The sequence below is a fragment of the Callithrix jacchus genome, chromosome 16, assembly GCF_049354715.1.
Source record: "Callithrix jacchus isolate 240 chromosome 16, calJac240_pri, whole genome shotgun sequence".
In the NCBI taxonomy this organism is placed as follows: Eukaryota; Metazoa; Chordata; class Mammalia; order Primates; family Cebidae; genus Callithrix; species Callithrix jacchus.
In genome coordinates, this window is record NC_133517.1 from 68,099,493 (window position 1) to 68,171,581 (window position 72,089).

Sequence of the window (72,089 nt, forward strand, 5' to 3'; positions counted from 1 at the left end):
TTCTTTAGATTATGTACCTGATAAATTCTTCAACAGTTAAAAAAGTCTGAAACATGGTAGCACCCAATGTAGGCAGGGCTTGTTGATATTGATGCACGAATATGCCACTGATTGGTATGCAGCTGGTGATTTTTTGTGATCGCAATTGGCAATATATGTTAAAAACCATAAGAAAGATAAACTCTTTTCATCTAGTAATATTATTCACCAAAAGGAGACGAGGCTTCCTTAACTCCTCAGTAGTTATTTAGAATTTAAGGTGTTCATTTGTGACTTCAAGTCTATTTTTCAAAGACATTGGCAAGAAGAAAAAAATGACAGAATCTGTTGTGTCTTTATCTTTTTTTTAAAATGATCATTTATCTTGGCCACAATTCCTTGTGGAGCTTTCATCTAATTCAACTGTATTTCTCATAATATCACAAGCCAATGGCTAAATGAGTTGCCTTTATTGCACTGGAATCCAGCTTTAGCATGTTTCCAATATGTGGTGAAAATATCCATTCACATAAACAGAAACTCCATAATAGCTACATGTGGAAGTTCTGAGGTAATGTCTCCTTTCTCAAAAAAGCTTCAGTTTAGAATTTTCCAGAGTGACCCATGAAGCAGTTGGTTTTATGCCTGAGATTCTCCATTCCCATTGGGTCAGATAAACTGAGTGAGAGCAGGCAGAGGCGATGGTGAGTGGCTGCCATGTTCCAATCAGTGCAAGATTTCTCTTTTCTGGTTCACAAAAGAGTTCCTAATTACACATGGAAAAGAAAATAGATGTGCCCTAGGATAAGTGGGTGAGAAAGAAAGAAAAAAAGCAGAATAGTGATTTTTGAGTGACTACAATGTGCCAGATCTATACACACCATTTTTAATATCACATTGCAATTTGAAAAAGCCATGTGACTTCTCAGATACCATTATCCAAGCTGAAAAATGTAAGAAAAACAAGAGCTTTGTGATGATTAATTTTACATGTCAGCTTGACTGGGTTTAAGGGCTACTCACATTTACCAAACAATGCTGGTCAAGCTTTAGCTCTGTGGATGCCCATGAAGGTATTTGCAGAAGAGATTGACATCTGCATCAGTGGAAGAAGTAAGAGCGATCTGCCCTCACCCATGTGGGTAGACATCGTCCAATTCACTGAGGGCCTGGATAGGACTAAAAGGCAGACAAAGATAAAGTCACTCTTCTTTCTGGAGCTGAGACTTTTAGTTTTCCGACCTTGGACATCAGGACTCTAGGTTTTTGGGCCTTCAGATGTGGAAACTTACACCTGCAGCACCCCCATGTTCTTGGGCCTTTGGTCTTGAACTGTGACTTACACCATTGGCACTGCTGGTTCTCAGGTCTTTAGATTCGGACTTAGTTATGCCATCAGCTTCTCTGGTTCTCCAGCTTGCCGGAGCACGTATGGCAGAACTTCTCAGCATGTGGTCCAATTCTCATATGTGATCCAATTCCCACAGTAACCCCTCCGCCTCCTGTTGGCTCTGTTTCTCTGGAGGAACTGGATTAATACAAACTTGGAATAAAAAACAAGATCACTCAGCAAGCCCATGACAGAGCCCATCTTCCTGCTGAGAAGGCAGTTTATAATAGTGACATGCTGTGCAAGTCCCAGGAAAATGCTTTTTGGCATCAAACCAAATATAGAATAGGGTGAATAGATAGCAAATGAGATGTTTTATTGAAGATCAAGCTAGTTCATGTGAATAATTTCATCCTATTGTTTTTATGTTGCTCCTATTTAGATATCATTAATCCATTCAGCTGAAACTCTTGATTTCTGAATGTCTTAATCTCAAACTGCCTGGATTATTTTTTTGTCACTTGAAGCTTCTTTTGCTTAATTATACATCAGGCAGGTTGGAAGTGTTAGAGAAATGAAATTGAGAGCCTCCCAACCAATGACTGATGGGAGTTGATGGGTAAATACTCCAGCTCCATCCTCCAGAGTGAGAGGACTCTGAGGTGGGAGTTCTATTCTGACAGAGTTCTATACAGACTATCAGGCATTAGGTTTTATGTTAACACAATCATAATAAGCACACTCTTTAAAAGCTGCCTTCCTTCTTTAAATATGTTCCTACTTTCCTACAAGTGTTTGCTGGTATCGTCTCTCAAACAAAATACTTCCCCTCAAATCTTTGTCACAGGGCCAGCTTCTGGGAGAACACAATCAAAGACAATTCCACTTGGTGGGAGGTGTTACTCAGGTACAGAACATGCTTGGAGCCTGTGAGCTCATTATGACTGCCTATCACCTTCATAAATTATGACTCCCAATTTATAAATCTGTATATTGAGAACCAAAAGATGTTTTTTATAATACCACATCTTAAGATAGACAAGAGTTTGGTGAATGACTGACCATGGGCCCAATCTGGCTTCCTACTGTTTTATGTTCTGCATACTGCAGGCTAAGAATCATTCTTACATTTTAAAATGGCTATAATTATGCTAAGATAAATAAATTATTGCATAAGTTATTTAAGTCATTTAAATTGTTACATGAGTTATTATATAAGTATCCTAAATGTTTGGTCCATAAAGCCTAAAGAAAGTTTTACTATCTGGTTTTTACAGAAAGTTTGCCAAACCCTGAACTAGTCAATTGCCCTTGGATGTCCCAGCAGTCTCTTAAATTCCACATTTATATTAACCGTGCCAATCATGATGTCTGACCCACCAAAAGCCATGAGACCAGAGAGGGGACTTATCCAATGGGTGCCAACTTATACAATATAAGCAACCCATGCTGTATCTGTCCTGAAAACATGGCCAAGCCCAACCAGTTGTTTTCTGTTTGGAATTTTAAATAGGCAACATGGAGGAAATAAGACAGCAGGAGCCAGCCACTAGAGTTTAAAAAAAGAAAGTATAGAAAAAAGTCATGAAATAGAATCAAGTTTGGGGATATATGGGGTGGAAAGACAGAGTAAGTGTGCGAAATCGGAATTATGAGAGAGCAAGACAAGCAAATGTTCTGAGGAATCCAAAACCTTGACACTAAGGGCAAGTAGCTCTGAGACGGGGAATAGACATATACAGATTGCAATCCAGATATTCTGACTCAAACAACTCTTATGCATACTATAAATCCCGTGAGGACAGTCATGTCTTAGTTCTCATTGTAATCCTGGAACTAGATATTATTCAAATGAATCATAAAAATTGATTAACATTTATTAATTGAATCAGGGCTCTTGCTTTTCATCTCATGCTCCAAAATGGAATATCTTTTAATTGACTTTTGTTGTCATTTAATTTGTATGTTGTTAGTCCCTCTTAATGAGTCTGCACCTTGACTTTCCAATTGAATTAGAAGACCCACAGGCTAGAAACAGTGATGAGAACAGCTTCATACCATTCTTTTCACACATTCTAGTGTAGTCACGAAATACTCTGGATGAATAGTTGCTGAGTGACTCATAAATATATTAAATTTTTTTTTCTTTCACTCTGCAAGAAGGCATGCAAAGTATATTTATATCAGAACAATCTCTTCAGTGGAGTGGAGGAGGATCTTTCACTTTTACATCTATAATTCTCTACCTCCATAAGTTCCGCCCAAAGACCTTATCCATCTACAGTGTTTGGCGAGTTTGTTCATCATTTTCCTTCTCCCTGGTGAATTATTTTCATGTTTCAAGTTTCATAAATTTTCTCTGGGACACATTTTTTTGGACAATGTTACTCACTTTGATTCCCAGCAGGATCATCTTTAAAATATTCTATCATCTTATGAAATAATAGATCATGGATCAGCCAGGGGTAAAATGTTTTGTTTTTGGGAATCAGACATGCAACAATAATTTTTAATATAACAGGCACTTGTATTGCTTGAGATATACCACCTAAAAGTGATTTATCTTTAGACAACACCATTATCAAATGTTTTAGTGTTATGATCCCACAATATTCTAGGAGCAAAAACGGTGTCGTAGAATATTTATGAAATGCTGTCAGGAAGCAGAGCTAATCCACAAGAAAACTCACACATATTTTTATAATACTTGGGCCATCACCTGGAGGTATGTGAACTTTTCTATTAGTCTTTCTAGTTTCCGCAGTTTCTGTAGGACTTGGCTTTGCATGTACCAGGGAATGTCACGGCTCCCTGTGCTCAAGCTGGTTGTCTCCAGCTTATTTAGTCAGATGGCTCTGGGGCATATCCAATAAGAAGCCAACCGCAACAATGAGCAGTTGCTGTTTATAAAATCCACACATTGTTATATAATCCAGATGACCGCACAAGTGGGAAATGCTGCTAATATTCAGCTTTACCCACAATCTTAACACTTGCAGATAGCAAATGTGTGGCTAGGGTGTCTAGTTTTGCATTAGGCAAAGTCCGGGTAGAAGTAGAAACTTTATGAGCTAGGTCCATTATGCTGAAATTTTATTGTGCTAGTTACATACTGAGGCAACAGGGAGCAGAGAATTGGACCAATGTGAAGAGCAAAGTCAGTTTTTCACAGAGCCCTTGGTTGGCTCTGCCATCCTTCAGTGTTCAGTATTTAGCTGTGTGCTTATTATGGCTTAGTTTCCATTTCTAAATGTGACGCTGGATACATCATTGAATCATTCACAGAGGTAACTTTTACCTCTCAAGAAACATATCGCCATAGCTAAAAAGGCCATTTAAATATGCAGGGAAAATAACCAAAATAAAATGCATTAAAAACTAAAATAACCATACACCTTTTGCTTTTGTTAATTTACAAAGTTTCATCCTACCAATACCTCTTTGTATTTATCTGTAGTCTATGCAATTTTATCAGATGGAAATAAAACTAATAGTGAGGGTTTTCTTCCCCACATAACAAGAAGGTACTAGTTCAGTAGAACTAGTTTAGTGACTCAATTATGTCAAGGTTCAACTATGATTTACTTGGGTTTTCTCTAATGGGCTCAGGCTGTTCCTATAGCTCTAGCCATCATTGCTATATTTGGGTTCAGAGAGTGGAAAAGGAGAACGATGATTCTAAATATCTGAAGATGTCTTCAGATATTTTCTAGACTAAAACTTAAACACGCTAACATAGTGGCAAGGAAATTAGAGCATTTGGTGATAATGATTGGCTTGGACAATAGTTAATTATCTAAAAGTGGGCATATTCATATTCAGAACAAAATCCATGTTCCGTTGGCAAGGAAGAAAGGTGTTCTGGACCCTAGGTAGGTGTGTGGCAATGTCTGCAAAAACATTCTTTGGGGACACTCAAGTCTCTTCTTCTCTAATCCCACTGCTTTCCCCATTTTGGCTTTTTCTTTTTGCTCATTTATCTGACCCATCAAAATAATTTCTTAGTGAATTTAAAAATAATACCCAAGCCAAGAAGTTAATACAGAACTAATTATTGTAAAAATTATACAAATTTGAGGGTGAAAGAAGAATGCAACAAAACCCAAATGTCTTTAAAAGCAGGAGCTTTGGAGTCAGGTGGAATCATTTTTGAGTCCTGCCTCAATCATTCTTTCCTACTACAAGTGTGATTTAAATTTAGCTTCCTGAAAAATGCAGTTTTACTGCAAAATGTAAACGAATAAAAATGCAAATGAAAGCAATAATAAAAATGCTCAAATCAGAAAGCAGTTTTGAGGATTAAACCCTTGTCAAATGCTTGTCAAAGTGTCTAATCCATGGTAAAGCATAAATGTTAGTTATAGTGAAACAGTCATTGGTTAAAGCTTGAAGACTATTTTGATGTCACTGTTTTATATAAATTTTAAAAAATGTGTAAGATTAGACATGTTGATTTGGGACTCTTAAATGTTTAGGATTGTTATGGTTTAAATAAATGTATTACTATATTGATTTAACACACATGCTGGGCATGATAGATGCAGACTTTGAGTTAGGTGTTGGTGACTCAAAGATGAAGTGGTTGATGAGTTTAATAGCTTGGAAAAATTACATGTAAATAAATAAATGCATACATATACACATAAGTTGGCACATTCGGATGTTCATCATGTTGGGGTTGTTCAATGGGAAGTGAGACAGGAAGTTCGGTTTTGTTTAAAATCTGATTTCATACTTAGATTTGTTGCATGGATGAATGTCAGAGAAACAGTTGGAATATGTACCTGGTACAGAGTAACCAGTTGAAAAATACTGCCTCCCATTATCTTTTTTCTGCCTTATTTTTCTGGTTGCAAATGTTTAATCTCCATGTAATTAATATTGGTGTCATAAAATAATATAATATTGGACTGAGAAGATAATAACCTATGTCAGAGCCATTTATATAAGGAACTAATAAAAGTATTTTATTATCAAATAAAGATAAATAACAAATAACTATAATAAGTAATATAATAAAAATAATTGGTATTTATGAAGGGAATGGGCCAGTACTGTGAAAAATTCTTTACATGCTGATTTCATTGAATACTGACATCAATCACATAAGATGAGTTCTATAAACCTTCCATTTTAGAAGTGAGAAAACCAGTATGTAGAAGACATATATAAGTTTTCCTGGAGACCATCATTCTCAGCAAACTGACACAAGAACAGAAAACGAAATACCACATGTTGTTACTCATAGGTGGGTGTTGAACAATGAGAACACATGGACACAGGGAGGGGAGCATCACACACTGGGGTCTGTTGGGGGGAATAGGGGAGGGACAGCAGGGGGTGGGGATTTGGGGAGAGACAGCATGGGGAGAAATGCCAGATATAGGTGAAGGGGAGGAAGGCAGCAAATCACACTGCCATATGTGTACCTATGCAACTATCTTGCATGTTCTTCACAGGTACCCCCAAACCTAAAATGCAATTAAAAAAAAGAAGACATATATAATTTTTCCAAGGTTATGAATATAGGAAATATTGTAACTTGTAGCAAATCCAGGTTTAAGCCCACTCTAGCCTCTAAGCTCTTATCTTCAATGATGTTATGCTTCTTCTTGTCATTGTTTACTAATTACTTCACATTCGTAACGTTTGTTCAATAAGTCGATTCACAAGATGAAACCTAAGTGGAGAGTTTCTAATGGAAGATGCTCCTTCCTGCTCACTATTTTCCTAAAGCTTTGGGACCGTCACGTGTTGCCTTTGTTTTACAAGACTCAAGAGATCAGACACAAGTGAGCATTTCTCTAATGAGATCATCTAGTTTCAAAGGCAGACTTTGTTCTCCTGCTTATATTTTAGCTTCCCATTTTAATTCCACAATATAAGGTGCTCTTATTATTTGAAAATATGAAAAAATTATATTTAAAGCCAGAGAAATATGTCCTGCACATTGTTCAACACTTTTTGGGACTTACCGATCTCTCAGTGCTTTTGTGTTCACATTCCTTAAAATATCCAGTAATTGTGCTGTTCATTCATTCATCTGAAGGGAAAGGAGAGAACTAATTAGGATGGCAACATAACTGATCTTCCGGTTTTCATCAACTATGCTTCCCTAAAGTGTAGCCAATTTCCATTAACTGGAGGAAAAATTAAGAAATTTTTTTTTTGAGAAATTTGTGATGCTGCTAGGCAATCCATACTTTTGGTGCTTACAATCTACAAAATTAAGAGGTTATAAAGTTAAATATGGTTCTACCAAGCTCACCAGGAAGACAGCCCCCTACTCTAAAAATCCATTAGGTTTTACCATGAGCACCTAAAATTTAACATATCCAAAATAAAACCCATCACCTTCCACCTCTTCCTCCATCCCCCAAACAAATGGTCTGTTTCTCTGGAAAATTCTTCTCCTTTATTGACATTTCTATCCATCCCATTTCCCAAGTCAGATATCTGAAAGTTGACTCTGGCTCTATTTTACATCACCTTCTGCATCCAACCAAGTCTGAAAAAAAATATAAAAGTAACGATTCTCAAATATCTGTTCTGGTCATCTATCTGGCACTACCTTCAGACCACCAACTTTGTCAACTTCCCTTGAATTATTGCAATGACCTATTGTCTTCAGTGACAAGTGTCACTCCTCAAGTTATTCTCCAAGCTCCAGCAAATAATCTTTGTTTAAACAAGGCTGATACCATTGTTTTTCTTCTTATCAATCTGGGATTTCCTTTGACTTTAAGAAGAATTCAATTTTTTTTTAGATGATTCCACTCTGGAGAGGAGTTAGTCTCTGCTCACCTGTTCAACTTACCTCCTCCATCTGCTTCTTCCCTGAGGCATGGTTCAGTGAGGATGAATGCTGCATGGTTCTTCAAGAAAGTTCTGGTCTCTATCACTTCCAGTAGTCTGTAATGATATTCTTGCAGCCTAGAAACTTTTGCTGTCCTTTGTATCCATTTTGAGTGGGTAATTATTCAGGTTGCAGCTTAGAAATTACTTATCTGGGAAGCCTTCCTTGATTTTTAGGACTAGATTGTAGCCTTTCTCTGGGCTTGCCCTTTCCACACTGCATACTCTCCCTAGTCTACTACCTCTTTGAAGGACTGTTTGTTAGTCAGGTTATATCCTTATGGTCAAGCATACAATAGCTGTTCAGCAAACACTTACTGAAGAAATGGCATGCTGATTTCTTCAGCATGGAAGAAGGAAACTGGTCATTTGTGGAATTACTTTTAGTATAATGTATACCTTTGACTCAATTATCTTGATAATTTGAGATAAAGCCTGTGAATGTGTGTGTGTGTGTATGTGTCCATATAGATGTTTAACCTGAGTTATTAGGGTTATTACTATCAATATTTCCTTTTCTAACCTGGGTAAACTAGTCTCATTCAGAAGACTGAGGGAAGTTTTCAGATTTGAGGCATTCAGCTCACCTGTATTCATTTTCTGTTGCTATGTAATAAATTACCACAAAATTTGTGGCTTTAAATAATACCCATTAACTATCTCACAGTTCTGAAGGTCAGATATCCAGTTCAACATGGCTGGGTTCTCTGCCCAGAGTATCACAAAGCTGAAATTAAGATTCATCTAGACTGAATTCTCTTCTCCAAGATCTAGGAAAAACAAGTCCTCTTTTAAGCTCATTCTTGTTGGCAGAATTCAGTTCCTATGGTTGTAGGACTTACGTCCCTGTCTCCTTGCTGGCTGTCAGCTCTCAGTTTCTGGTGGCCTCTTGCATTCCTTACTGTCGCCCCTTCCATCTTCAAGCAAGCTATGGTGTACTGAACCATTCACATGTTTTCAATGTCTAACTTACATTTCTTCTGCTGGAGAAGACTTTCTGCTTGCAAAGGGCTCAAGTGTTTATGTCAGGCCCATATATACTGTTTATCTTACAGTCAATTGAGGTGGGACCTTAATGACATCCATGAAATCTCTTCAGAGTTGTATCAGATACCTATATTGGTGTTTGATCGGATAAGTGGGAAGTATGTGTATGCCAGGGGCCAAGAATTTTGGGGGGGTGTCATTGTAAAATTCTACCTACCATACCACCAAATTATACAAAAAATGAATATAAATGAAAACCAAATAGAATATCAACAAAATTTGGTGATAAGAATTGAGTTTGAGTGGCAGGAGACATACTCTAATTTTTGAAGGGAAATCTAGCTTCTTGATAATGTCACACTTGATATTATGTGCTGTGAAACTTGTCCTTTACAAACATTAATAGATGTAAATTCGGGGCTGCCTTTTAGCTTCTGTTCCAGGTTACATGACTTTCCTGCTCATAGCCTCTGTTTGGCCTTAGGCACATGTTTTACTGAGTTCCTGATCTTTCTCCATTTTCATGTCTATGATCATTGTCATCATCACTTTTTATCACACCATTTACTGAACACTTACTCTTTACCAACCTGCTAGGTATCTTATTTCATTTAATTTCTTCGGTAACTCTCATCTAGTTCTGAGTGTGCCCATTTCATTAATTCACTCAAGACTAGTCAGCAGATAAGTAGTCGAGGCTCTGGTTGTCTCATTCTAAAGTCCCTTTGTTTCTTCTCAATTTTATTCTGTTGTCTTTTGAAGATGTGATAAACCAGATCCATTCAGGAGCATGCACTGAAAAGATGAGGATTAGAACTCGGCGCTTTACACTTCCAGGCTTATCCTTCCACCTCTTCAGCTGTTAAGTCAGGAACTGAAAAGACACCCTGCCTGCCTTCTAAGAAATTGGCTCCTGTGAGCAAATGACACAGGCTTCATTTATTTCCTCTGACATTATGAATTAATTGCGAACTAAGTGACCAAATCATCATAATACAATTGCCTCTAAATACTAAATTGTAAACTTGCGTGAATCAGGATCATGTGTCCTGTAACATTTCTTTCTTTCTTTTTTAATTGAGCTTCACTCTGACATTCTCAGTAAAATGTAACAATGGGTTGCTCTGTTTCAAGAGTTAGTCAGACCCAGCTGTTATGAAAATAATATGTTTGAGAAAATTGACTTGACATTTGATGGCCTTACGATACTTCTGACAGGATATAATCAACTCATTAGGGAGAAACAGAAGCCTTCCTTGTATAGCCACGTTATTTCTGGGCATGACCGAATTCCCTCAAAGTGGAGTGGGTGAGTTTTCAGGACAAGCTGAGACCTCATCGCCTGGAGCCCTGCAGCCAAAGTGACTGAATTTACTTTCTCTTCTTCTGTCCACTGCCCTTGATCTGATGAAAAGAAAACATTACTTTCCTAAGCCAACAATTTCTTTTTTCTTCTTCTCCTCTCCTGAAGTCTAAATTTATTACAAGTGCTTGGGTTTTAAAAGATTCTCTCAGTCTTTCTTCCATTCAGGAACAGCTGGGACAACTCTCTTGGGAAAGTGATTAGAAGCAGGAAGTGGCAATTGGGATTCCTGATTTCAGTTCCCAGGCTTCTCCTGAGCTCTCTGTGGGACTCTGAAGGGCTCATCTCAACCTCTTTGCTAAATTCCTTGCTATAAAATTTCAGCCTCCAATTCCCTGCTGCTTTGCTTGTGTTCTTTCTCAAACAGGTAATATGAAGAGGGAAGAGAACCAAATTTAGAGTCTAGCTCTCAGCAATCTAGGGTCTACAAAGTGACCAAGGGTCTACAAAGTGACCAAGCATATTCAGGCCAGATTTTCACGTTCGTAGAATGAGACCAATAATGGCCACCTTGAAAAGCTACTATAAATATCAAATGAGAGCAAATTTAGAAAATACTTTACATAGTTCTTGGCAGGTTGCTTAAATTCTATACTAGATTTATTTGCCTGGAAGTTTCTGCAGTTTCTTTAAGTCATTCTGTTCAATATGTCAGTAAATATGTGCCTGACCTTATGTTTTTAAAAAATGCTTCATAATAATATAATCATATTAAATGAATTATAACAATTATAATTATCTATTATATATATAATTATAATGTGTGTATATATATATAATATAAAACGTTTCAGCTTATAGAGCTTATTCTTAAGGCTATCCTTACTTAATGTTCTGATTTACTGTATCATAACCTCCACCAGAAAAGGATCTGTGTCTCTCTTTCATGTCTGTGTCACGAGTATCTAAAAGGAACCCAGGGTGAGAGGGAATGGTTTCCACATGAAACTGTCTCATCTTGGATCACTAGGCATTAGTTACATTCTCATAAGGAGTGTGCAACCTAGATCCCTCGCATGTACAGTTCATGATACGGTTCATGCTCCTATAAAAATCTAATGCTACCGCTGATTGGACAGGGAAGTGGGTCTCAGGCTGTAATGCTCACTTGCCTGAGCTTACTTCCTGCCGTGTAGCCTGGTTCCTAGCAGGCCACGGACCAGTACTGGTCCATGGCCTGGAGATTTAAGATCCCTGCCCTAGAGATTTACTAAATGAGTATGTTATGTAATTAGTGAAATGTCCTTCTAAATATGTTCTATCCTATATGTTTGGCTTTCCCTTGTGTACTTTATATGAGGGGTTGGCAAGCTAAGGCCTGTGGGCTAAACACTACCTGTTGTCTATTTCTGTAAATTTAAATTCCGCCATGCCTGTTTGCTATGTAGTGCTTATATTTGCTTTTGCACTACTGAAAAAGCAGTTTAATAGTTGTACAAGAGACTACATATATTGTGAGATTCAAAATGCTTACTGTCTAGTTCTCTGTCTTTTACTAGAGGAAGAATGATATTTCCAAAGTAAAAATCCAATTATTTCACTATCCTTGCTTAAAGTCCTCAATGACTCTATCATTCCTGTAAAGAAGTCTAATATTTTTCTGTTACATGATCTGAACCCTGCCAATCTCTGCAGACGCATCCCTTGCTACATTTTTTCTTAAATCATATAATTTTTCAGCCTGTCAAAGATGCCAGACCTTTGTATAAGCTATTGCCTGTGCTGGGAATATTGCTCCTTCCAGTGTTTTCCCTTGTTAACCTCTACTCATCCTTCTTGAATTTGCTTAAACGCCATTTCTGTGGTAATGCTTTCTCTGAAGGTACCAGTGAGAATGCTTTCTCTGAAGTTAGTAGTTTCTTGTTCATGGTCCAACTGCATCTTGTATTTTTCTTGTTCCAGCACTAATTAGCACTTTGCTAATGATAAAACCCAGGTACAGGGGGATTATTCAATTTGACCATAATCACAGTAGTAAGCAGAGAGTTCGGGATTTGAATTGAGATCTGTCTAAATCTAATGGCCACTTTCTTTCTACTACATTTTGCATCTGATTAACATATAAGATAATATTCATAGTACATGGAGTCAGTACAGGATGATGTATAAGTCTAATGAAGCATGACGTTGGGATTTTTCTAATCAGTGAACAATCCCAGCCACAGAAATAGTAATAATGGTAGCTGCAACAGGCCTATAACCATCAGTTTTGTTGGCAAGTGCAAGATTTATAGATGTCCCTCTTGTTACAAGTTATCTGCTGTTTCATAACAAATTACCCCAATGCACAGAGGCTTAAAGAAACAAGCCTATATCATCTTACAGTTCTATGGATCAGAAATCTGGGTGTGGCTTAGTTGGGCACTTCTGGCTCAGCACCTCTCAAGAGGTTGCGGTCAAGTTGTCACCCAAAGCTGTGGTCTCATCTGAAGGCCTGACTAGATAGACATCTGCTTCTAAGTTTACTCACATGATTGTTGGAAGCCCTCAGTCCCTTCCCTTGTGGTTCTCTCTGCACAGCTACCTCACATCATGACAGCTGGCTTTCTCCAGGGAAAAGTGATCTGAGAGGGTGAGATACAACTCCCAACCTGGAGTCTTTCATAACTTAATCTCAAAAGTGACATCACATCATTTTAAACATATTCTATTCATTAGAAGTGAGTCAACAGATCAGGCCCACACTCACAGAAAAGGAATTAGACGAAGACATGAATACCAGGAAGTGGGGATCATTGGCGGCCATCTTGGAGTTGGCTCAGTGTTCTGCTCTTACTCTGCATTCCACCTGTGAAGTTTTAGACCACAGAGATTCCTTCCAGTTGGATTTAAATTATAGGGTTGTTCATGCTTTTTTACAGGAACATATGGGGTATTTGCATATTGACCTTTGGGGCTGAATAATTCTTTGCTACTATAGGCTAATTTGTGCTTTATAGGATATTTAGAAGCATCCCTGGCCTCTACCCACTAGATCCCAGTTGCACCTCTTCTATTCAGTGTAATAATAAAAAACGTCTCCAGACATTACCACATTCTTAGATTCATCAGAAGTCACCCTTGGGGGCTGAGGTTTAGTTAGTGAGGAATGTCGACAGCCTCAACAAAGTTAGGTTTCTGCAGAGAGTATGAACAGATGTAGGGCAGGTAACTGGCAGTGTTTTTAAAAAGAAATCTAAATCCTAACTTACGTAGTTTCAGGTAACTGGATAATAGGATTAAAATCTGAAAAACACTTTGTAAGGTTATAAGGACCCAGGTACGGAGGTATTAAAAAGACAACTTGAATATGTATTCTATGCTCAAATCTCTCAACAATAGAAATTCTGACTTAGAATGACCAAGTTTATCAATGCTTAAAACTCAATTCCCTCTACTTTTATCTATTAAACATTGTTTTTCTCCAAGAAATTTGACATCTGGTTCTCTTATTCCAGAAAGTAGCCTGGTGTCTCAGTACATATCTTATGAATCAATAAATGGCTTTTATTAATCCCTTTGGCTTTTACCATTTGTATGTAAACAGATGATACTGGAGCATAAATATACAGCCCAGAGAGCTTTCTTGTGCTCCAGATCTATTCATCTTTCATTTATCTATAACATCTGTATATGCAGGGACCTTTCAAATTGATTAATTTTAAAATAAACTTATCATCTCTTTCTTTTCATATTCTTGAATTTCATATCTCAGTGATTACCAAGATAGAAACATGAAAATCATCTTTGATTCATCCTTTTCTCTTATCCCACCTCTCATAATGTCCTACCATTCAACTACATAAATGTTCATTAAATATGAACATTTATTCATTCCACAATCATTCAATGAACATCTGGTGTGTATTAGGGACTGTGGCACTTCTCTCTACCACTACTGACACTGTTTTCATTCACAATCTCATTACATTTTATCCAGAATAATGATAATATTCTGTAAGTCACTGAGGCTATTTAATGTGTTCAGACTATATACGTAAGGATTACTTGACAAGAAAAGCAATCATACTAGATAAATCTATTTTTTCCTTTATTACAAGTTGATATCTTTGATTTATAATTAGAACCATATTTAATTTTAGTCCATTCATACAGAATAAGTGGTGGGAAAAAATATCACACAATGAATTAGAGAGAAAGTTAAGATAAAGCCAGTTGCTTTATGGTGACTGAAATGAAATGCTTACTCAAACAGAGTATGTATTCTACTCACCAAAACAACCAGATGGTTTGTTATAGATTTCTAGCTATCCAATCCTGAAACATCCATTATTTTAATTGCAGCAGATCAATACTGTGGTCATTCTTTCCTTTGAGCAATGAAAGAAACACTCATCTCTGTTCTCCCTAGGCTTCTGTTGCTTTCTAAAAACAAGGCAGTGCTCAGGGACCGTATGTTAAAAGCAATAACAGTGCCTGGAAATAGCCCTCTGCTGTGAAGTAGGAGTATATTCTCATAGTAGATTGCCTCACTATGAGTCACAAGACCAATTGCTATCTTTTGGTGGTGGGTTGGTGATTATGAACAAGTCACTGAAGCCCTCTAAGCCTCAGTTCTGCCATCTGTAAAGTGGAGATAATTTCCTGACTTCTTTATGGTGTTTTTCTGAACATTATATAAAATTTTGTTTGTGAAACCATTTGAGGGTTATAAACACTACATAAGAAGCTGATATGTCTTTTTCAGAGTGTCATTATTAGTTGTGTAAATTTAGGTCTCTTGCTACTTAGCCTCTCAAATGTTATTTTCCCTCTCTGCTTAATGGGAATAATAGCTCCACAATCTGCAATGTAGATTAATGTGAGACTTATGACTTAATAAATGTTAGTCCCTCAACATTCTTGATGCCTTTTATAAGAAGTATTTTTATGAATAAGACTGATCAAAATATCAATTACAAGTTTTTAGCACTATTTCAATTTTATTATCATATATAATGTATACCCAAAGTTGAGCAAAGCTAGCATTATTAGAAAAAATTGTAGTTCAACTTGCTTTAGACACAAGCAGATAACTTTCCATGGGAGCAGTCCCTCCTGTGGGAACCTCTCAAGTAAACTTACGGCACAAAAAGGTAATACAAAACATGTTTTTTTCTTATGGGCTAATGGCTCTCAGTAAGAGACAGATGAGCTCAAGGATCTGAAGCATATATGACCTACCAGTTAACTCAAAATTGATCTCGATTCAATGCATTGAAGTCACAATTTTATCACATTTTTTTTTAGAAATTGACAAGATGGCTCAAAAATGTGAATAAAACTCAGAGGCCTTAAAATAGCCGGGAAAACTTTGGAGAAGAATAAAGCTAGATGACTTACGTCATCTGATTTCCAGATTCATTATAAAGCTACAGTAATTCTGGGACTTTGGTTGGTGATACAAGTCTAGACCCATGCATAAATAGCCAATAAGCTTAACATAAATATTCCAATGCAATTTGATAGGAAAGAGGAAACACTTTACAATAGTGTTGAAACAATTGAATATTCATATGGAGCAAAATAAATCTTTAATTCTATCTTATAGCCTACGAAAATGAGTTAGAGCTGGATAATAGATCCAAATGTGTAAGTAAAATCTATAAAATGTTTTTAAAGAAAAAAATAATGAAGTATCGTTATATAATAGAGTAGGTTAAGATTTATTAGACAGGGCACAAAGACATTAACCATTAAAAATTGATAAATTAAACTTTAAGAAAAAACTTCTGTTTACCAAAAGACACTAGTAGAAATATGAAAAGGTAGGGCATGATTGGGAGAATATATTCACAAAAGATATCTGGCAAAGAAATTATATTCAGAATAAATAGCTCCTATAAATTAATAATAAAAGATAGACTTATAGTACTGCTCAAGATGAAATATCAAGAATCAGATTTACCCTCCTGAGAAAAGTGAAAAAAAAATACATAAGAATAAGATATTCAAAACATCAATTAATAAAGGGAAATGATTCTTAAAAGGGACAGATATAAGATGAGATCTATAATTACTTCCTATTTTTTCCTTGAGAAAGTTTACATGCTGAAGTACATGGAGGAAAAGGCGAGACAGAGCCTGGCAAACTTCTTGAGTTGAAGAGATGTATCTGTGTTGAGAGATAAAGGTTGCTAGAGTTTGAAGGATGTTGAACTGTAAAGGAAAGAGCTGCATAAAGATAGACCTCTGGAAACCTACAGAGATTCCTTCTTGAGTAATCAGCTGATTACTGATGAGCTCATATGTGTGAATCCTGGGAAAAAAGGATAAGAGATGAATGTGTTGCACTCACGCTGGGCTAGACTTGGTGCTTGTCCAGTCAGACTAGAAAATCTAATGATTCACAAAGTACTGGATAAAATATGCAGAATGGTTTTGCCTTAGTATTGGGAAATAACTAGTTTTAGATTTAGAACTGCTTTGGTCTCACCTAATAAAGCTTAACAGCAAGACTCCAAGGGATAAAACTGTTTCCAAGTAACTTACCTGCATTCCAGAGCAATGCAAAAGTATAATTATTGGAAACAAATATATCTAACATCCAACGAAGTAAAACTCACAATGTCTGTCATCATATAATAATAATAAAAATACCAGGAATGCAAAACAGACAAAAATATCATCTATAATATGGAGAAACACCAACCAATTGAAGCCAGACCAGAAATAACACAGATGTTACATTTGTCAGGCAAGAACATTAAAACAGTTATTATAACATAATTCTAGATCTTCAGAACATTCAGTTGAAATATGAAAAAAATCTAAAAGACCCAAATCAAATTTCTTAACATTAAAAACTGTGTGTGGTATAGAATATATACTGAATGGAATTAACACAATATAGTCATTGAAGAATAAAATATCAGTAAACTTTAAGGCAAAGAATGAAAACTACTTGGTATAGAACATAAATAAAAGATAAAATTTTTAATAAAAAATCGTTGCAGAATGACTTTGAGCAATGTAATCTACAAACAAGTGGAGCTGCCAAAGGAGAGGAGAAAGGGGTTGACAGAAAAATAGTTGAAAAAATAATTGCTAAAAATATTCCTAATTTGATGAAAAGTATAGACCTAGAGATCCAGGAATCTCAATGATACCCAAGTATAAGAAACGTAAGCAAAACTATAATATAAAATATAAGAATTAAATTGTTTAAAACTGGAAGTAAAGAAAAACATCTTAAAAGCAACTAGAAGGAAGACCTATTACATATAGAACAAAGATATGGAAAGCATCGGATTTTTCAAAACCAATGCAAATGAGTAGACAATGTAGCAACATCTTTAAAGTGCTGAAAGATAATCAGGAAACCAATAATCTGTCAAGTTAGAATACTAAGGCCAGTGAAAATCTTCCCAAAATGAAGGCAAAATAAACATTCATTTAAACATGCAGCAGCTAAAAGAATTTATCATCTACAAGACTGAACTACAAGGAATATTCAAGAAAGTCCTTCAGGTAGAAGAAAAATGATACTTAATAGCAATATCAATCTACACAAAGAAATGAAGAGCGCTGGGAATCTTAACTCCATGGGTGAATACATAGCATTTTTTTCTGATTATTTAAGTCTCTTTGTAAAGGAGTTGACTGTTTAAACAAAAATAATAAAGACACAGTGTAGGATATATAACATTTAAAGTTAAAATGTGACAAAAATAGCACAAAAATAGAGAAGAGAAAATAGTATTATACTATTGTCAATCTTTTATACTATAGATGAAGTTGCATATCACTAGAATTAGGTTGTGATAAAGACGGATACTTTCAACCTCAAAGCATCCACACGCAGAAAAGAGGCCCTGCTAATGCAAAAACAAAGATGATGCATCTAAACCTAAACATCTTAGAATTCACATACATCTAGTAGTCTCAATGCTGCAGTTGAAAATGAAAGATTGTTAAATCGGATAGATGAGCAAAACCTGACTATAGTCCCCTTAAAGGAGAAAAAGTTAGTTTAAAAATGAAGACAAAAATATATTAAAAGTAAAGTGGTAGACAAAGATATACTCTGCTAACATCAATCAGAAGAATGCTGAGGTGGCTGTCTTAACATTAGATATACAAAACAACATTTTGCAAAACAGAACATGACCAGAAATAAGACGATTATTTCATAATAATAAGTAAGTTCTTCAAGATAATATGATAGTTTTAAACATTTTATGCACCTAATAATGATAGATAAGTAACCCAGTTAAAATGAACAAAAGACTTGAGTGGACAAAAATAGATATCAATACTTATAAAGGAGTTCAACATTATTAATTTGTAGGAAAATGCAAAATAAAAACATGATGAAATGCCACTACATATGCATTAAAATGCCTAGAATTAAAATGACGAATTTCATTCCTAGATATTTATGTAAGAGAGAAGAAGACAGATGTCCACAAAAATATTTGTACAAGAATTTTCATAGCAGATATATTCATAATAGCTACACACTAGAAATAAACTATTTGTCAGTCAAGAGGTAAATGAATAAATAAACTCTGCTATAGCCATATAGTGGAATACTTCTCAACAATAAAAAGGAATAATTTACTGGTGTATTAAACAGCATGAATGAATCTCAGAAGCAGAGTGAACAAAGTTACAAAAATGTACAAACTGTATAATTTCATTTATATTAAGTTCAGTGAAAAAATTGTTCTGTAATGATAAAATGAGAACATTGGTTGTCTATATTAAAATTGGGTACTTACTAGAAATAAATATGTGGAAACTTTCAGGAGTGATGAAAATGTTAAATTAATTCTCTTGCTTTGGTTGGTAGTTACATGAGTGTATGTATTTATCAAAACCCATCCAATCATACACTTTAGATTTATAAACTTTATATAAAATATACCCCACTTAAAAATAATACTATGTATATTAAATTATTGCACAGGGTTGTATAACTGATCACCATCAGGCTTGTCATTGCAGAAAACTGTGACAAAAAATAATTAAAATTATTATTTTTTGAATCATTATAGGTGAGGTCCTATGTTAGACAATTTGAATAGATTATCTATGTTAATTCTCAAAATAACCATGATGGGATGCCTGTGTGTGGAATGCCACAGATCCTTACCCCCATGAAATAACTATTTAACTGCCCCAAATAATTTTTTTTTTAAAGAAATCCAGCCATTTAAAGTATGTGGATATTTTCTTAAGGGCATACAGCAAATGGAAAAACATCTATTCAAAAAAAGTAGCTGCTTTTGGCAAGAGCAGTGAAACTGACATTTCATTCATGACACGCTAATATACCGTCCCCCAGTTCAGTGTATCTGGAGCTCTCCTCTAGAAATTTGCACTCAGTCTCTCTCTCCACCTAGTTACCAGTCTAAGGCTATGGTTTCACGTCAAGAGTGACTGGCACTGCTAGCTCTAATGCCTGTAGCTTCATGTTGCATAAGCTCTATTCTGGGTAAGCATGATCCAGAGGCTGAGTTTACCTTTCCTTAATCAGCTTCTACTCATGAGATAAAATATCTGATCCAGGTATAGCAGTCTGAAAATACTGGACCCTGAAGGTCACTTCCCTAGTTTATGTATAAGGGAAGAAGTTCCACTATGGGAGAGGCAAATTGAGAATACCAGGGGTTACTGTCCCTGCCCAGAGCCTTGCTCATAAAGTAGGGATGTCATTATAAGTAAAGTGAGTCATTGTTCCTACCCTCAGCTCTGGTACAGTAGTAAATAATACAAGGTTTTGATCCAGATGAACAGGCAGGTCTTAAGGACAGAATCTCCAGAGATCTCCCTAACTGAACTGACTTCACCTGTAAAAGAGTCTGGGGAAGTGTATGCCTTAAGGCACAGTGGAGATCCTGACATGATCAATCAAGAGAAGGTTGGTACTTTCATGATCCTCAAAGTGCAAATAAAAATGTTACCAGCTAGAATTTTAACAGACAGAACCAGAAAAAGATACAGTTAAGAAGAATCCTATTAGAGTTAAACCATCCCCCAAAACTGGCAGCCTCATGCCTTACGATGGATAGAACTCATGCGTGATTTATGCCCCAGGACATTGCCATAAACAACAATGCAATTAAGTAACAATTAGTAAAGTCTAACATTTGAGTGTGAAGCTAATACATACAGATCAGCCAGGTGATCAAGGAGACTGCTTATACCCTAGGCTGCACCCTTTTAGAAGTGACATCAGAGCTGTACACTGTGGGAGAAGACATTACTAAACTAGTGCCTTCAAGTCACTAAAATGTAAACAAGCCAATAACAAAAATCAAGCTCTGGTTATGGAGTCAGTTTCCATACACATTATAGCATATTATCTAAAATATATCTATTTTTCAGCAAAAAAATATGACACATTCAGAGAAAGAGGAATGTATGATATATGCACAGGATAAAAATAAAAGAAATGAACAAAAGAAACTGCCTGTGAAGGGGCCCAGATATCAGACTGTTAACAGACAAAGTTCAGCAAACTGACACAAGAACAGAAAACCAAACATGGCATGCTCTCACTCATAAGTGGGTGTTGAAAAATGAGAACACATGGACACAGGGAAGGGAACATCACACACCACACACTGGGGCCTGGGGTTTGATGGGCTAGGGGAAGAATAGCAGGGGGTAGGGGGATGGGGAGAAACTATTTGTAAATCATATTTCTGCTAAAGGACTTGTATCCAGAATATGCAAAGAACTAATATTCAATAATAAAAAGATAGATAACCTAATTTTTAAAAATGAGCACAGGACCTGTATAGACATTTCTCAAAGAAAGGTATATAAATGGACAATAAGCACATGAAAAAATGCTTAATTAATCATTAGGTAAATTCAAATGAAAATCTAAATAAGATACCACTTCATTTTTACCAGATAGTCACAATCAGAAGGATAGATGATAAAAAAATTGTTAAGAATGTAGAGAAATTGGAACAATGATATATTGCTGGTGGAATAGATTGCTGCTTTGAAAAGAGTTTGGCAGCTCCTCAAAAAATTAGCCACAGAATTAGAATATGACCTTGCAATTCTACTTCTAGATATATAACCCAAGTGAAATGAAAACATGTCCACACAAAATCCCTTAGAAGCATTTTTCATCATAGTTAAAAAGCAGAAGCAACTCAAATATTCATCATCTGATAAACGGGTAAATATAATGTGATATATTTATGCAATGGAATATTATTTAGCAATGAAAAAGAATAAAATTGTTATACTAAAACACTGCCAAATCTTGAAAATCTTATGCTAAGTGAAGGAAGCTAGTCACAAAAGATCACATATTATATGTTTCCATTTGTATAAAATAGCAAAAATAAAAAAGTCTATAAAGATAGTAAATAAGTTGTTTCATAGGGTTGGGAGTAGAAGTAAGGGGAATGACTACTAATGGAGTTTTTATCAGTGTGATTAAATATTTTAAAGTTAGTTTGTAGTGATGGTGGCACAGTTCTGTGGATATATGAAAAATAATTTAGTTTTACACTTTAAATAAGATAAATGTATGATATATAAATTATGTCTCAACAAATCTTAAATTACAACCCTAAAAAATTATTATCCATGTTATTTTATAGATGAGGAAAGTAAGTCCACATAAAACACAGTTGATCAAGCTAGGATTCCAACTAGACCCTAGCTGATTACAAAGCCCATGTTTTGCCACCATGTTACCCATCTGTTGAAGTGGGTCATACACCAATCCCATTGTTCACATTTAATGGAAACAAGGAAGAACAGTAGAATCCAGAATAGCAAGTGCTGCCCAGGAATGCAACCATAGTATGTGTCCTTGAATATGGTGAATCTTTAGCACTTTGATAGTAAGCAATGGAATGGAAAAAAGAAACTCAGAATGGAAATAACAATCCCTTAGTCAAATATGGGGGTTTACAGTCTTCTTCATAAGGGGCTGTAAGGGTGATAAGCCTGCATGATATGGTTGGACTCTGTGTCCCTACCCAAATCTCATGTCAAATTATAATTCCCATGTGTCCAGGGAGGGACTGAGTGGGAGGTGACTGGATAATGGGGCTGAACTTTGCACTTGCTGTTTTCATGATAGTGAGTGAGTTCTTATGAGATCTGATGGTTTTAAAGTATGACACTTCCTTCTTGTTCTCTCTCTTCTGCCACCTTATGAAGGTGCCTGCTTGTCCTTCACCTTCTGCCATGATTGTAAGTTTCATGAGATTTCCCCAGCCATTTGGAGCTGTGAGTCAATTAACACCTCTTTTCTTTATAAATTACCCAATCTCAGGTAGTTCTTTATAGAAAAAACAAAAACAAAAAAACAAATACACTGCATTACATCCCGAATTGAGAGATAAAGAACTGGAAGCTTGAAAAGTTTAACCAGTTTGTCTAGTCACAAAGTTAGCAAGTGGATGGGCATCACAAATCAAAGACTATGTTTTAGTGTTGTTTTGTTTTGGCTTCCCCATTTTCTCTTTTTCTCTCTAATAAATGTTGTGGACAAGCACACTCCTTTATTGTGGCAAGATTTACTCATACTGCATGAATCATTAACTACTTAAATGAAAAGAAATCATTGTTGGCAATTTTGCATTAGCTAGGCTGTTTATTGGAATGACACATTAACTAGTTTTATTTCTTGATAGATCGTTGGCCTTCAAATCTTACAAGTGACCATCTAAATATGTGAATAGGTTTAAGCTCTGTAAGAACAAAAGGAAGCCTTGGAAAGGAAGGAAACAGACCTGGGTTAATCTCTGTCATTAACTGTGTGACCTTCGGAAAGAAATCATTCCATTTCTCTAAGCTTTTGATTGCTTCATCTTGTGACATGGATCTACTAGTCTTCCTTTGGGAAGGTCACAAGGTTATTGTGAATATTGAAATCTCAGGCATGGAAGGATGTAATTGATTCATTCAGCACCATGACTCTGCTCTGACTCAGGAAACCTGGGAGGTGATGATGATCATCCTCTCTCTCATCCCCTGCTGTGCTTTGTTTCTAGTCTGGGCTCCCTCCTCCAACTCCCACCCGTGGTCACCACCTGGCAAGTGCTTTCAATCTTATTCCCAGTTGCCACATTAGCATACAAATATCAAACTAACAGTGTCAGAAGAAAATGGATTCATGCTATGACATTAGCAACTGACAATCTAAGTTTCACAGTGTTTTTGCATTTAAATAGCTTTGTAATCTGGAGTCTCATTCATTCATGGGCTTCAGGAAGCTCATGAAACATCTGAAATTGCATGAAAAATTGTTTGTATATGTGCCTACGTGCCTTTTCTGGGTAGAATCCCTAGAGTTTCTATCAGATTTTACAAAGACCCAGTGACTCTGAGGAGTCAAAAATATATTCTAGGAGAGTAGTTTCATGACCATGTGGTAGCCACCTAAGTTAGAATCACCAGTCACATCTAGGTCTCTTCCCTCCCTCATCATCAGTGCTCCATGTATCTATCTTCTGATATCTTCTAAACTCTAATTTCCTTCTAAGCTCATCCTCGTTTAGACTTTCATTATCTATTGCCAAGGGTATAAAATGTTTGAAATGGTCTTTCTGACTCTATTCTTGCTACATCTGAGCCTTCAGTAGAATCAGTGATCTTTTTTTTTTTTTTTTTTTTTAATTTTTTATTGGATTTTAGGTTTTGGGGTACATGAGCAGAGCATGCAAGACAGTTGCGTAGGTACACACATGGCAGTGTGCTTTGCTTTTCTTCTCCCCTTCACTCACATTTGGCATTTCTCCCCAGGCTATCCCTCCCCACCTCCCCCTCCCACTGGCCCTCCCCTTTTCCCCCCAATAGACCCCAGTGTTTAGTACTCCCCTTTCTGTGTCCATGTGTTCTCATTTTTCATCACCCACCTATGAGTGAGAATATGCAGTGTTTCATTTTCTGTTCTTGAATCAGTGATCTTTTAAAAGCAAATGTCGAACGTGTTATTACTCTGCTTAAATTGGCTCCCTAGAATCTTCACCACAAAACTCAACCTCATTGTTTCTTTATCTCATGGACTTCAAGACCCCTAAACTGCCTAGTCCTACCCCAACCTTTTAGCCATGTCCCTTTTCTTCCTCTTCTATGGACTCTATGACTGTTTAGGCGATCTCACACTGTTATAATTTGATTCTTCTGTGTCTTTTATCTGGCATATTCTTTTACCTTGTCCATCTAACAAACTCCTTCTTAGCTTTTAAGGTTCAACTCTAATATAACCTGTACTGCAAAGGCTTCTTCCTGTCCCCATAACTTAGCCCTACAACAGTGAGTCACTCCTTCCTTTAAGCTCCAAATTTCACTTCTTATGTAATTATTTCTATCAAATTGCATTTCCTTAATTCATAGATATATCCTTTTCCTACTGTACTCTGACCTTCATGTTATCAGTGGTGACCAAGATAAGTAAGACCCAGTCATTTCTAAATAAATGTTTGTTGAATATATAAATAGGTTATTTAATAATTAATGTTGAATAAGTGGGCATGGCTGCAGTCAATAGAGTGGGACCTGGGATCAGTCTGAAGTTTTTAAACAAGTTTGAGAAATCATACCTCACATTGCCGACTGCTTTCATCCATGAAATAGGAGTAGAAGGTCAATAATGATGTACTGGAAATATTTGGATCAAGAGATAGATACAGGATAACATATTGCAAAGAATACTGAATTAGGAATTAAGAACCCTAGATTATAATAACAGCCCTGTTATTAACTTTGTATATGTCACTGACCAAATTTGCTATCATCTAAGGGTCTCAGTGTTCTTAGCAAGATGATGTTAAACCAGACGATTGCTTAGATCACTTCCAGTACTAGTATTTTATGAGTCTAAAGAAGCAAACCATAACCTTACATTCTGGGCTGGTTTCCTGACCTGGTTTGGCAAAGACAAATGGAGATATGAAAACTACTGCATCTCAATGAGAAATGCATCTTTTTATACTTGGGCCTTCAGGCAGGAGGTAGTGGGTAAGTAACATTTTGTAACATTTATCTGGGACTCTGTATAGATACCTCAATTGTGTGAAACTCTGGCATTAGTGTGCAGTTTCCCAGAAAAGCTTTTATGAGACTCTCCTGAGTCAAAGATCTTATGAAAGATCATCCAGAATTATGACTCAAATCTGGTAAGTTAATAGGAGGGTCAAGAAGCCAAAAGGCCATGGTTGGGAATCAAGATCTTAGGTCTGGACCAAGCCACAAAGCTGGCCCCCATCCTTAAGAGCATATAGCAGTAAATTGTGTCCTTTTCTCAAAGAGAATGGGCAGAGTGGATCTTTTATCTATGTGTGCTGGAATATTTCTCTCATGACAAACAAAAGCATTCTGGTATAAAGAAGGGGATACCAGACCATTTCAACTAGCTGTGTGAGTCCCCTTGACAAAGTTGTAATGTCTCTAGCCCTCCATTTCTGCATCTGTGCAACGGTAACAGCTTTCTCTTTTACTTCTTTGAGTTGTTGATAGGAACAGGTAAATCTTTGAATGTGAAAGCACTTTGCAGTTTGTGAGGTGAAAGAACTATTGGGGCAGTGGGCCATGATGAGAAAATCAAAGAAAATCCTATCTTCTTCTCAACTCTTGCTTCATTATATTCCTAAACCTGATGGGCTTCTCTCTTGGAGGTGACCAATTTGGAACTTAAACTTGAGTTTCTTGATCTTTGAAGGAGGCACAGAATACAGAAACCCAGAATATTCAAATATGGTACTACAGCCTAAAGTTACAGTGACTACCAAAAATCAACACTCAGTAGAAAGGAAGATAGCAAATGTCCATTAACAAATACATTTTACTTTCTGCCAGACATTGATTCCAGAAGAATGTAAAAATAAATATTGACTTTTGGTTTGAGTTGTGTATTTCAACCCTTATCAAATCACAGAGAGTGGAAGCCTGGGATGGACCCCTTTATTTCATTTGGCTTCCCTCACCAAATCCACACCTGGTGTGACCACATTTGACCACCTATATTTGGAAGGTCTCCCCTAACAGAGCACCACAGTCTGAATGGTGTAGGCAACAGAACTTTATTGTCTCATAGTTTTGGAGACTAGCAGTCTCTGATGGGTGTCGGCAGGGCCATGCTCCCTCTTAAGGTGCTTGGAAAGGATCTCCGGGAGGCCTCTCTCTGGGCTTCTGGTGGTTCCCTTGCTTGCGGCAGGAAACTCCTGTCTTCACATCGTGTTCTATTTGCTGGGAGTGCATCTGTGTCCAAACTTCTCTTTCTTATAAGGACAAAGTCATATTGGATTAGTGGCCCACCTTATTCCATCTCAACTAATTGTATCTACGATGACCCTATTATCAAATAAAATTATATTCTGAGATACTAGGGCTTAGAACTTAACACATACATGTTTGGAGTACCATAATTTAACCCAAAATACTGTCCTTTTCTATCAAAGAGAAACCTCTTCTATCATCATCACCTTCTACTGGCATGGATGTGCGGTCCATTGTACTCATTTGATGTTTCTCCTAGTTCCCCTTGCCCTCCCTGACCTTAGACTTAGAGAGCTTGTTTGGAGTCTCTAGCAAGGGAGCACAGCTATCATATACCCTTGACCAAGGTACAGTCCTCCTCTATTGGAACATGTTGTCCTCTTTGACTGAGCTTGCAGCTTCTGGAAGGACACATATGGAGCAGTGAAGGAGAAAGCAGACACCCCTCTAGCCAGCCAGATCAGTCAAATCCACGCTGGCAATCAATGGGGTGACAGATGTCAGAGCTAGATCACTCTCGGATCCTAGGGTTAGAGTGTTAATTCACTGGAGCTTATAGTAAATAGGAGAAGGAAATGGTTAACAAGTCCTGCAAAGGAAGAGATGAAAACAATGAAGTATTATTTGAGGTGGACAAGAGGACATATTACGGACAGTATTGATGTTCTATCAGAAAATTTCTAGTAAATTAATATAATGCACATGTCTCCATTCTTTCTCTGTCTTAATTGACATGGCTCCCTTTTATAATTTTAGTTTGGACATGAGAGAAAGGTGGAGAACATTTCTCGCCACATTCCCACTACTTTATATTACCTGCCTATATAAGATAAATGAGGAAGGGAATCACCACTGTGTATTCGCTGCAGCCTAGTTCAGTGGTTTTCAGTTGAGGTTGATTTTATTCCCTGAAGGACATTTGGGTAAATATGCCTAGAGCAAATTTTGCTGTCACAAATGAGGGAGGAATGCATCTAGTGGGATAGGAAAGGAATGCTGCTAAATATAATGTACAGCACAACAAAGGATCATCTAGCCCAAAAGGGTAATAGTGGCAAAGCCAAGAAATCCTGGCCTCAGTGTGTGATTGCACCCTTCACAATGGCTATGAACAAACATTTCAAATGCTTTTCTACTTAGCTGGGATCTTTTAGCTATTGAATCCTTTTCGTTTTTGCCTTTATATCTTTTGTAGAGACCCTTAAGAAATAACCTTTAGGACTCAGAGCCCATGAGCACATGTTCTATTGCCTTCACAAATAAAAGATGGATGAAAGATTAGTCAATCTCAAGCTTCCTTTCAGTTCTTGAAGTCAGTTAATTTCTAATTTTAGAAATAGTATCACTTGCAATAATTATTTAAAAATTTGGCAGGCCGGGCGCGGTGGCTCAAGCCTGTAATCCCAGCACTTTGGGAGGCCGAGGCGGGTGGATCACAAGGTTGACAGATCGAGACCATCCTGGTCAACATGGTGAAACCCCGTCTCTACTAAAAATTACAAAAAATTAGCTGGGCACAGTGGCACGTGCCTGTAATCCCAGCTACTCAGGAGGCTGAGGCAGGAGAATTGCCTGAACCCAGGGGGCGGAGGTTGCGGTGAGCCAAGATTGCGCCATTGCACTCCAGCCTGGGTAACAAGAGCGAAATTCCATCTCAAAAAAAAAAAAAAAAAAATTGGCAATATCACCCTTATCTTTCCAAATGAGATTTGAAATAGTTTAAATGGCTGATAATCTTTAGGAAGTAATATCGTCAAAGGTTTTTTTGACTTTGCAAATATGTCACTTAGTAGGTTACCTATTGCTTATTGACATAAAGATAGGTTCAGACAATAAAGACATGATTAGTATATAAAATCAGTTCCACTAGCAATCTCCCAGAAATAAGACTAGTTTAGGAGAGGAACTGTTTTTTCTTGTTGTATAGGAACTCTCTATTTGACTGAGGATGGTAACCGCTGAGTTCCTTTTATGTGTCAGATACTTCACATGCATTACTTCATTTAGTTACCACCCCAGTCTATATGGACAGTACTATTATAATTACTAGGAAACTGGGGTCAGAGAAAGTAAACAACTTACCTCTTCTGGTCACACAGCTATTAAGTGGTAAAGTCATGATGTTAGTCTAGGTTTGTCTGACTTTAGTGTTTCGAATTCTGGGTGAGAATTCAGTTAATGAATTTAGTGTTTATTAATGAATGGTTTAAGAGAGAAAAGCTTCAGAAGTGATTTTAAAATGTACAGTTGGCCCTCTGTATCCATGGGTTTTGCATCCTTGGATTCAGTCAACCAATGCTCAAAAATATTATTAAAAACAATATAAATAACAATACAACAATAAAAATTATAAAGTATACAACTATTTACTAGCATTTACATTGTATTAGGTATTATAAGTAATCTAGGGATGATTTAAAATATGCAGGAGAATATGTGCAGGTTATATGCAAATACTATGCCATTTTATATTAGGAACTTGAGCATCTGCAGAATTTGTTATCCACAAGGGGTCCTGGAGTACCTCATGGACACTGAAGAATGGCGGAATAGCAATAAATAAATGCTTAAACAGATTATAATGCATCCATAGTATGTACTACTATTAGCTATCAAAACTTATGTTTTAGATCATTAAATTAAGAATATAAATACAAGGATTTATAATGCCAGGCATATGAAAATGTTCATAATGCATTGATAAGTGAAAAAAGCAGAATGGAGATAAAATATATAGTATGATCTCAATTTTTAAAAATAATTACATGTGTTATACATATGTTGTATATGTGAAAAATGCTAGTATAGCATATATACCAAAATATTAAGAGAAATTATGTCTGAATGGTAATATTCTGGGTAATTTTTATTGATGCTTTTCTGTAGTTCCCATCCTTACATGTATTTTTGTAACTGGATAAAATGTTTTTCATGTGTCTATGTCTATGTTCATGACTAAATGCACATCTATATCCATGTCCATATCTCTCAGTCTTATGTGGTTTATCAACTCTATGACTATGGAGGTAAACATTTTTCTTGTCTACCTGGAATCATTTTCCTTTTCTCCCTTTTTAATGGTTTTTGAATCCATCTGTCTCTTTTCTTAAGTTTCGCCTTTTAAAAAATATTTTGTATTAATTTCGATAGCGTTTGAAGTACAAGTGGGTTTGGTTACATGGATGAACTGTATAGTGAAGTCTGAGATTTTAATGCACCTGTTACCCGAGTAGTGAGTGCACAACATCTTGTACTCAATATGTAGTGTTTTGTGCCTCATGCCCCTCCCATCCTCCCTCTTCTGAGTCTCCATAGTTCATTATATCACTCTGTATGTCTTCATGTACTCATAAGGAGCTTAGTTCCACTTATAAGTGAGAATATACACTGTTTGGTTTTCCATTCCTGAGTTTCTTCATTTGGAATAATGACCTCCAGCTCCATCCAAGTTGCTGCAAAAGACATTATTTCATCCTTTCTTTCTCTATGGCTGAGTAATATGCCAAATTTGGTGTGTTCCTTATGTAAATGAAGAGGCTGAAGTTACATAGTTATTTACTTGGTGTACACCTTATACAAATGAAGAGGACATGTCCTGTCATAGAGGAAATAGAGTTACAAAGTTATTTACTTAGTCATAGAAAGTTGGGGTTTTTCTGTTTGATTTCGTTCTAGGAAGTCCTTAGGTTCCCTGCCCCAGACCCTGTTCCCCTGCCTCAGTTCCACAGCTTTGCAACTGTGAATTGCGATGCAATAAACATACATGTACAGATGTGTTTTTGATATAATGACTTCTTCCCCTTCATGTAGATACCCAGTAGTGGGATTGCGAGATCAAATGGTAGATCTACTTTTAGTTTTTTAAAAACTTTCCATACTGTTGTACTAAAGGTAGAGTGGGGTTGTACCAATTTACATTCCTACCAGCAGTGTATAAGCATTCCCTTTTTGCCAAACCAGGCCAACATGAATTGCTTTTTGACTTTTTATTATTGATCCATATAGCTCTTAATTAAGAGATCCATGTATTTCTTAATTAGCCCATTTATCATTGTGGAAGTTAAACCCATCCAAGCTCCATGGGGAAGTTCTAATGGTCAAAGCCAATCAGGGTAATCCCTTCACTTTTGTGTAGTGATTGGTTCAGGTAGTGTAGACCAAAGGCAGCTATCTCTTGGAATTATCATGCACAGGATTTGGGTCCCAACTGGGTATACATGATTCAATTTAAGCCAGAGGAAAGGTGAGGGTTTATCAAGGGCACTGAGGTAAGAATCTTGCTTATTATTCTCAGACAAGTAAGAAAAGAGAAGACATGGTGTTTGAATATGAACACCTGGAATTGCTATAGGCAAATTCTTCATGGAGTTTATCTGCCTTTGGATGAAACTAAACCCACAGGAAAGGTGAGAGTGGAGTCATAGACACACACACATGCACACACATGCATGCCTTTGGTGATACTGTTAAATCTCTCAATCAAACCAACCCTGAATCGGTTGCAAGTGTGGAGAAATGAGAAATCTTTCACATTGTTGGTGGCAATGTAAATTGATGGAGCCATTACAAAAAACAATATAAAGATTCCTTTAAAAGCTAAAAATTAAATTACCATACAATTGAACAATCCTACTTATGGGTTTATATCCAAAGGAAATGAAATCAGTATGTCAAAGAGAAGTCTGCACCCTCATATATTTTGTAGCATTATTCACAATAGCCAAGATATAAAAATAGCCTATGTATCCATTGATCATCTATGAATGGGTAAAGAAAATGTGATGTGTGTGAGTGTGTGTTTGTGTATTTGTGTACAATGAAATATTATTCTGCCATAAAAAGAAGGAAACTTTTCATTTGTGACAACATGGATGGAACTGGAGGAAATTATGCTAACTGAAATAAGATATATGCAGAAAGACATACACTGTATGATCTCATTTATAGATATGGAATCTAACAAAGTGAAATTCATAGAAGCAGAGAGTGGAAGGGTGGTGATCAGGAGTGAGAATGAGGACAATGGTGCTGCCCAACGTTGCAAACTTTCAATTAAGCTCTGAGCATTTAATGTACATCACGGTGACTATAGTTAATGATACTGTATTATTTACTTGAAATTTGATAAGAGGGCATTTTAAGTTTCTTCATCAACACACATATGAAATGGTGACTATGAATGATGATAGGTGTGTTGATGAATTGCATTGCGGTAATCAGAACATGATGTACACATGTATCAATCATCGCATTGCATACCTTAAATACACAAAATTTTTATTTGTCAATTAAATATTAAAAATAAAAAAGAATCAAAGTATTAAAAAGTAGCCCTAAATCATGTCTTATTTCTGGACTTTTAATTATATGAAGCAAATAAAATTTCCTGTATGTTTTAAGTCAGTTTGAGTTGTTTTTTCTTTTTCATCTTTTAAAACAAAAAGAGTTGTGACAAACATAACAGAAAAGTTAGAAGCCCAGCACACAGGCCAACAAATGTCTCAATTCAATGGTTTTATAAAATGAGCTACCCCTACAATAATGTTAATTTCATCATTTCCAGAATATCACATTGAAATATTCTAAATTCGTAAGCTGGATATTCATTAAGATGAAATAATAATCATGGATCTGACACAAATTCAACTCTTAATTGTTTTATTTTCTTTGCCTTTTCTATAATTTGAAATATTTGGGAAACAAGCCAAGTTGAATAAAGACAGGAGAGGTAATAATTCTTAGGCACCTGTGAGTGCATAAAAGTCTCTTTAATCCCATCTCCTTTTATTGCCATGACAATCCTCTATAGTGGTGATTAAAACTTCTGTTTTGCAGGTACGAAAACTGTGGCTCAAATAAATTATGTAGTTTTCACAAAATTCAAGATTGGACTTGTGTTTCTCTTTGCACCATAGCCATGATCCTTCCTGGTATAACACATTTTTTTTTTATTAAGAGAGGAAAATATGAACTGTCAATAGTCTCCAAGAAAATAATTACAGGGATACCTTGGAGATTTTTGAGGGTTCAGTTCCAAACTACTGCAATAAAGTGAATATTGTAATACAGTGAGTCACACACATTTTTTGATTTCCCAGTGCACACAAAAATTATATTTAAACTATACGTTTAAATAAGTGTGCAATAACATCATGTCTAAAAATAATGTAGACACCTTTATTTTAAATATTTGATTCCTAAAAATGCTAACAATCATCTGAGCCTTCGGCAAATCATAGTCTTTTTGCTGGTGGAGGGTTTTTGCCTCACTGTTGATAGCTGATGACTGATCAGAATGGTTCTTGCTGAAGGTTGAAGTGGCTGTGGCAACTTTTTAATATATCACAACAATGATGTCTGCTGCATTGAATTACTCTTCTTTTCTCAAAAGACTTTCCTGTAGCATGTGATGCTTTTCGATAACATTTTACCCACAGTAAAACTTCTCTCAAAATTGGTCAATCCTGTCAAATCCTGATGCTGCTTTATCAACTAAATTGAGGTAATATTCTTGATTCTGTTGTCATTTTAACATGCTCACAGCATTTTCACCAAGAGTAGATTCCCTCTCAATAAACCACTTTCTTTGCTTATTCATAAGAAGCAACTCTTCATTCATTAAATTTTTATCATGACATCGCAGCAACTCAGTCACATCTTCAGGCTCCAGTTCTATTCTAGTTATCTTACTGTTTTCATCACATCTGCAGTGACTTTCTCCACTGAATTCTTGGTCCCCTTAAATTCATCCATGAGGGTTGGAATCTACTTTTTCAAAAGTCCTATTAATGTTGATATTTTGACCTTTTCCCATGAATCGTCAATGTACTTGATGGTATCTGGAATGCTGAATCTCTTCCAGAAGATTTTCAATTTACTTTGCCTGGATCCATGAGAGGAATCACTGGCAGCTATAGCCTTTTGAAGTGAATTTCTTCAATAATAAGACATGAAAGTCAAAATTATTCCTTGATCCATGGGCTGCAGAATGGATATTGTGTTAGTAGAATGAAAACAACATTAATCTCATTACACAGCTCCATCAGTGCTCTTGGATGACCAGATGCATTGTGATTACAAAGTAATATTTTGGAAAGAATCTCTTAAAATTAACATTAGGTCTGAACAGTGGGCTTAAAATATCCAGTAAACCGTGCTGTAAACGGATGTGGAATTATCCAGGCTGCATTGGTCCATTTATACAGTTCAGGTAGAGTAAATTAGCATAATTCTTAAAAGCTCTAGGATTTTCAGAATGATAAATGAGCATTGGCTTCAACCTAAAGTCACCAGTTGTATTATTTGCTAATGGGAGAGTCTGGCTGTCCTTTGAAATTTTGAAGCCAGGCACTATTTTTTCTCTCTACCTGTGAACATTCTAGATGGCATCTTTTAGTGGATGGCAGTTTTGACTACACTATAAATCTGTTAATGTAGCCACTTCTGTCGATTAGCTTAGGTGGATCTTTTGGATTCACTTGTTACACCTTCTTCATTAGCCCTTGTGGCTTCAGTTTGCATTTTTATGATATGGAGACAGCTTCTTTCCTTAAACCTCATCGGCCAACGTCTGCCAGCTTCAAACTTTCCTCCTGCAGCTTCCTCACATTTCTCATCCTTTGTAGAATTGAAGAGAGTTTGGACCTTGTTCTGGATTAGGCTTTGGCTTAAGGGTATGTTGTGGCTGGTTTGATCTTCCATCCAGACCACTAAAACTTTCTTCATATTAGCAATAGGCTGTTTTGCTTTTCATCAATCGTGTGTTCACTGGAGTAGCACTTTTGATTTTCTTCGAAAACTTTTTCAATGCATTCTCAATTTGACTGGTTGGCACAAAAGCCCTGGCTTAGGACTTACCTCAGCTTTCCTCACTAAACTTAATAATTTCTAGTTTTTTTATTTACAGTGAAAGAAGCATGACTCTTCCTTTTACTTGAACACTTAGAATTCATTGTGGGATTATTAATTGGTCTAATTTCAATATTGTTGTGTCTCAGGGAATAGGGAGGCCCCAGGAGAGGGAGAGATATGTGGAGCAGTCAGAACACAAACAGCATTTATCATTAAGTTCACTGTCTTATATGGAAGTGATTTGTGGTGCTCCAAACAATTGTGAGAGTAACGTCAAAGATAACTGATCATAGATCACCATATGATAGGGTTTGGATCTGTGTTCCTCCTAAATCTCATGTCGAATTGTAATCTCCAGTTTGGAGATGGGGGCCGGAGTGAGGAGATTCAATCATTGGGCAGTTTCTCACAGTTTAACACCATAACCTTGGGGGTGTCACAGCAACAGAAAGTGAGGGAGTGATTGAGAGATCTGGTTGTTTAAAAGTGTGTGGCACCCCTGCTTCCTCCTGCTCTGGCCATGTAAGACATGCCTGCTTCCCTTTTGTCTTCTGCCATGATTCTAAGTTTCCTGAGCTCTCCCCAGAAGGCCAGCAGATGCCAGAATCATGCTTTCTGTAAAGCCTGCAAACTTGTGAGCCAATTATGCCTTTTTTTAAAAAAATTACTCAGTCTTAGGTCTTTCTTTATAGCAATGTGAGAATGAACTAATACACCATAACAGATTTAATAATGATAATAATACAAGTTTGAAGTATTGTGAAAATTACCACAATGTGACACAGAGATGCAATGCGAACACATGCTGTTGGAAAATGGCACCTATAGACTTACTTGGCACAGGGTTCCCACAATCTTTCAATTTGTAAAACGTGGTGTCTGTGAAGCACAATAAAGAAAAGCATGATAAAACAGGGTATGCCCATATATTCTTCAAGTGTTGGTTTGTTATCCAAAAATTGCCTAGAAGAAGGATACTGGGAATAGCTAGTAGATTTTCCTGCATAACTAGCCTAAAATTATTTTTAATCATTGTAACATTTGCTCCTGTTTAAGTGTTGCTTTTAGTATAGTTAAAAGTAGTTTAGTCTTTTACATAGAATATAGTTAAAATTAATTCATTATATATTCATTCATATATTACAATTCCAGCTCTGATACTTATTAGTTGGTTATTTGTCAAATTGGAAAAAGTAAAAATAATCATAATAACCTTATTGTGAAAGCTTTTTTAAAAAAGATCTTTTGAAAATACTGAACACAGAGCTCAACATGTGGAAAGTACTCAATGAATATTTTAAATAACTATAAAAATAGTGGAGAATAAAAAATATAATGAGGTTTCATTGTGTGAAAAATGTTAAGCCTCAACTGCATCGTACGTATTAATCGTACTACTTTAGTTGGTCATGATCATTATTGCATGAGGTAATTTGAGATTCTGCAGGATACAAGTTTCCATGGAAACTTCCAATGTCCCAGTAACTTCTTAATGTTGCAACTAAAAATATGAAACCAGTTGGAATGGATGGAAAGTTTCACTGAAATCACATATCTTTTTTTTAAATTTATGAATTTCTTTACCTTAAACAAAGTGCCAACTTATGCCTAGAATGCTACGTCTGCTACTCTTTAGCTATTCCAAGCATGCGATTCTTTAGACGCTTTCTGTGTCACCTCAATTTAAAATTTCTTTCTTTGATCTATTATTTATTTTTTCTAAAATGTCCATTTCCTCATACCTGCCATGGATGACTATGTAACTGTTTATGCATTTCTCCAGTCGCGTCGTTATTAAGGGATATGTATTGATTGCTTCATTGTGCATGGTTCTCTGAGGGAGAAAGGCTAAACTATGAATGATACGCACTTGCCTGGGTATTGGTTTTGTCCACTCAGTTTGGGACATCGGTAGCCATTTGGTAACCACAACAGATGTTAGCCTAAAGAAGAAGCCAAAACAGAGAGGAAGGCCGAGCCAAGAGCATCAGGGAGAAATGTAAGGAAAGTTGTTGTGTTCAGCCAGCTCTGAAATCTACCTTACCTCCCAATGTCTATTACCAGGAGCTTTACAAACCATTTTTGTATTATTATTATTATTATTTTATTTTTTAATTATACTTTAAGTTCTGGGGTACATGTGCAGATTGTGCAAGATTGTCACATAAGAATACACATGCCATGGTGGTTTGCTGTATCCTTCCTCCTGTCATCTAGATTAGGTATTTCTCCTAATGCCATCCCTGTCTCTCCTATCACCCCACTCCCTGCTACCACTCCCCTAGCCCCCCTACCCCCTAACAGGCCCCTGTGTGTGATGTTCCCCTCCCTGTGTCCATGTATTCTCATTGTTCAGCACCCACTTATGAGTGAGAACATGCAGTATTTTGTTTTCTGGTCTTGCGTCAGTTTGCTGAGAATGATGGTTTCCAGCTTTATCCATGTCCCTACAAAGGACATGAACTCATCCTTTTTTATGGCTGCATAGTATTCCACAGTATATATGTGCCACAATTTTCTTTATCCAGTCTATCATTTGGTTATTTGGGTTATTTGTAGCCTGAGGAATTTTAATTCATATACCTACTTTTATCTTTCATGTGAGAGTCTAAGTTCCTGAAGAATAAGGAATAGTTTATGGGTTTACAGGGGTATACAATGGTTTTATTGATTAGCACAGTCTTGAACTTGGGATGGATATCCAGAATTTGAACCCAGATATTTCTGATTTCATACTGCGGGAATTCTCTTGGCATTAAAAATTTAAAATAATGAATCTTGGTGTTTTTAGGGTCATGTATCTTTCAACAACTGATAAAGGTATTGACTCTGTGTGTGTGTGTCTATATATATACTTTTACATAGAGCAAACCAAATATTTATGTGAAATTTCAGGATTTTGTAATTCTCTCTGAGTCTATTCATTCACTCAAAGCTCTCTGCTAAGAATTCCTTTCTAAGTGATGACTTCTGTCTAGAAATTTACATTGGCCCATTCTCCATGATCCTCTTTAAAGTCCACATAATATAAAATATGACTTCGTCTTATTTCAAACTGGTGTAAAAATGAGAGTTGGTTGTCAACATTATTTATACACATTCTCTACTATTAATTTGAGAAACAAGCTACTATTTTACTGCCCATTACTTAATAAAATGATTTCTTTAATAAAGGAGGGAATTCCTCAAAATTTAAAATGACCACAATTTAAAACATATTTTATTTTTCATAAAACATGACATTAACAATAATAATAATGACACCAATGAATGTTTGCATAGTGAGTTTCAGTTTTCAAAGGTTTTTATCTCATTTATTCAATTCTCAGCATCCTTGTGAGGTAGAAAGAGTGAACATTTTAAAATTTATGACCATTTAGCATCCATTAATTTGAGGGCCTTAACTAGCCCCTGTTTTGTACATTCTAAGTGGAACTATAAATCAATATCCACTGCCCTTCTAATAGAGAACTAGGTCTCTGAAGTTTGGTATGTTCTCCTTCTTCAGACCCTTTCTTTCACTGCTTCAAAGAAGCCCAGGGGTTTTTGATCTGTGCTTAGTCAATCACACTCTTTCTCCCAGAACTTTGCATGTGGAATCAACTGACTCACATCAGAGAAAGATGGAGTCCTTTATTTCAGGAACGGCACTCTGATGAGATGATAGAATGGTTCTTGCTCCCTGGATCCTATTTTGATGTTTGACTCTGGTGTTTGCTTTGTTTCTAAGTATGGGCACACTAGCCTATCAAATTATTTTGTGAGATCTTTGTCAGCATTCCAATAAATTTCTTTTCTTTTCTTTCTTTCTTTCTTTCTTTCTTTCTTTCTTTCTTTCTTTCTTTCTTTCTTTCTTCTTTCTTTCTTTCTTTCTTTCTTTCTTTCTTTCTTTCTTTCTTTCTTTCTTTTCTTTCTTTCTTCTTTTTTTTTTTTAAGTTAACTAGATTCAGACTGGGCTACTGCCAGGAAAGAGAGCTAATGAAGGAGATCATCATCTCCATAATAAGTTTGAGAATGTGAGGTTGCAATTAAACAATAAAAAAGTCAGACATCCCGGGTGTGGTGGCTCATGCCTATAATCCCAGCATTTTGGGAGACCGAGGCAAGTGTATCACTTTAGGTCAGAGTTCGAGACCAGCTTGGCCAATGTGACAAAGCCTCATCTCTACTAAAAATACAAAATATTAGCCAGGCATGGTGGCACAGTGTAATTCTGTCTACTCAGTTGGCTGAGGCATGAGTATTGCCTGAACCTGGGAGGTGGAGGGTGCAGTGAGCTAAGTTCGCCACCAAAAAACTCCAGCCTGGGTGAGAGAGTAAGGCCCTGCCTCAAAAAAAAAAAAAAAATTAAGGCTCTGAGTGTTCTGCTGTTTTTATTACTCTTTTAGGTAATTAAAAAAAAATCACCTGAGTTGTCTTGGCTGTGAAAGCAAGGGTTGAATGGAATTCAACTTTGAACCCTGTATAGCTTAATATTAATTTCAGCTGAATTAACAGAAAACCCCAAAGTAACCGCTTTTAAAAAGATCCTTCCCCTGCTCCACCCCTTTATTATGTAAACTGAATCTGGAGACACAGCAGTTGTGAAAAGTTGTCAGGCAGGGCCAAGGCTTTTCCTAGCTAACCTCTCAAATATTCCTCGGATATGATTTTTGTCCTCATGTTTCAAGACAGTCTACAAATACATTATATGTGTTTCCTGACCTCAGGATTGAGGAGGAAATTGAGGAAGATCACTTCCATATTCCTTCAAAAAGACTTACTGGCAATACCACTCAGCATCTGTGTTTCTTTTTTATTGGCAAGAACCAGTAATATCACATTCCTAGCTGCAAGGGAGTCTTACAAATGTAATCATTTTAGCCAGGTAAATACACATATATACACTGATGCCCAGATAAGTGTATAGATTGACAGATTTCCTTAAAGGGAATCCATCTGTGTAAGCAACACAAAGATCATGAAAAAGAACAGTATCAGCACCAAAAAATGAGAATTGTTTTCATAAAGAAAAGAAGAGAATAAATACTTGCCAGCTACTGGGAGCCTCTGCAATAAACCCTAAAATCAACTGCCCCACTCAATTTGCTGATACTTAATTTAAGCATCTGCTTCTTCTTCTAATTGAAACATCATTCAGTCAATATTTTCGTCATTACATCTCCAATGGCAAGTTCAGTGAGTGGTGCAGAAAAGATGCTTACTAAACACATATTGAATAGTTGAACAAATGAATCTCTCCAAATTTCCAAGAGCTGAAATATTAAATTAATCACTTTGTATCTGAATTTACAAAAGGCATTTTAGAAAATAGTAGAATATGTACAGAAAACAAAGATCAAAAGTTATTTCAAATTTCAGTTCATATATTTTGTAATGGATATTGCTGGTTAGTTTTTAGGATTCAGGCACTGAGCAATTTATATACATTATCTCATTTAATTTGCAAAGCAAAGTAGTTTGATCCATATTGAAAACTAAGGCTTAGAGGATTAAGTAGTTTATTCAAAGTTATTCGATTATTATCATTTTCCTAAAGTTTATCTTTCTATGCCACTTCTCCGCATACAATTCTTATGTCTCTTTTCTTTACCTACTGCCTATAAGAAGTCTTTCTCATGATGATACCAAGTCTAGGCCCATTTTGTTTCTCTCTGAACCCCTGATATTTGTTATATTCTGGGTCTTTTTGTACATACTTTGTTTTCCATCTTACATCTCCATCCATTTATGCGTAGTAATTTCCATTTGCTAATTTCTACTTGACCTTCAGGTCTTGGCTTAGATGTCACTTTCTCTAGGAATCCTGACCTGCCCTCCTGTGTCAGTTTCATCTTTTTTATAATCACATCTTGTGTCACATCTCATGAAAGCACTCCTCAGCTATATTATGATGCCAGCTTTCTTGTTCAATACACCCTGGGTGACAAGCTTGAGAGGAGGGTCCTAGCTCATCCACTGCTTGATCCTTAAGCTTATAGTAGCCACTTGGAATACATGTTGGATGACTGAATGAATGAGGTATAGTGCTATAATTCAAAATAACATCTGGGCAATTCCAAAGCTTGTTTTCCCAATGTACTGAAATATAGTGTCACTTTAGAGCTCTTGTCAGCAAGAGACAGACTTATCATAACACATAAAATCCAAGATGGGCTCTTTCTTCTCCAGAAGAGCATTCACACACCGATTTTCCCACAGAATATGACTATCCCCTAAGTTATGAAACAGTTTCTTTCACTCTGTATCTCCCAGCTTGACACAAAGGACCACAAAAAGTTCCTTTTTGTAACGTTTATCATGATGCCTCTTTTTATTACCTTCTAATTGCAAGCAGTGGCTCTTTTTTGAGCTACCAGAACTCAAACAGGCATTGGTGGTGCCCATCATCCCTAATAGTGTGTGTCACAGCAGAGCACTGATTGCTTCCTCACTCCAAATATTGGAGATCTGGACACTGACAAATGTCCTATGGGAGAATGTTCAGTGCTGGCTCCTGGAAACAGATCACTTGTCCACCAAAGTGTTTTTCATCTTTTGTTCTCTAGATTCTGTGAACTGCGTAGGCTGGGCTTTGATTTGATGTTTAGGGTAGTGAACTCAATAAATAAAGGCTATTTCCCACTCTGATTGTTTCTTCCAGTGCAGGCCTGGCCAGACAGGGCAGAGGCTATTTATTGTGGATGCAAAGCTGTGACTATGGCTGCCTGAACAGTGTGATATACGTTCTCTATCTCTGCTTTTACAGGGCAGCTGTTTCTTGAAGCATCAAGCTCAGGTATCAGCAGTGTGAATTATGAGTCCTAATCAACTTGGTCATGCTTTGTAGCCTGGGAAAAGCCAGAATGTTTCCCTTTTATGATCTGAGAGTGTACTTTTTGCAGCCTGTGGAGCAATTAGTCAATCTTTGAAATGGATACACTGTAAATGCAGCATGTCCTTGGAGAGCCACTGGGACAGCTTACTATGGGAGGGGAGGCCATAAGGTGATCCCCACAACAAATGCCCTAGCTTTGGCTAAAAGATCTGCAAGACATTGCAAAACATGACTTTAAGAGAAAGAAAAGGAAACTTCCAGACAATCATAAGCGTCAACAGATTCATAGATGCCCCTCCGCACATGAAATCACTAACTCATGAGAGAGGTTTCATAACATGAAGACTAAAGGTTAAAAAGGATCATGCCATTTACTTTATAACTTTAAAGTTATTTATGTAATTTTATACATAGTTGAAACTTTCACTTATTTCTCTAATTGTCACATATATTTGTCAGGCTTAACATTATGTTTGTCAAGAAAATGATGATCTCCTGAAAGAGTGGAGGGAGACTGGGAATTAAATATCCCTCAGGTTTAGATAAGAACTGTAGCCAAGGGAAGTGGGAGCTTTTGTCCTTGGCATGACTATTTCTCCCTTGTACATATATTTTAAAACGTGTTGAGGTGGCATTCACTTAACATAAAATTAACCATTTTAAAGTGAACATTCAGTGACAGTGAGTACATTCATAATGTTGTACAAACACCATATCTATCGATCTCCAAAATATTTTTGTTACTTCAAAACAAAATCCCAAAATGGTTAAGCAGTTCCTCCCTTTTTCCCTTTCCCTAACTACCAGCAATCACCAATCTGCTTTCTTTTTGTATGAATTTACCTATTCTAGATATTTTATATAAATGAAATAATACTGTGTGACTGTGTCCAGCTTCTTTCCCGTATAAGATACATATATACAGGAAAGAAGCTGGACACAGTAACACAGTATTATTTTGTATCTTTTACATATATATAAAATATATATATATATAAAATATATATATATGCAAAAGAAATATATATTTTATATATGTATATATAATATACATATATAAAATATATATGTAAAAGAAACCAGAATTAGGTAACATCATATTAGGTGAAAAGATAACTTGGTTCTAGAACTGTTGTTCTAGGAACCCCAATTGGCACTTATTTGAGATGAGTACTGAAAATATGGAAACAAACATTATAAATATACTACAAAGCTATAGTCATCAAAACAGCATGGCATTGGCATTAAAAACAGACACATAGACCAATAGAGAGCCCAGAAGTAAATTCACATATTTTTGGTCAATTGAATTTTAACACAGGCACCAAAAACACACAATGGGGAAAGAAAAATTTCCTCAATAAATTGCAGTGGGAAAATTGGATATCTGCAGAAGAATGAGATTTTATCTTTATCTCAACATCATATACAAAAATCAACTTAAAATGAATTAAATACTTAAATGTAAGACCTAAAATTGGAAAACTACTAGAAAGGGTTGGGGAGGGGCAGAAAGGGAGAATCTCTATGACGTTGGTCTCAGCAATAATTTCTTATGACCCCAAAAGCATAGGCAGCCAAAGCTCTTCTACTTAATTTATTTTTTTCGCAGCAACTTGCATTACTCTGGGTTAAGTATGTGTGGAAGGACTTGCCAATAGTCTTGCATATGTCAATTAATGGTTGTTTCTCCATTCAGTACTCAGAGTTTCTTCTGCCTGTTTTTATCTTTGCCAAATAGCATAAGAGTACAATTTAAAATTTTAGAGCTGACTACACTCTTCTGAGCAGCCTCATACATAATAAATCTACTTAGTAATAGAGAGAAAACCCAGTGCTTAATAAACCACTTTGTAGAACAATCATTTAATTTAGATGATTAGTTATTTGCTAAATTACTCAAGCAACAACCTGCGTCTTAGTGGAAAAAAATCAAAAAAACATTTATAAATGAAGTGTTACTGCTCTCAATAAGTAGAACCATTATCTATCCATTTTCTAAATCCAAACTTAAATATCCCCAAGTCTTCCCCTTCCTTCTGTTCCAACATCCAATCAACTGCCAATTCTCCTGTTCAAGTCCTTGAAGATTCTTTATTACTCTAATATGTCTCTAATACACTGTCATTCTTCTTATTTCAATGCTCTGTTTTCTTTCAGGGACACAAAACAGCCCCCTAGTTTGTCCGCTAACTTTATTCTTGATCCCCTCTGATCTACTTTTCCCCAGTCTTTTGGGGAACTCTCTACACACACACACACACACACACACACACACACACGCACACACACCACACTCGTACACTACCCTATTAAAAAACTTTAAAATTTTGCTGCCTTTGAAATAAATCTGAACTTACATAAACTGACTAGCATACAATTCAAGCAGTATCCCTCTCCACTTCCAATCATTCATGTTTTCCCTGCTATGCTCCATCTATTCAGAACTTCTTTAAGGTCCTTACAGCACCCTGCCCTTTTCTCCTTCTTAGGCCTTTGCTTTTATTGATTTCTTTGGCTGAAATGCTCTCTTCCCTCATCCTTTTTCACCTAGATTCTCCTTCGTGTATTTCAGGACTTAGCTTAGATACTACTTCATCTAGGAAGTCTTCCTTCAGCTCTACAGGGCTTGCAATCTGAACCTTTCCTCCATTCACAAAGCACCCTGGAATCAGACTTTTAATTGCCAGTTTAGGTACTTTTCTCTTCCCTAAAGTGTGCAGTGCTGGAAGACAGGGATTATGGCTCATTTGTTATTGATTCCCCAGTGCTTAATGCAAGTTAAGGCCTGGCAGTGATATTTATTGATGGATCATGGGATATTGGGAAAGTTTAACTGGTCTCAGGAGGCCAGAGACCAAAGGTTTACTGAATAAGGCCACATCATTTTATATGCTTCTTGATTGGTTAGATGAAATAATGCCAATCTAGGTTTAAAAGACTAAATGTCAGAATGCTTTTGCTCAGCTGTTCTGGAAGAAGCAGAGACCAGGCAGTAATAGTTTTAGTCATTGTCTCCATTGAGACTAGTAAGACTATCGCCTCCCTGAAATATGGCCCTGCACACACATGTAATTATCTTTCTTTCTTGTGAAATCTTGTAAGACTTAAGAGTTACTCATATTCTGGACTGGCTTCCTGACCTCAGTTTACGAAATGAAAGCAGAGAACTGAATACAATAGCCCTAAAAAGAAACTTTCCCAATGAAATGAATCTTGTGCCCTGATGGGCTGGTAGTTAAATAAGTCTGTGTGTCTGTGTGGTCACTGAATCAACCACTGGTCATTGAGTTTGGGTTTGGAAGACCATCTTATGGGACTAAGATTGATTGGTCTTACTGGCAATCTCAGCAGCCTCAAACATTTGTTACATTTGTTTCATAATCTTTGTTTAATAACTTTTGGAGAATTGTTCACTCCTACATTTGTGCTAACATAGCACTTTATGCAAACAACTACTATGGTGTTACCACCATGTATGAAGTTATTTATGAGTAGATTTGTCTCTCTTTGAGGATGGAGATTGCTTCTCAAATTCCTCTTTATACCGCTTGTGTGTGGCACAGAACCCCACACATTATAAGTATTTGCAGTAACTTTAATAGAATCGAACAGGCAGTTATCTTATGACAGGGAAATTGTGTCTGATTCTTCTCCTCTCTCTAGTACTAGCATAGTTTCATGAAAGGCTCTCAACTGTTGTTGATATTGTAAGGGGTTTTGTCCTGTGAGGTTTATTGCCGAGTTTAGAATGAGGATACTGAGGCCTGCATGAGAACAATTAGACGCCAATTTATTCAGCTCCCGGGAGAGGTTCTGTGGTCTGGGGAAAGAGGCCACAGAAGTCACGCCTGACTTCCCTCAGGCATGGGGATTTATAGGGAGTGAAGGCGTTTGATTGGCTGTGGAGAAACAGGACGTGGACAAGGCAAGCTGCTATTGGTAGGTAGGCAGGACTTCCAGTGAGTGGGCTAGATGCCAAGTGCAGAGCTTAGTGTTGAGTACAGAGGGGATTTCCAAGGTGAGCTAGGTGCCAGGTGCAGAGCGTAGTGCTGAGTGCAGAGGGGATTAACAAGGCAGAGCTAGATGATGGGTGTATTCTGGTGATGTAATTTTCAGGCAGGGAGAGGGATGGGCGTGTCCGAGCTCCCCGCGAGGCAACCGGCCTTACAGATATTATTATAGAAAATGAAAAATTCCCTTGCTCCATAAGCATAACAGTGTTACTGATCACACACTATCCCCCAAGCTATAGAAGTTTAATAATGCTTCTGTATCAGAGATGATCCTGAGAACAGGCATGATTCTATTTGTTAATGTTCTGTATTCTCAAAACCTCATTAGGGAATACGTATTATGAGTAACTCAATTAAAAACACAAAATTTACTGTGTGATTATATGTGTCTCATATATCAAATTCTTGTTGAGGCTGATAAACATTGTTTGAAATTAAATCAAGGACCATCTACCCTAGTCAATGCAATGACCAGAATTCAATGTGCCTGGTCCACTTGACTGCAGCCAGGCCTGGAATCTATGGGTGTTGGCTTCCTTAGCAGAGAACATTTCTTCGTCTCAATTGTGCCTCATGGTAGAGGAAAGGCCATTGTTTTGGGTCATAGTGGTCCCATTTTTTCTTGGAAAAGATAAAGTTGCCTCTCATCTCAGGGATCCAGACTTAGGGAACACAGAGTTCTGTTCTCCCCATGGGAATCAAAGAATGTCAATCAGAGAACGTTACATTCAGTCAGTTCAGAGGAAGGAGAATATCTTCCCACATTCTTCACTCTGACTCTGTTTCCCAGAGGAGGCAGTCAGTTATTTTAGTGAGTCATAAAGAATCCCTGGAGGTATCATACCCTTCTGAATTTGTGCTTCCCTCTACCAGCTGTTTCTTTTTCTTTTTTTTTTTGGCTAAAGAAAATTAAGGTGGTAGGCAGAGAAGTGGTAATGATGATTTTAAAACAGGAGAGAGTTCAGGAACAAAAGTGTCAGTTGCAAAAGACTATGTCATGTAATCAGCACCACACAAACATGTGGCCTTGGCAAGCCATCTAACTGCTATGAGCCTTAGTTTCTTCATCAATAAATTAAAAAAAATAAGGCCTGCCTGTTTTTTCCTCTAAAGGCTCAGAATGAGAAATAGGAATGTTGTTTATTATAATGTGCATTTATTATTTTTGTGTATATTCATACTTATTTTAAATAATAAAGTCTTATAAGATAGCTCACAAAAATTAGTTCAATTATGCTGAGGTGTGCTGATCTGAATGGGACCATTAGATCCCCCTAGATAGGGAGAACCTTCTAGAACTAGTTAGTTCAGCTGAGCTTGTTGATCCTGATTGTGATGGGTAGTTTTACCAAACAGGTGCCTGAGGAGGAGTTAGTGTTGCTTTCTTTACCATTTTTTTGACTCCAAATAGGCAACTACAAAAAGCGTACATGCCATTTTAATAGGTTTCATTGTGTTGCTTGTTGACAATTTTACATTAGTGAGAGAATTATAATCTTTGGCAGAGAGGGGCTCTATTTATATATAGCTCTGTGTCTTAATTGCTTCACCCGTCAGATTGGACCAGTAATACATGTCCTCCTTATCTTAAAGTGGAGTTGTAAGGTCACAAAGTAAAAATGTTTTGAAAAGTGGAAAGCAGTACCATGGGAATTGTTTCTATTTTACCTTGTCTTTTAGCTTAGTACAGTGCTAGGCAACTGTTAGGCATACAGTAAGAAATTGTTCAATGACTTAAATGATCCAAAGGTAACCTCTCCATTGGATCAGAACATCCACTGTTGACTCTCCACAGATGAGTAAGGCTGATTGGCTCATTTACTTCAAGGTTTAAAGAAAGAGCTGCATAATTGCATACTTCATTCCCATAAAGGAGATGTATCTCCTAATTAAACCAATTATAGTCTTTCTTCTGGACTATGAGGCCATTAGACAACACGTTAGTCACAATAGATACACAGCAGTGTTTTTCAGTCTTGGTGCTATTGACATTTTGAACCAGATAAGCGGGGCTATCCTGTGCATTGTAGGATGTTCAGCAGCATCCCTGATCTCTACCTACTAGATGCCTGTAGAAACTCAGTACCCTCATCCACTCCCCCACAATTGTAGAAACCCAAAATATCTAAATCTCTCCTGGGGAAGGGAGCAAACTTTTCCTTGCTTGAGGAGCACTGGGAATATAGGTTGAGTTAGTAGAGTAGTATACAAATCAACCATTAAATATTTGTTGGTTGACTCAATCACTCCTGTAACAACTACTTATGGATTACCTGCCAGTTGCCTGGTTCACTTGAACACAGCCAGGCCACACCAAAGTCCGACTTTTTCTTTTCCTAAAGGCTCAGAATAAGAAGGGGAAATGCTATTTACTAAAATGTACATTATTTTACCAAGGTCTGTATTAGGCACAGTCTAGTGAATTTAAAAACATGAATAGCTATGTGTGGTATGAGGTAGTACAATATACACTGCTGTGATAGAATTAAAGTCATTGCTATGAGAATACAAGTTAACTCTTGTTTTAAAGTGTGCGTGGTTTTGGAAGGATTCTCTGAGGAACGTAAGTAGGATCCCTTAAGTAATCATTTGTATAAATTTTCCCAGCTGTGTACATTTCCTGTACAATCAATTACTTGTTTTTGTTATATGTTTTTAAGAGCTAAGTGTTTATTAAGTTAGTTCTCCTTGAAGATGAGAATGAGTTTTATGTTTAAAATGTGGCAGGCAGGCTGATGGAAGGTATCGTGTTGGTGCACTACACACTATAGCTATGAATAACACAGATACAGACACTGCCTCCAGATGTAGAGATTGCCTCCGGAATCTCTAAAGCATAGTTCTAGTCTCTTGTCCTTCATTATTTCAGGTACCACTTTAGGTATGTAATTCTCTCTTGTAGACTCAGTTTCTCTAGGTATAAAATTAGGAGGCAGAATGAGATGATCCCAAAGTGTTAGCATCTGACCTCTTATTAATTAAATATTTCTTTTATCTCCCACAGTCCTAAATTTCTAAGTTCTCAAGAGAAGTCCATTGCTATTTGGTTTGTAGGAATAAAATAGATTGAAACCTCATTCTGATACAGGTCCAGGTTCCTGGGGATTGACACCACTTTCTTGGGGAAGATATCTTTGCCTGATTGGATATATTCATTTGAAAGTAAGATAACTTAGAGGAAATGAGAAATAAAGAATGTCAGGTTCTAAAAATTTTTATTATGTAAGTGTCGAGGCTCATCTCAGGGAGTATTATATCAGTCTTTTGAGATTCTTTTCCTGTATAGGCGGCATAACTAAAAGTTCTTTATCCCACAGCTATGAACAAGGACATCACTCTCATAGGAGATTTCTAGCTATTCTATTTTTCTACGCAGCACAAAACTTGATTATTTCTTTCTCTGGAGACAACTTAATGACAACTAATAGTAATGTAAGTAATCCATAATGGTGATTAAACCATAGTTATAATTTGTTACCTAAATACTGTATAAATTCTCAAACTATTGCACATGTATTTGTTCCTCCCAAAACTATGATGTAGGTTAGGATCATTATTTTCATTTTGTAGACAGTAAGCTGGGATTTAGAGGAGATAATAAACACATTTGAATTTTCACAGAAAGTAAGTTGCAGAGGCATGATTTTACTGATGTTTTCACACCATCAGGAAATCAGGAAATATTCAACAATGAATAAAATGAGTAAAAACTAAAGGTAAGTCACAGAGAAAGGGTAGATAATTGCAATACATACACTAACAAAAGATTTATATCTAAAATATGTAAAGAACTGCTACAAGTCAGTAAGTAAAAGACAGACAACTCAACAGCAAAACGTGGGCAAAAAGCCTGAATAGAAACTTCATTAAGAGTGTGTTTAAATCATTAATAAACTTATGAAAAGTTGTTCAACTCCATTAGTCAACAGGGAAGTGAAAGTTAAAATCACAAAACAATATCACTATGCATTAACCAGAATGGTTCAAATAAAAAAAGCCAACATATCTAAAGTTAGTGACCATGCTGAGCAATAGAAACTCTCACACACTGCTTGTGGGAGCATACGTTGTTGCAACCACTTTGGGAAACTGTTTGAAAGTGTTGACTAAAGTTGGACATTTTCATATCCTATGACCCTTATTCAGTCCTAGTTACCCAGATGAAAACTTGTGGACATATATTAACAAAAGAAAATCATCTTTGAGAATATTTAAAGCAACACTTCATATTTATAATGACCTCAAAGTAGAATAACCTAAATATTTATCCACAGAAGGACAGATAGACACATTGTGATATGTTTATATAATAAAATATTATACGGCAATGAGAATGAAATGTGGAACTGTAGTCAGCAACATTAATTTATCTTATAAACATTGAGTTAGTGAAAGAAGCCCTAAACAAATGAATTCCTACAGCATAGAAATAGTTTAAAGTAATCTTGGTGTTAGAAATTAGAATAATAGTTACTTTTTGGGTGCAGAGATCAAAAGAGGGTACAAGGGATTCTAGGATGCTGATAATGTTCAATTTTATGGTATGGCTGCTGTTTATACAGGTTTGTTCAAGTTTGTGAAAATCCATAAAACTGCACATATGTGATTTGTATACTTTTCTGTATGTAGGTTGTTCCTCAATACAATTTTACTAAGTGTAACAAAGAACTGGAGTCATTAGGACACAATGAAAATCTCTATGCCAAGAAGAGACTTCATGAGAAATTACCAACAAGTTTTGGGGTGGCTTAAGAAAGTATAGCTAAGGAAATGAAGATGAATGAAAAAGAGATATATCAGTACATGAATAGACCTGCTCAGAGGAAAAATAAAACAGAACTGATGTGGGTTCAGTAAATTGCTGAGGGTCCAATAGTTTGCAAGTGGTTCAGCTGGAATTCCCATCAAAATCTTTTTATTTCCCAGCTCCTACTCCTTCAACTATATCATTCCAGCAGGAAATATTTTACTTCAACCTTGAAATAGTGAAGAATAGAAAAAGCAGAAGGAGGTAACAGAGTAGATGTCATCGAAAAATGATTTTAACTATTGGGTTAAAGTCAGCCTTTCACCATAAGCTTTGTGAGGTCTGTATTTATCTTGCTAGCCTCTCTTGACCCAAGAATAATTCTTTACTGGAAAGAAGGCATAAATGAGTTAATGAATGATTGAAAATAGAGGAAAACCAAAACAGACTTGGGAAGATTACCACACTTTATCAAACTAACAAATTCTTTTGTTTTCCTTGTTTTTTTCATATTCTAAGTTAATAATGAATAGAAAATTATATATGTAATTACACACACACACACACACAATTTTTATATACACAAGTATATATACACACCCACCCTATACATATACACTTACTTGGCCTACAAGTTCAGGGATCCCAATATCCCTAATTACAGCTCACATTGCAGGCTACACAGAAGCACTGCTGATTTCAGACCTGGCAGGACTCCTGTTTAAACATACTTCCCAGAAATCTTGGGCAGTTTGCCACGGTAAGGAAACAATTTACGTCAGATTTTGAGCGGGGGAATCCGTCAGGGGTAGGGAGGAAGGCGGGGGTGGGTTGTTAAGGGTGGTAAGATTGAGGGTTTTCACAGACCCTACAGCTGATCATTATTTCCCTGATCCACTGGAAGGACAGAGTGGTTATTATTCCTCTTTGGCTTACCCTTGCCTCACAGGCTCTGCTCTGAAAGTAATGGCAGCCTGAAGATTCCTTTGGGGATACCAAATGAGTCTGACTATGATGCTGTAGAATTTTCCCCTTTTTCTTTCTGGCTGTCTTGATGATTTGCCATAATAAAGATATTTCTTTTTATTAATTTTCTTTAGTTCAAGACTGGGATTGAAATGACCTCAGAAATGATTTAGTCAGAGCTGTTCCTATTGGAGGAATTATCTGTATAGCAACAACAAAAAATCATTCCCTATTCAGTAAATATTTATTAAATGGGCAGATGTTGTTAGTATTCTGACTAATGTTCAACTTCCTTTCCTTTTGTCGGGCTAGCAGCTTTCTCATGTGATTTCTGTTTTGTTCTGAGAGGGAGCATTATGTGCACATCCAAGTAATACATTTTTACTGGTGTCAGTTAATCTTGACAATCCTATTCTCGCTCTCTCAGCATTCTTGGAAGCTCTAGTGTATCTTGGTTCTGGCCAAAGAGGCCTAGGAAAAGGAAGTTTTCCTGCAGAATTATTAAAAAGGTTTTGCTTTTCTGATAAAGAAGGACAACATACTTCGTCCTTTCTCATTCTTGTCTGGAATGTGATAGCTGCCAACGTGTGACCATGAAAATGATGTCAAGGAAGTTATAGACACTATTGATGCATTCATTGATCCAACACAACTAATCACTTAACTCTGGTCATCTTTTTATACTAAGAAAATAGAAGAAGTCACCGTGGTCATGTATTTTTTTGTTTGTTTCTTATAAAACAAGTATATATTCAATATATACTATATTCCAGGTACTCTGTTAAGAAAAGGAAGGAGTAGACAGAGGGAACTACTGTCCAGATTACACTTCAAGAAGGACTTGCTACTGACTATAGGGGACAGGAATCAGCAGACAGCCTCCAGGAATCAGCAGACAGCCTCCAGCCATCAGCTCCTTCAGGATCTACCTCAGTTTCAAGGAACCACCCTGACCTGAGGTCTCATTCTTCCTTGGGCAGCATATATCTTATAACAAAGTGAGGTAAGGGCATAAAGATACAGTCAGTTGGGGTCACTGAGAGATACTCTGACAGGTAATACTAACTCTAGAACTCCTCACTGAGCTGACTGAGGCTTGGTTGGGTGAAAATTGCATTAGTGCTCTTGAAATCCAATAGCAAGGAAGAAAGCTCCTGAACAGAGCTTCAAGCATTGGCCCTGGTCATCCATTTTGTGTGAAAAGATGATTGGCCAAGGTTAGAATATATATGGACACATGGACAGGCATAAATGGCCTGGCAGGCTGGTCAGTGATGTGGAAAGAAAGGTATTGGAAGACCAGAGGCAGGAGTTTGGGCTACAGGAGTATGAATGTGCATTTGGAAGTAGGCACAATGTACCATTATATCACAGGTGAACAGCCACCTGAGAGTGCCTACTATCAAAAAGGCACTAAGCAGCCAAGGAGACAAAATGATCAATTAGTTGTTATCAAACAGCTTCTATTATCAGCCACCCCAGTGTTGGTGTGATAGACACATAAGTGATGTGGCCAGGTGGCAGAGATGGAGATGACACACAAATCCTACATCATGGACACCCACTGACCAAGGCTGACTAGTTGCTGAAATGGCATGACGCTGGATTTTGGGTGTTCCAGCAACAGAAATAAAACAATGAACTCATGACATAGCACCAGTCCTGAAGAAGATGAGTAGACCACATCAGGCCCACTCTATTCTAGATAAATCAGCGTTTTGTTCTCACAGGGAACAGACACAGTATTTTGGATTAGTATTTGCCTTTATTACCTTTGGAATTTAAGCAATCACCACTGTTTGAGATCTACTAGCGTGATCTACTAGTGTGGGATTTCCAACATTGTATCAACCCAGCAGACCCACTTTATAAAGAAGAAGGGTTAGAGTACTTGTTGTGTTGTGTAACAGTGCACTCTCCTAGGTGACACCTCTCAGTCTCATGGCACAATTTGTGGCACCATTTTACAACTGTTGATTTATAAATATATACTAGGCATTCCTGATGCAGGTATCTGGTCTTCCTAGGCCTCTAGAGCAGGATTTTGGACAAGGAGATAGATAGTCACCCCTGTTTTAATGCCCTGCTCCTGCCAGAGGACAATTCTATACTATTCTGTGCAATAGTGCCTATCAAATTAGCATTAACAGCTTAGGAATGATTAGAATAATAATAGTAATCACTAAAATTTAGGAAACATTTGGGGTTTTAAAGTTAGGACTCAGAAAATTTATTAGGTTTTTTTACAAGTGTGCACATGTAACTTATGTAAGATCTTGTTTTATGGCTGATATAATTTATCAGCCATAAAACAAGATCTTACATAAGTTACATGTGCACACTTATTTTCCCATAAACGTACTTGTAATAATGGACAATAATAAAAAACTATTCCCAGGGATTTTGGAGACATAAGTTAAATTATATGCAATGACTTTGACTTTTCTTCATGCCTCATGTCTTGTTTTAAAATTTTACATAAATTTTACCTTTTATTTTATAATATATCCATTTACATCTTGTTATAAAACAATCAATTTATCTCTAAATATTAATAAAAATAAATGTTCAAAGAAGATGTGCCATATTCCCCCTTTGTCCTCATTATTTTCCTTCACACCATCACATCCCCCTGGTGAATGCTTGGACTCCTAGAAACTACTCAGAAATGGAACAAAGACAGCAGTAGCAAGAATACAGAGGACTGATCCCTGGAGAATACCTGTTCAAACAGAGGAAATAGAAAGAGAAGCCATAAAGTTGGCTGAGAATGCATAGTTAGAAGGGTAAGAAGAGATTACAGTCAGAGAAACTGAGAGTGGACAGAGTTTAAACTGCAGTGTCAGATAAAGTAGGAGTCAAACAACTTGTGAGCTTTGAAAGAAGCAGAAATAGAAGCCATAATAACGTGGGTTAAAGGATACGTAAGGTTGACTAAGATTAAAAGCTCCACAGTGGTAAGAAGACGAGGGTCAATGACAAAGGAGGGGCAACAAATAGATGAGAGTGAGAAAGGAGTAATTAAAAGACCAAAAGAGAAAAGATGATTCGGGGGTTACAAAAGAGAGGGAGAGAGAAATAGATAGAGATGGAGGACAAGGAGAAAGAGAGAGAGAAAAAGGGAGAGAGATAGAGAAGGAGAGAGAGAGAAAAAGAGAGAGAGAGAAATACTTCTAAAGAAAACTTAGGCAATGCCATTCAGGACATAGGCATGGGCAAGGACTTCAAGACTAAAACACCAAAATCAATGGCAACAAAAGCCAAAATTGACAAATGGGATCTAATTAAACTAAAGAGCTTCTGCACAACAAAAGAAACTATCATTAGAGTGAACCAGCAACCAACAGAATGGGAAAAATTTTTGAAATCTACCCATCTCACAAAGGGCTAATGTCCAGAATCTACAAAGAACATAAACAAATTTACAAGAAAAAAACAACCCCATCAAAAAGTGGGCAAAGGATATGAACAGTCACTTCTCAGAAGAAGACATTTATGCAGCCAACAAATATATGAAAAAAGCTCATCATCTCTGGCCATTCGAGAAATGCAAATAGAAACTACATTGAGATACCATCTCACAACAGTTAGAGTGGTGGTCATTAAAAAGTCAGGAGACAACAGATACTAGAGAGGATGTGGAGAAATAGGAATGCTTTTACACTGCAGTGGAAGTATAAACTAGCTCAACCATTGTGGAAGACAGTGTGGCGATTCCTGAAGGATCTAGAAATAGAAATACCATTTGACCCAGCCATCTCATTACTGGGTATATACCCAAATGATTATAAATCATTCTATGATAAAGACACATGCACGCATACGTTTATTGTGGCACTGCTCACAATAGCAAGACTTGGAACCAACCCAAATGCCCACCAATGATAGACTGGATGAAGAATATGTGGCACATATACACCATGGAATACTATGCAGTCATAAAAAAGGATGAGCTCATGTTCTTTGCAGGGAAATGGATGAATCTGGAAACCATCATTCTCAGCAAACTGACACGAGAACAGAAAACCAAACACTGCATGTTCTCATTAATAAGTGGGTGTTGAACAATGAGAACACATGGACACAGGGAGGGAAACTTCACAGACTGGGGCCTGTCATGGGGTAGGGGGCTAAGGGAAGGATAGCAGGGAGTGGGGGGATACATTAGGAGAAATACATAATGTAGATGACTGGGTGATAGATGCAGAAACCAGCATGGCACATGTATACCTATGTAACAAACCTGTATGTTCTGAACATGTCCCCCAGAACTTAAAGTATAATAACAAAAAAATGTATATTTTTAAGGAGAAAATTGAAGATTTAGAAAAACACTGTCAGCATATAAAGAAGCTTCAAAATCCATAATATAGAGAGTCCTAACACATAAATAAGGGAAAGACGTTGGTGTGCTCTTTTAATTTTTTAAAAAATAGTAGGTACAATTTTTAAAATAATGGTTTAACAGATGCTGGAGAGGATGTGGAGAAAAAGGAACACTTTTACACTGTTGGTGGGAGTGTAAATTAGTTCAACCATTGTGGAAGACAGTGTGGTGATTCCTCAAGGCCTTAGAAATAGAAATTCCATTTGACCCAGCAATCCCATTACTGGGTATATATCCAAAGGACTATAAATCGTTCTACTATAAGAACACATGTACACGAATGTTCATTGCAGCACTGTTTACAATAGCAAAGACCTGGAATCAACCCAAATGCCCATTGATGGTAGACTGGATTGGAAAAATGTGGCACATATACACCATGGAATATTATGCAGCAATCAGAAATGATGAGTTTGTGTCGTTTGTAGGGACATGGATGAATCTGGAGAACATCATTCTCAGCAAACTGACACAAGAACAGAAAATGAAACACCGCATATTTTCACTCATAGGTGGGTGATGAAAAATAAGAACACATGGACACAGGGAGGGGAGTACTAAACACTGGGGTCTATTGGGGGGAAAAGGGGAGGGCCAGTGGGAGGGGGAGGTGGGGAGGGATAGCCTGGGGAGAAATGCCAAATGTGGGTGAAGGGGAGAAAGGAAGCAAAACACATTGCCATGTGTGTACCTACGCAACTGTCTTGCATGTTCTGCTCATGTACCCCAAAACCTAAAATGCAATAAAAAAATTAAAAATGAAATAAAATAAAATAATGGTTTAATAAAAGACATAGAAGAGATGAAGAACTCTGAGTGTTCTGTTCAGGACAGCAGGACTACACATGGATGGGTTGCCATGACCCAGGTCTGGGCCTTCAGATATTAACATTCCAGTCTATCAAGAATTGATTACACATGAGAGAAACACAAACCAAAACCACAATGAGATACTATCTCATTCCAGTCAGAATAGCTGTTATTAAAAAGAAGAAAAACCAAATAATAGATACTGGTGAGTTTGCTGAGAAAAGGGAACACTTACACATTGTTGGTGGAAGGTAAATTAGTTCAGCCACAGTGGGAAGCAGTTGGGCTATTTCTCAGAGAACTGAAAATAGAACTACTATTTGACCCAGCAATCTCATTACTGGGTATATACCCAAGGGAAAATAAATTGTTCTACAAAAAAGACACATTCTTATGTCCATCGCAGCATCATTCACAATAGCAAAGACACAGTCTCAACCTTGGTGCCCATCAGTGATAGATTGGATAATGAAAATGTAGTAAATATACACCCTGGAATAATATGCAGCTGTGAAAAGGAATGAAATCATGTCCTTTGCAGCAAAATGGATGCAGCTGGTGGCCATTATCCTAAGCAGATTAATACAGGAACAGAAAACCAAATACCACGTGTTCTCACTTATAAGTGGAAGCCAAACACTGTGTATATATTGACATAAAGATGGGAACAAGAGACACTGGGGACTACTAGAGTGAAGAGAAGAGAGGTGCGGGAAGGGCTGAAAAATAACCTACTATGTACTATGCTCACTACCTGGGTAAAGGGATCATTTGTACCCCAAACCTCAGTGTCATACAATATAACCATGTAACAAACCTGAGCATGTTCCCCCAGAATCTAAAATAAAAATTGGAATTAAAAAAGAGGTGAATACAGTGACTAAGCAATATCATCAGATATTGATTATTAAGCCAGATTTCATTTTATAAATGAAAGATAGAGAATATAAATATAATAGAAATGAAATTGTTCTGTGTGTTGTCACCTTTTTCCCCCTTGGGGGAAATTTCCAAAGACAGTAAAATCTGTATTGGTATCTTGCTTAACAAGCAAAGGGAGTAGAGACAAAATATCTTTTAAGTGCAATTTTGGGGAACCTGTCTAGAAGAATGGAAAGGGTTCAGGGTTTGGGGATTAGAAAGATTAAGTTTGATTCTCAAACAGCAATAATTAAATTATTCATTTTCTTTGGACCTTAGTGTTTCATTCCGTTACAAAAGGTGAATGATTTCTGCTTTAAGGGTTGTAATGGGGGATTGAATGGGATTTCCTGGCATCTTCAGTTCATCAAAAGCCTCAGATTGGCCAATGAGAGCTGCTGTTTTTTCCTGTGCTACGTTAATGACCCAGACCCAATCTCTATTTCCATATATACCACATGGATCTATTAATATATCTTCCCTCAGACTACCCAGTTTAAACTCAAAAGATGAAACCATAACTGTTCTGTGTTGCATTTTAGATGTGAGGATGTACACAGCAACTCGGATGGAGTTTGGATGATTTCCAAGTTTCCCCAGGAAACATTTACATGTCATGATTTGGGAAGAACTACTTCTGTAAAGGTCTGTTTATTATTCATAGATCGATTTTAGTCTCTGCCAAGTGCCTTTCCTCACCTTGTTCCAAATTTTGAGGGACTCATAATTTATTCAACAAATTCTTATAGAATGTCTATGATGTGCCAAGTACTATGTGAAGTGCTGGGAATACACATGTTCATAAGATCTGGTTTCTGGAGATGAGGTGTCAGGCATACAGACATTTTATACAAATAAAAATATGGTCAGTGCTAAAATAGCATCATAAGTAACATTTCTGTGTAATTCTCTGAATCACAATATCACCTTCAGATACTGTTGGGGGAAACCCAACTTCCTTTTTTAACCACATTGTATACATTTACGGGGTACAATGTGATGTTTTGATGTTTCGATATATCTGTATAATGTGGCATGATTAACTTGAGCTAATTAACATATGTATTAACCTTGCTTGCCTATCATTAGTATGAAACATTAGAAATATACTCTTAGTTATTTTGATATCTAATACGTTATTATTGACTGTCACCCTGGCATGCCAAAAATCTTAAAACCTATTCCTTCTATCTGAAACTTTGTATCCTTTGATCAACAACTCCCTATTGCTAGCACCCCTGCCTGCCCTCTGATAACAATCATTCTACTTTTATGAGTTCAACTCTAGGAGAATTCACTTGTAAGTGAGATCATGTGGCATTTGACTTTCTGTGCTGGAATGACCTCGCTCAACATAATGAGATTTCTCAAAGAAAACATAAAAATGGACAATAGGTATGCAAAAAAAATGCTTAGCATCACAAATCATGAGAAAAATGCAAATTAAAACCACAGTGAGATGTCATCTCACATTCACCTTTAAGAATGGCTAAAAGATAAAAAATAGCAAGTGTTGGAGAAAATGTGGAGAAAACAAAACTCATAACTCATACATTGTTGATAGAAACGTAAATCAGTATAACCATTATGGAAAACAACATGGAAGTTCCTCAAGAAAGTGAAAATGGAACTACTGTAGGACCAGTAATCCCACTTATGGGTATAGCCAAAGGAACTGAACGTAGTATGTTGAAGGGATGTCTGTACTTTTATGTTCATTGCAGCGTTATTCATAATAGCCAACTGTGAAAACCACCTAGGTGTCCATCAGTGGATGAGTAGATAAAAACGATGAAATACTCTTCAGCCTTTAAAATGAGGGGAATCCTTTCATTTGTGATAGGATGGATAAATCTGAAAAAAAAAAAAAACAAAACAAAACTTAACTTCTAATTAACATGTTTCCACATGTTAATTAGAGAAAACTTCCATTACCAAGAGAGAAATTAATTAGGACAGAAACAGTTCTGACTTTTTGTGCCACCCTCCTCACAAAGGAAGCATCTGATCTGAATGTGGAATTTGGAAAATCAGATCTACAAGCACACAGCTTTGGTCTTGTTTCTCTTCTTCCTCCTGACAGGTCTACAATTGCCCTGCTGTTTACTACAGGAAGAAAGGTTTAATGTGATGGAGGTGGTTGGCAGTGGAAGAAGAAGCTGAAAAGCTTACCTTGACAGAGGGTAAAGCACGTCTTCTAATTCACCATCAACAGCAATAAAAGTAGGTTTTCTATTCATTCCTCAAATTCCCTTATTATAACAGTTCCTTTTACCAGTATCTCATGTCTGGCTATCAATAAAAAAAATTACAAGTCACACTAAAAAGCAAAAAACACAATTTGAAAAGATAGAAGAAACATCAGAACCAGGCCTGGTAGGAATGTTGGAATTATCAGACCAGGGCTTAAAAACAACTCTGCTTAATATGCTAAGGGCTTTAATCAATAAAGTAGACAGCATTGCAAGAACAGATGGGCAATGTAAGCAGAGAGATGAAAACCCTAAGTAAGAACTGAGAAAGAAATGCTAGAGATAAAGAACAACTTAACAGAAGTAAAGAATGCCTTTCATGGGTTCACTAGACTAGACATGACTGAAGAAATAATCCCAGTGCTTGAGGATATATCAACAGAAACCTCCCAAACTGGAAAACAAAGAAAATAAAACTAAACTAAACTAAAACAAGGGACAGAATATTCAAGAACTGTGGGATAACTACAAAAAGTGTAAATACATAAAATGGCAATACACAAAGAGAACAAAGAGAGTAATGAAGAGAATAAATATTGAAAACAAAAATAACTGGGAATTTTTCTCAATTAATGTCAGACACTGATATATGAATGCTTTGTGATACTAAATATCTCAAAATGGAGTCATTTATGATGAGTGATTCAGCTTACAGTGACATTGCTGAACCCTCAGAATAATGAATGTGTATGTATGGTGGATTGAAGTAATCAGATGTCACCTGCTGTATCCAGAAACTCTTGAGACAGGACAAGAAAGTGAAGCCAAAAGATAGCTAAAGATAAGGGCTATGGACACTCCTGTGGAGGGACATGAAAACTGCCAAGAGACTGACCATGGCAAGAGGCTTACAGAATCTCTGCCCATAAGAACACTGAGGCCTCCTTTCCTTCTCCTGCTATTCCCAGAACTCTCTTTTGAGAAAAGAGCAGCAACACCCCTGTGACCTCATGGATTGCTCCCAACCCCCAGTGTATTGTCCTATCTCTAGTCAGCATGTTGGTCTCCCTAGCAGAGCTACTCTCTGTGGTTCCTTCCCTAGTGCCCTCCTTCTATTGTGTATGTTGAATATATTTGCATAATTTGCAAAATGTGTGAAAGCCTTGAAATAAACTGTGAATTCATAAGCGTTTCATTGGCCACTGAGTCATGAGTTAGCACAACTAGGCTAATTAGAACCTGGCACAAGAGACACCAAACCACAGATTCACGAATTTCAGTGAATACCAAGTAGGATGAATGCAGAAAACTATACCTAGCCTTATCACACTCAAACTACAGAAAATTAAAGGTAAAGAAAAAATTCTGAAGGAAGCCAGGGGAGAAAATACTTTACCTATAGAGGAACAAAGACAAGAATTACATTTGACTTGTCCTCAGAAATTCTGTAAGAATAGAGTTAAAGAAAATAGTTAAAGTGTTAAGAGAAAAAAAACTCACCAACCTGGTATTTTGTAGCCTGTAAAATTCTCCTTCAAAAATGAAAAAAACATAAAGACTTTCTCACACGCACACACACACAAAAAAACATTAAGGAATTTGTTACCAGTAGACTATTGATGGACATTTAGGTTGATTCCATGACTTTGCTACTGTGACTAGTACTACAATAAACACACATAAATAGGTGTCCTTTGATAAAATAATGTTTTTTCCTTTGGGTATATACCCGGTAGTGGACTTGCTGGGTCCGATGGTAGCTCTATTTTAGTTCTTTGAGAAAATTTCATACTGTTTTACATACAGGTTGTATTAATTTATATTCCCACCAACCATATATAAGCATTTCCTTTTCTCTTCATTCATGCTAACATCTGTTGTTTTTTTGACCTTTTAATAATAGTCATTTTGGTTGGTGCAAGATAATTCCTCATTCTGTTTTTAATTTCATTTCACTAATGATTAGTGATGTTCATCATTTTTTCATATGTTTGTTGGCTGCTTGTATATCTTCTTTTGAGAAATGTCTATTTATGTCTTTTCTCTACTTTTTAATGTTTTTCTATGTTTAAAATAGGTTTTAATCATAAGCTTCATATAGAAATTGCTGTACAGTCATCTTAATAAAGTGAAATAGTGAGTGAAAAGTACAAAACAAAGCTCTCCTGTTCCCCTTAGCGAAGTATCAAAGGATCACTCATAGTGCAGAATTAGTGACAAGGTAAGTGGCCAGTCTGTAAAGCAGGCTAAGGTAAGTGCTGTAAACTGGCTAGGACAGGCAAGCAGGCTCCGCTGCAGATCAGAGGCCTTAGTTTTTTGCTTGTTGTGTTGTTGAGATTCAACTGCTGTCTCCCGGGTTCAATCTAATATTCTTGTCTCAAACTGAACTGAACTCAGAGTAAAAAGAGCTATGACTACTTATCACCCCTAAACAGCCAACACAAGATACATGACCCAGGAAAACCCTAAGGAATATCCACAAAGCTCGAAGCATTCAGCTCTCTTGGTATTTTATAGCAGATTGCATTACAGCTGGTGTTTGTACCTAAGTTGATGATTTGGTTTTAGGTGAAAGACTGTTTAGAATTGTTGTTTCATAGGCCTTAGTAAATGAAATTGTCAGGTTCTGAAATTGATTTAATCAGGTGCAGCTCTAGTAGTACAGTTTGCCTCAAAGCAAGCATAGAGAACGTTTCGGTATTGGTGGGTGTAAGACATAGTCTCTTTACAAAGAAGAATGCAAAGACAGCTGAATTACACGCAGATGGTAAGAATATGATTATATTCTTTAAATTTAAAACACTAAGTTTTAGTAACTACCATTAGATTCTTTGCTTCAAATTCTGATACTTTTAACATTATATGTACAGTTACAGTCATTTTTTTCTGTATACATTTCTACAACCAAGGAGGCTGATGTAGTAGGGATAGCTTTAAGTGCAATTTTCTTTTAATGTGGGCCAGAGACTCATGCAGAGTAAATATATATTATTAAGCTATCACACTAGATTTTCTTGCACAAGGGTGAATGAATTCTCTGTTTACATAATTGTCCTGTGGATTCTGCCTTCAAATGTCCTGTGTTAAAAGCTAGAAAAACCATACAAAACAACATCAAGTACTCTTCCTGTGTTCCACTCTGTGGCTGCTGATCACGTATTTATTATGCAAGGCCCATATCAAAAGCCACCTCCACTCAAAAGCTTTTTTTTTTTTTTAAAAAAAGCAAAAATTATCCCTAGGACAGTAAATCTTTTCGTTCAATTTTACCAACACTGAATCCTGGTTCTACCAGTTCTTATTTCAATATAAATGAGGTGTTGATATTTCTAACTTGTTAAAATCTTCTCTTGCCTTCAACAAACCTACTTACTCTCACTGCCAGGTGAATATCATTTTCCCCAACAAAAGAATAATTCCATCTAGGGCTATTGACTTATTTGAACAGATGACTGGCTATGCCATTGCGTAAAATCATAGCTTCTGTTATACAACATGGCCATCATTGTCACCTATTTTGTGCAAAGTTCTCTGTCACATGCTAAGAGGATATCAAAATGTCCAAGACATCATTCTTGCTCTTAAGATATTTACCATCTGGTAGAGAAGAAAAATGTGTGCACAAGTAACTACAGAGACTAGCTGGTTGAAATATCTTCCCTGTGCTGATGTCTCAGAGCTAGGGTGACTCCTAATTCTTACCATCTTCTGTAATGTTCCTGAACCTTTCTGTGAATGCTTTTTGTCTCCAATGAGATTGTGAACTCATAGCATGTAGAGTTGATACCTTCCTCATCCTTACCCTTTCAGCCCCAATCATGGCTTATGGTAGAAATACAATTAGGATGTATCCACTAATTCAGTGAGTGCAATACATATCAATTTTTTGGGAAGGAGTTGACTTATAGAATGTGAAACATTTTTGTAGTGATGTGGTATTAGTGTAAACAACATGAAATTTATTTCCAGTTAACTTGTTTTAACTCAGCTCCACTATTTATTATCTTAAACATGTCTCTCAAGCTCTAGCTTCAGGATGAATTATGCCTTCCTTACTCATTAAGTGCCAATAAATTTTGAGGGAGAGAGATCTTGAGCCTTTTGTAAGCTATCTACATGTTCTGCAATTATTATTATTTTTTGAACAATGAATATAATAACGTCAGGAAGTCCTGAACTCAGAACTAAATTCTCTGCCAGTTTTTAGCTGAGTGCCTTAGTAAGAGCTTCTCTGAAGCTCATTTGGTTTATCTAGAAAATGGGTACACGAAACATTACCTCCTTATTGTGAGCAAAGCAGCTAGAACACAATAGAAATTCAATAAATGTTGTCTGTGAAAAACTTTATTTGACTTATACCTCAGAGGCAGCTCTAAGGCTCATAGCATTGTAATGAATGCATAAGTGTGGTGTTAGGAAAACGGTGCCCTGTGAGTAAACTTATTTGATGACACAATTAAAGCAAAATGACTGAGATGCTTTTCTAAGAGATAATGAGCCCATTTTCCTGGAAGGTTTCACATTCAGGATGATGACTGCTCACAGAGATGCAGAGTGCAAGTTGAACTAGATGGCTTTGGAGATTTTTTTTCCATTTGAGATGTTCTGAGTTTGAAAATTCAAAATTCATCATTTACTCATTTAGCAAGTAAAAAAAATTACTATGATAGGTACTCTTTACATAAATCCTTAACCTCACAGAAATTATTTATATTGGAGGTATCTATACAGTAAGCACATGAATTAATATTTAGTGTGTCAGATGAAAACTTTTTTTTGTTGAAGCTGTGTTTTAAAGTTAATTTGGAATAGTAAATAATTTCAAACCTTAATGGCAGGAAAGTAAACAGTTTCAAGTTCTAGGGCCTCTGTATCCCAGAAGTTTACTTTTCTTATAGCATTTAATATCATCTGATACAGATAAAGCCTTGGTCAGTGAGTAACTAATTAATAGTTGATAAGTTTCAATGGGGATAAGATAATTTCTATCACTGGGAATAAGTATCCTTCATCAAAGCAATCTAGGTGATACTGTGAATTTTCCCCTCTGGTTACTCAGGAGGACTAAATCCAAGAGGAAGGTTAAATGAGGTATGAGAGAGAGAGAGAGAGAGAGAGAGAGAGAGAGAGAGAGAGAGAGAAATAGCCACAATTTGTATTCTAGAGCACATGGTCATATCTATTTATAGATACCTGCAGAAACATAAGGGAAAATACAGTATGCACAGATGAAGATTTTCAAAGCTCCTAAAATGCAAACTGAACCATGCAATACATTAAGAGAAGATTAGCAATAAGTATCTGGTACTAGATAATATTAATTTCTTTATTTTTTGTCAGAAATCCCCATTACAATGTGGAATAGCAATTCCAAATTGACACAGGTTGGCTTATTTTAAAGACTGGAGTAGACTATGTTTAAACAAAGATATAGAATTATTTCTAGGTTTAACCTCTTATATAAATAATTTCTAGAGTGATCTTGTATCTATTATTTAAGAGATTCATTTACTCACAAACCTAAGAGTTAAGCAAAACAGGTTTTAGGATTTCAGGTGGAGGTCAGAGACTAGGTTTGAATGTCACAGGTTTTCACATATGTTTAATGCCCCGATGTTGGGAATTCTTTTAGACTTTAATGGGCATATGAGAGAGAAGTGTAGGTTGCAATGTGCCAATCATTTGCTCATTTCTTCACACACAAATGTGTCAGTAACTGGCATGAGGTCTGAGGCTCACAGTCCCCAAGAGAGAGGAAGACAAGTGCAGCAATCGCTATAATAAAAGACAAAATGTAGAGAGCACCATTAGGAAGTTATGGTGTGTTTTGGGAGTTCACCGGAGGAATATAACACATTAATTTTCTTGTCAGAGTATCCCAGTGGGTTTTGTGGGCAGCTGTACTCAGCTCAGCTGGAGTGGGTGTGGGGAGAAGAACAGATTCACTGCTGTCTATCGTTCCAGACAATAAACCAAGAACTTCACAAAGATTGTCCTTGTCAGATATTGAGGGCAAATGTCTCTGCTTTTACGGATGTACCCATAGGGTCAGGCTTCAGCGCAGAGACCAACCTGGGATACAGGACTTGGTGCCAGGGAAGTCCCAGACAAACCAAATGAGTTGGCTATCCTTCCTGGAAAGTGTGTGACCTAATGCAAGTTATTCTGTGTACTGGCTCAGATCTTGAAGAAGTCGACAGCTAGAAGCTGACAGCTGGAAGCTAGAAGCTGACAGCTGGAAGCTGTCTGCTAACACTTTCCTTTACCTGGGAGTTGGGTTCCTCCTAGACTGGGGTTCCGGGGCAGTGCATCTCCAGGACTACCACTTTTACCTTTGCTAGTTATTATACCCATTTCTAGAAAAATAAATTAGTTTCAATTAATTTCAGTGCCTTGCATGAGGATTCGGGATCTCTAACATCAAGATATTGAGCCTGTGTATATTATCCACAGAGGGAATGCTTGTTCACTCCTTTCAGTTTCTCTGCTGTAATTGGCTCTGAAATTCTTAAAAGGGTCAATGGGCCTGTCTTCAGAGATAGCATCAGGGAAAGACTGTGGGAGGAGGGAATATTTTGCCTTGTCCAGCTTAAGGAAGAGGGATCCTGGAGGGGCAATTAGGTGGCAAAGCTTTAAATAGGGATGGTGAGCATGACAACTCATTGGGTCTATGGCAGAAAAGGAGCTGACTTCCGGACCTGGCTTGGGAGCACTGCTCGCCTTGCGAGGACATTTGTTGTGTGGCTCCATAGGCAGCTTTCCTCCTTGCTTGTATTCTCGAGCCCACATTTTATAAGCCAGCAGTGAGCATATGATGAATGCTGTGGAGTTGTTCACAAAAGGCTTTGCATACTTTCCTAGAGAGTGAAAAGCTGAAAGGGAGTCTCTTAATAGCAAGAAAAGGAAGTGGTTGAAGTGAATTCCATGATTCCTTGGCCTTTTAAGCCTGAAGAAGTTAAATAATTTGATGCACAGACCCTGACTACAATTCTAATGAGCAAGCTGGCAGAGAAAATTAATGATAATAAATTAATTCCAGAGAATTCCATTTTATGCACTCAATTATTAATGGTATTACAGTGTTATTAATGGTGTCAATTATTAATGGCATAAATAATTAAGAAATCTCATCCATGTTATGATGTACAAGACTTCTAGGGTTGGGCAAATTGCTCAGAATAAATAAATAAACATGTCAGGGTTCAGACCTATAACATGTTTCAAGGCCCAGCCTTCAACATTTTTCCTGGAAAACACAGGTACATCTGCCATCAGAGGTCTCTGTCACAAGGACTCCTGCCCATGTCTTATATCATGATAGTAACAAGAAAGAGATTTCGTATGGGGGACCATATTTCCTCGGCATTCTGATCTTCCAGGATGTCTCAATTCATTTACTGGGTAGGTTCTGACTGAAATTGATGACCATAGGAAGCTAGGTATAAGATTAGGGAGGGCTGTGCAGGTTTAGTAAAGGTAAGACGGCTGACCAGTTAACCTAAACGTGGGTAGTTGGGACTGAGTTTAGTTTGCAAGAACAGAAGCAACATCAAGCAGGTATCACCTCAGCCATTGCAACCAGATTTGAAGAATGGTAAGTAAAAATGTAGGAGGAAAATATGGCTTCAAACAGGACAATTTATTGGCTATGTTAATTTGTATCCTGCATGATCTCACTGGGCCTCAGTTTTCCTCATGTGTATAATGGGGATAATATTTATTCTGAAGGCTATTTGACAAAATGAGTGGATGGGACATAACAAGGTCTCAACACATAACTTCCATTATTGTTATTGCTCTTTTAGTTACCGTCATTATAAAGATCTTCTAACTCTACTTGCCTGCTGTATAGGGAACAAATTGAAGGCTGAAGAATACATGAGACTGGTCCCTAAGTTTGTATGTGGGCTATCTTCCCCTTCCCCATCCAGTTGCCTATTTGCTCCATTGGCCCTCTTTTCCAGGAGCCAAACTCTATGCATGACGTTGACAGGGCTCTGGTGCTATTCAGGTTTCACCAAGAGGGTGACTCAGCAGAAGATAGAAAAAGGGAAGAAGATGAGGTTGGGGCATTTATTGTCTTGGCTCCTTTCCTTAGGGCTCCTTTCAGTTGCCTGTGTATCCCTGCAGAAGCCCACAGGTATCCTCAAAGCAGTTGACAACACATGATTTTCTTTTTTAGGAATCCTGAAATTGCTCCCACTCCTGATTCCTTTCAGTCTACAGATAAGAGCAAGTTTGCTGTTAACAGCTCTGAGCTACTGAACCATTCTTTCTTGAAAAGTGTCTATCAAATTGTCCTACTTTGAATATGTCTGACAGATGCAATAATTAATAGAGTCCAAGACTCTGTTCTTGGTACACCATCTTTCCCTCATATCACTTTATTTCATTCATATGCTCATTAAATTATTTATGAAGGATAGGCCCTTTGGTGGGCACAGGAGATGTAAAAATTACTGAAACATGAGTGCCTACGCCTCTGAAACACCGTGTGATGGTACTCCAATGTGGGGGTTAGCACTATTTTTGTATAAAGAGCTAAACAGTAAATATTTAGGCATTGAGCTATATCTTTGTTGTAACCACTCAACTCTGCCATTGTGCAAAAGTGACCTTAGGCAATACATCAACATGTGAGTATGACTATGTACCAATTAAACTTTATTCATGTCCACTGAAATTTGAACTTTATATAATTTTCACATAGTACAAAACATTCTTTCTAGTTTGATTTTTTTTCTCCAAACATTAAAAAATATGAAAGCAATGTTTAGTTTTTGGGCCATGCAAAACCGGGCAATAGGCTAGATTTCACCCACAAGCTATAGTTTGCCAACCCCTGTAATAAAATATGAACTTAGTGCAAAGAAAGCAAGAGTTAAGGAGGCCAAGAGTTGGGAGGAGGAAGCTGAGAAAGATCATAGAAGAGGTGACATCTGCACGGAGAATTGATGGATTATGGAGTTTGTTTGGTGGAGAAGAAGGGGAAGTGCCTTTAAGGCACAAGTAACGAGCAAAAGCAAAGAATCATACAAGTGCGTGACATGCTCAGGGTTGGGGCCTGGACTGGTAAGTCCAGAGAAAAAAGATGTGGGAATGATGGGAAGAGGTTGCTCTGGCAGGGGCTTCTGAGTTACATCCTAGAGGACTAGAATCCCTGCTGAGAAACTGGGCTTTGGAGATGGAGAAGATGGGAGGTGGGGTCTTGGGCGGAAGCATTAGGCAGACCTGATTGAAATCTCAGCTCTAGAATCTTTTCTCTTTTTTTTAATATTCAAATAGTTTATTTGCATGTTTAATAATCACATTTCCGACCGGGCGCAGTGGCTCAAGCATGTAATCCCAGCACTTTGGGAGGCCGAGGTGGGTGGATCACCAGGTCAAGAGATCGAGACCATCCTGGTCAACATGGTGAAACCCCGTCTCTACTAAAAATAAAAAAAATTAGCTGGGCATGGTGGCGCATGCCTGTAATCCCAGCTACTCAGGAGGCTGAGGCAGGAGAATTGCCTGAACCTAGGAGGCGGAGGTTTCCCTGAGTCAAGATCACGCCATTGCACTCCAGCCTGGGTAACAAGAGCGAAACTCCGTCTCAAAAAAAAAAAAAAAAAAAAAAAAAAAAAAATCACCTTTCCAACAGTGCATCAAGCATCTGAGAATAACATCATTTTGAGTAAACCCAAAACTCTTCTGGAGAGAACCCCTGCCCACAGGTCAAGCTGCTTAAATGTCCACTATATTTAGCAGCACAGAGAGATGGAGCTCAGAGGCAACCTCCTCATCCTTTAAACTCCAGATCAGCCTTTGAAGGTGGTTCAGCCATTCAGTCAGAGATGTTCCTGGCACCTCTGACACCTGCATTGCTTCATTCTGTGGGCTAGTCTACCACTTTCAAGCTGAGTGATTATAGGCAGATTATTTAACCTCTCTGAGCCTCAATTCTTACATGCAAAATAGTCATCACATAAGCTTCAGCTTCATTATAGTAGTGAGGATTAAATGGGATAACACACACAGATTGCTCTCAGCAGTGCAGGCTCATGGTAAGTGCTCAATGAAGGTTTGCTATTATTAGCCTTATCATGATTAGGCTCATTGACTAGCCTGGCTCTCACTGTGTTTTCTCCAGTCCAAATTCAGAGCACTCATGGCCATTGCTTACTGGATGGCAGCTGGAAAGGTGGCAGCCCTGAGGTGAACATAAGGTTTCCCTTCTACTGCAGCAGTGGTGGCATCAGCCTTAATGAGTTTGCATGGGAAGAAACCTGTTTTTTGGACTTGGACTTCACGGGCCTTGGGCTCACTGGATGTGGGAGCCAAGGCTGCTCTCCTCAGTTTGGACAACTGTTTCACAGGGTGTGTCACCACTCAAGTGCCTGTTGTTACTTTGCAATGTGTTTTCTTTCCTGCTTAGGCTGCAAAGGGAAAGAACAGTGTTCAGGCAATTCTCCTTTTTAGCAATTCCCTCTTGAGAGTCACCAGTCTTTGGTGACTCTCCCATGAAGCACTGTCTCACCTGGGGAATAAGAAGAGAGGCAGACACAAGTGGGCATTGTTTGGTAACAGGACTTGAGATAGGTAAGTTCTGTTTTTCCTAAGGATGCTCAATGTGATACATTTGGTGATTCATTTAGTAGCTCTTAAAAAATTTCAGATCTGATGTGAATGCAGTGTTATATAGAAACCATAGCATTTTACTCCTGAGACACTGTCAAGAAAACTAAGAAATGATGGGGAAGAAAACTGATCGCTTATTTTTTTGAACAACAACAACATTAATTATAATTCAGGCATTTAGTTGAATCATAAAGCAGAATTTTAGAACACATTCGAAAGTAATAATTTAAACTCTACTTTTTAAAAAAGTAAAAATTTCTTTTATGAAAGTAACAAGTGCTCATTGTGTGATATTTGTGGAGGAAATAAAAAGCTATAGAAAAATAACAATGACTCACAACCCTAACCTCTTAGGTTGTTTTTAACATTATGTATTTTTTCACAATGTTCATGTTGGTATATTGTGAATTCAGATAAATGCACAAGAAGACCAGAAAGGAGAGTTGAGGGAAGGTGTCTTACTTGAGGATAGAAAAGCACTGAAAAAGAAGGCAGAATGAGAGCTCAATTGTACAGAGTGGTAGGGGTGGCGTGCTATCACCCTTCATCCCCAGGCTGGGATAGGGAGGTACGTGTTTGTGCTCCATCCCAAGCTGTGTGAGAGAAGCTTCTAGAGAAGCATTCAGAATACAGACACAGATAACAGGGGTCTGGCACATGCCCACCTGAAGACCCTAATGGGGCTGAAGATTTCAGCATCCGAGAGGCATAGAGTGGAGCTGTTCTTGGGGGTGCAGGTGAGTTGCAGGTATGAGAAGTCTGGCTGTTTTGGAAGTGTCTTCACCTGTGTTTGTCCACTTTGCCTTGCTCTAAAGAAGTATGTGAGGCTGAGTAATTTATAAAGAAAAGAGGTTTATTTAGCTCATGGTCCTGCAGGCTGCAAAAGAAGCATGGCCTCAGCATCGGCTCCTGGTCAGGACCTCAGGAAGCTTTTATTCTTGGGGAAAGGAGAGCAGGGAAGTCACATGGTGACAGAGGGATCAAGAGAGAGAAGGGAGAAGGTGCCACATTCTTTAAAAAGCAAGCTTCCGTGTGAACTAGTAGAGCGAGAACTCACTCATCATGAAGGAGATGGCACCAAGCCATTCATGAGGGATCTGCTCTCCTGACCAAAACACTTCCCACCAGGCCCCACATGTAATATTGGGGATCAAATTTCAACATCAGTTCTGGGGGGGACACTCATCCAATTTTATCAGCACCCACAAGGACTGCTTGGAGGAGCTAAGTGACTCCATTGAGAGGTGGCCACTGGAAGCTCAGGGGCTGAGGCTTGAAGGGGAAAGGTGGGGTGAGAGGCAGAGCTGTGCAATTAGAGCTGTGGATAGAGGCCCCCCTGAGAAACTTCCTCTGGACTCATAGGAAGCTCCTCAAGGAGAGATCATCCTTATTGGGAATATGCCTTCCCAGAGGCCACAAAGACCAGATTATGTCTGAGTCTGCCAGTGTCCCTCTTACCTCTCTCCCTTCACTCACCTCAGCTCTAGGGGAGCCCAAGGGCAGCTTCATGGAGAGAGAGAGTGGGAGAGAAGGGTCAGGGGAGAGAGAAGCAGCTGACTATGTATCTCTCCCTCACTGCAGCTTCCTAAGTGTGATGGTTGATACTCAGTGTCAGTTGATTGGATTGAAGGATGCAAAGTATTGTTTCTGGGTGTATCTGTGAGGGTGTTGGTAAAGGAGATTAACATTTTATTAGTGGACTGGGAAAGATTAGATTGTGTCCACCCTGAATCTGGGTGGGCATAATCTAATCAGCTGCCAGCTTGGCCAAATAAAAGCAGGCAGAAGAACATGGAAACTTTAGACTCCCAGCCCACATCTATCTTCTGTGCTGGATGCTTCCTGTCCTCAAACACTGGATTCCAACTTCTTCAGCTTTGGGACTTGGACTGGCCTCCTTGCTCTTCAGCTTGCAGATGGCCTATTGTGGGTCCTCAAATTGTGATCCTGTGAGTCAATCTACTTAATAAACTCCCCTTATATATAGATCTATCCTATTAGTTCTGTCCCTCTAGAGAACACTAATACCCTAAGCATGAAGCAGGGTCCTGAGATGGCACAGAAAG